General features: G+C 44.1%; 1 protein-coding gene across 1 annotated transcript; it reads left to right on the plus strand.

Moving 5' to 3' along the window:
- Positions 1–500: 500 nt before the first annotated feature.
- DACT2 (dishevelled binding antagonist of beta catenin 2) lies at positions 501–58,624 on the plus strand. The gene is made up of 4 exons (XM_069606963.1): positions 501–947; positions 36,141–36,273; positions 51,903–52,199; positions 56,481–58,624. Exons 1-4 carry the CDS (start codon positions 735–737, stop codon positions 58,277–58,279), a joined length of 2,442 nt encoding a protein of 813 aa, XP_069463064.1. The 5' UTR covers positions 501–734; the 3' UTR covers positions 58,280–58,624.
- The last annotated feature ends 13,465 nt before the right edge of the window (positions 58,625–72,089 follow it).

Here is a 72,089-nt window from a genome sequence, read left to right on the forward strand (position 1 = left end):
GTAGCTCATGGTGTGGCAGGTGATGGCTGTTGAATAAGGATAAAGGGATATGGGGGGCCCACTGGGCATGTGACTGAGAGGCTGTTTTGTAGAGTGTGTGAGTGGATGATACAGCGATGATATGTCTAGAGTTCCAGAAACAGACACCCACCCAGCTTCATTTCCATCTGGAGTGTTTCGTGGGACCTCCAGGCAGTGGGCGCGGAGCTTTTAACAGGGACTCTATCTCCACGATCGACCTCCTCGTGGCCCCAGGAGTGGATGGACCCCCGCGGCCTTGAGCTCCGGGGAGCCGCTAACCTCCCGGCCCGGGTGTGGATTAGGTTTACAGGAAGACAAGGAGTAGGGTACGTGCCGAAATGGGGGTGGGGGCGCGTTGTGCAAGAGGTTCGCGAGGGGCGTGGCTTTGTCTGTGCCCAGGTAGGGATGGCCCAGGTTTAACCTCTGCAGACCCGCTGCAGCTGGCATGGGCTGGCCACGCCCCGCGCCCCACCCACTGCCCGGCACCAGGCAGGGAAGCTGCTTCATACGCTGCTTGGAGCAGAGAGTGAGTGGTTGAGCCGGGAGCTGGTCGGGACGGTGGCCGCACTGCAGGACGTGAAGCACAAGCACTCGCCTCCCTACCCGCCCGCGGTGTCTATCCAGCCCGCGTCCCCTCTCCGAGGCAGGCTCTGCGCTCTTCCCCCTCGCGGCCTCCCCCCTGCCATGCCCAGGGCCCGCAGCTAAAGACTGACATGCAGTCGGGCTGGGACCGAGACCGCGTCGGGGAAAGGCTGCAGGCCGCCCTGGCCGGGCTGCGGGAGCTGCACTTGCTCCGGAGCCGGCAGCAGGCCCTGGTGGCTCGCGCGCTGGCCATGGACGCGGCCCAGGGGCCCGGAGCCCCCCGCCAGGGCAGCAGCGAGGAGCAGCGCCTGGAGAGCAGCCTGAGCGCCCTGAGGGAGCAGCTGGTGAGTACCCAGGAGGCAATGATACCCACCCATGGCATGCATGAGCGTCTCGGTGCTGAGCAGTGAAACGTCCTATGCTCCTGCAACGCACAACTCGGGGCTGCGCTGCATGTCCCAAGCTGGCTTCACAGGCAGTGAAATGTCCATTTTATTTCGCCGATTAGACCGTGACCGGGAGCCGTGCCAGCAGAGACCAATGTATGCTGGGACACGTAAACAATATGTGCAGGGGCGATTAAAAATTGAGCATGTAGGAACGAGTTTGCAAGGTCTAGCCGCCTCTGGGCCTCTGCCCATCTCTTCTACCAGGATAGATTTCACAGGTTCTCAAGTTATACCCAAGATACGAACCGCCCCTTGCCAGGTAGCAATGAATGCTTTCGAACGTTGCATAGCAGCACCTGGAAGGATATGTTATCTACCAGGCCGCCTCTGCGACGCGATGCCACGTGCTTCATATCAAGACTGCGACCTGTTAGAATGTTTATTTGGCCGCGTCTTCTTCACTCCCATGTGAGGCAGCGTCTGGCATCTGCCGGCCGCGCTCTGCACAGTTCAGAAGTGATTTCCCCGACTCCCGGAACTCGCTCTATTTGCAATGCGGATGATCAGCCTTTTACTTCTCCTCTGGGGGTGTCCGGGAAAGAGGTGCCGCCGGCTCCCGTGCGCAGCTGCGCCAGGGCAGGCGAGAAGGGATGGGCGGCCGTGGCTTCCCCTCGTGTCAGAGACCGGAGAGCGTCAGGGCACAGAGCAGGGGCTTGCGCGCCACCACTGGCCGCCGGGGGCCTGCCGCGGGCCATCGCGCCTTAGACGAGACGATTTCACCTATCTAACATGGTTAGAATCATTTAAAAAACCTGAATAATGTGGTTGATGTATGTTATTCATGAAAGGTTCTTTATTTGTGGCAACTTTATTGTGAATACACACCCACTAGGCATGGTTAAAATGCCCCCAGGAAGTGGAGGCATGCTAACACAAAGCATGCAGAAGCCCAGGGGTGTTGCTGGGTCTGGAAAGTATCCGGGGGCTAAGCTAAGGCCCGGATTGGCGGGACTAGGAGCTAGCTAGCCTTTTGGTTGTATCCGGGGCTACAACCAAAAGACCCGGGGCTGTAGCCCCCACCCCCTGCACCGTTTCTAGAGCATACATACATTGTTGACTGAGCACTGCCGGGGTGCCCGCGGAATGCATCGCGGGCTGCAAAAAGAAACACCGGGACTGACGTATTAAGTTGACAAAGGCCATTTTTATTATGCAGCCGGTTCAAACGCTCCGAACATTGATAGATACATGACCGTTTCACAGCACGCACTAAAAAGTCCTTAAACAGTCAACTAATACATGATAATGCCTGTCCAGCGCCCCACACCTGAACATCAACCATCTTGAATGACCGCACTGTCCCGTCCCGGTGACCTCCCGGTAAAAAGGCCATTCCTTGCCCTCCTGGCCCTTCCAGGCCCCTGCCTTCTCTGCCGCCTGCAACCGCCTGGCATTCTGTATTCTCCTGGACCTATAACACTACTAACACACCCTACACCACACAACGGGGCCCGGCCTCGAGCTACACGAGCCCCAGGCCGTGCATGCACAGACACGCCCGCACGAATCCCGTGCCGGCCGCTCGGCGCGGAGGTCAAAGCAACATCTTTCCAGGTGCCATGGCATGGCCACTTCCACCGTCCCAGGGCTGAGTGGGGAGGGGGTGAGGTGGGCGAGGGGATTTGCTCGCCACTCTAGGCAGTTGGCTCTTGGAAGGCACTGTGTAAGTGCATCGGGTGGCGGTTCTCTTGAGCAACTTCCCACCCAGCACATACAGTGGGCGTGGGGAAGTGAGTGGCTAAGTGAGCGGCAGTTTAGCAGCAGCTCTCTGTGTGATTCGGAGCATCAGGGCATTTTGGGAGCTAAGAAGTCTGCGCTCCATTATTTTGGTCTGTTGGCCTTGGAATCTACTATCCTGGTCTACTGGCTTTATAATCGGAGTTCAGCGTGTGTGCGTGGGGAAGTGAGTGGCTAAGTGAGCCACAGGTTGCAGCAGGTCTTTGTGATTCTGGGCATCAGAGCACATTGGGAGCTAGAAGTGTGCGCTTGATTATTTCGGTCTGCTGGCATTGGGATCTACTCACCTGGTCTGATGCCTTTAAAATCTCTGATCAACATGTGAGCGTGCACATGGGGAAGGGAGTGGCTAAGTGAGCCGCAGTTTGGCAGCAGGTCTCCACGTGATTCTGAGCGTCTAAGCACTTTGGGAGCTAAGAAGTCTGCGCGCCAATATTTCGGTCTGCTGGCATTGGAATCTACATGCCAGGTCGGCTGGCTTTAATATCCCTGATCAGCGCGTGAGAGCACGCGCAGGGAAGAGAGTGGCTACATGAGCCGTAGTTCCCGGTTTAGCGGCTTAGTAACAGCAGTGATTGTCAGAGTTCAATTCTGAAATGATTATGCCAGCTGCGTGGAAAAGATACGGATTGCGAATTGTTAATCGTGCTTCACCCGGCAGAGAACTGGCAACTAGTGGGAGCATAGCATAAGAAGGCGTGCTATAGGTTTGAAAACACTGCTCTCCGGGATCTCTAATATGACTCAAACTCCGAAAGGGAAAGCTGATCATGGTAATAATAAGGATGAACACGGGAAAATAACGGCTTATTTGATTATGCAGAAATTAACATCAAGGATACAGAATACTGATGAGTTAACCATGGAACATGATTTGGAAAAAATTGACCAGGTGAAGGCAATCATAGAAGATGACCAAGAGGAGGTAGTTGTAGAAAACGAACTTGGAATAAATAACCAGATCAATCCTCCTTTTTGTCTTCAATTGATAACAAATCACTTTTAAATTTGTGTCTTAAATTTACAAATAGTCCATTGCAAACTATTGATCCATCAATGAATATTATAGGCTTTGACCCTGTGAAATCACCTAACCTTTCTAAATCTCTCGATCTGGCTTGTATTGCTGAAAGTGCATACTTCTCTTCTCCGGTTAATGATAATACTCATAATGAACATTCTTTCATTTCAACTGAAACTTCTTAGACTGAGCCGGAGGTCTCAGAGTCATTGGTCACCCTCAATGCTCTTTTCCTGTTATGTGACATCATACACAAGAAACAGGCAGTTATTAATACCGCTAGAGTTAAATTGGTGGACGCTATTATTGCAATGTGTATGAGCTCAGAAAACTCTCAGAATGAGTTGTGCCCTGCAAGGCCACGAGACAGTGCTAGGCGCCTCAGTGAACTTGTTATCAGAAACAGGCCAGAAGAGGCCTCCGACTCCCACCCAGCCAACCACGAGTTATAGCCCCTACAACTGTCCACATTTCAAGACACCTGATTTCTAAGACGCCAGTGGACCCCAGACCACCGACCGTAAACCAATCAGTCACAACAGGTCTAACAGAATGGTCACCATACCTTTATTTCACAATGACATAATTTGTAACGCAAGGTACACGGATGGACACATTATAGTACACGGAGGGACACATTATAAAAGTGAGGGTGGAAGCCTTGTAAGCCAGAAGATGCGACTGGGGTGAGTGACATGTGTGTGAGTCAGAGTTACCTAGAGACCCCCCCTGTACCAGCCTATGCTCATGGCAGGTGCTCTGTATAATGATAGAGTAGCACTGTTAGCATAATGTGGCTAATTGTTTCTTTGACCTTGATTCCCTGGAGACAGCGAGCCCAGCAGACCCCACGTGATGAAAGACAGACGTACTGGGCTGGGACCAATGGCCTGGCATCCCCTATGCAGTAGGATGGCCATGTATAGGGTCGCAACAACTAGCCGTGCAGGTTTTTACTGTATATGAATGACGCTGCGTCCCCTTTTAAGTTGCTGCTTGCACACTTTTTGCTCAGAACGTTCCTTGGCAGCAGAGTTCTTTGCTGGCACATTTATTTTTGTAGAAATAAAACTTGTTATCCGTGCAAGAGTTACTTGGGCTTTTTTCCCTATCGAGTTGTATTTTTTCTGGTGTGAGCGTTTAGGGGTGCGCCTTCACCCCCTTCAGCTAATCCAGAATAGGGCTGCAAGACTTATCCTTGGCCTCTGAAGCCCAGGGACCACATCTCTCCAGTCCTAAAATCTCTCCACTGCTTCCGGTGGCCGCAAGGATAACATTCAAGACCCTCTGCATCATCCACAAAGCTTTCTGGGCCTGTGACCACGCTATCTTCAACTTTACCTCCCTAAATACTCTCCTGCTAGAGCCCACCGCTCGTCTAACTCCCACTCTCTCCTCATCAAACGCTTCTCCAAGAAAAGAGTGGGGGCCAGGTCTCATACCTGGTCTCACACTTCGACTTTGGAAAGCCTCCTTGCTTCTCTCAGACTTGAGCTGGACCTCCTTAAGGTCCAGAGTCTTCTCAACTCTCTGCTTTTCTCCACTGCTAAACACCCTACAGCCATTGAGACTGGCAGCCTGGCCCTTCATGAATCTCACAGGTTACCAGGCCCCTATACCCAGTCAACATCAGCACCCCCTGCACTTCCGTATTGCCCGTGTGGGACCACTGTCTGGCGGCGGTATATCTCACCCTTGGGATCCCTACACTTTAGCACTTAGCCAATGGCCTCCTCAATTGGCTCTCCTTAGCCCTGCCCTCCCGGCTCCCACTAGCACTTGTCCTTACCCTGCTCCCTTGCTCCCTATCCTCTGCACTTCTCTTCACTGCACTTGCACGTCCGAATGCCACAAGGCCTAGTAGGACCACGTTTGATTATTTATGGTTTTTGCCACTGTTATTTACTCCCGTTCCCTCCCCACGTTGCCTTGTGGTGCCTCGAAACATCATTTGATTGGATAGGAGCCTAACAAATGCACAATAAATTAATACATTAGTGGAGATTCCTGAAACAGAGCATGAAATAAGCTGGTCACTTGTTCCTTCCATATCCTATCCTGAGTTATAGTGGATTTAATTATGTATTTTTCTCAAGATTTTTTGCGAATGGAATATGAGCTGATAAGAAATATAATAAAACCTTGAAAGATTTCTAACGATAGACAAGTATCGAACCTGCGTACCAATGAGTAGCAATGTGTGTTTTGAAAGATATTGATTTCATTGCTAAAAAAGTTATTTCTGCATTACACCATCCTTCATAATTGAGTGGGAATCATAATTTTACTAGACAATAGCTAGAAGACTTTGATGTTGTGGCTTGACTTAACTAAAATTGAAGGAAACCTCTGAAAATATCTTGGAATACAAGGGGTTATAACTTGTTTATTACTAATGTTTCTGGGAAAGCTTATTTAATAAAATCTGCCATTTTTTTATTACAAGAAACTTGGCTTACTCGCCCATATCTCCTTGATTGCTATCATGTTATACAAAAAATGGCCCACCAAAAGCCGTCAGCCAGACCCTCCGGGGTTTGATCATGGGTGTAAAGAATAATAATGTCTCTCAATATAATATAATAAGAAATATTAATGGCATTATGGCATTGGACCCAGTTTCTAAGGAGAATTCTGATATGAAGTGTCTTAAAAATTGGAATAGTTTTATTGAAAGCTACAACTTATTCCAACTCTGTCTCAAATCCAATTCTAAAGGTGTTGCTAGTTATACTTGGATGAATGGTATGTCTCACTCTCGGATTGACCGTAACTCGTTCCTTTTTAAAATGTATTCAATATTTTAGTCTTATTCCAAACAAAGCCAGCAATCATGTGGTAATTAAATGCACTATTCAATACAGAAGGGATATTATCAGGAATGTGGCTGGTATGTAACTATTAAATATGAAAGGTAATAGACTATAGATAAATTCAATAAGGCGTTCTATCTGAGACATATTCGGGATGGTGCTCTATTATGCCCAGCGCCTGAGGTTTATTAGCATAATGTTAATGACGTATTTGATTATATGAATAGGGCTCAAGGGTAAAATAATGGTGACGACACACAGGCACCAGGAAAAAGATATGATATACTAATTGCTGAGAAAAAAAGGCCGTGCAATGCTCATATTAGACAAGTCAAGGAATGGAAAATTTGCCTGGCTGAAGTGCAACAACAGATAACTAGGATTAGAACAACATTTAAAATTGGGCTCAGAGCACATAAAAGCTCTTCAGCCACTGCACAATGACATATTATGCTTAGTGATTTGCAGTTGAATGATGCACATACATTCTGGGCCAGATATGTATGCTAAAGGGCACTGAGAAAGGAGAGCAATCCTATCCCTGAAACAATTTGGCAGAATAATGTGTGACATCTACTATAAGGCGTGTGTCTTCACAAAGGCCTTTGACTATTTCTAATAAAAATTGCTTGGATTTCACCATTAATGGTATTGAAAGAATTATTTGTATGTTGAAATCGTCACGGGCACCTGGCCCAGATGGGATTGACAAGGAAAAGATCAATTCTTATCCTTATTTATAAAAAAGGCCCCTGGGTCTGCCACCAAATTATCACCTTTTAGCAACGGTAGACACCCCCCCCCCCAGGTGTTTTGTTACCTTGTTTTAGATTAACTGAATGCTTGGATAGTCAAGCACAATGTGATTAAGAACTAACAAACTGGCTCTAGAAAGGATGTTAACACCATTTCTAATATTTATTAAATACTGTCTGTTTAGCCAACAAGTTGATGACAAAAACTTTAAGGAAATTGAATGCAATCAAATATTTCGTCTCTAATAGTGGTGGTTACTCTATGGAAGGCCTACTTAAAATATACACGGCTAGCTTTGTTCCGTGCACCTTGTACGGTTGGGAGGCCTTCCATGGTAGAGAGATTACTTGGATAAAAATCCTCAAAGGTAAATTGTGGCATCCAGCATTAGGTCTACCTAATTCAGTCCCAATAGAGACTATTTGCAATGAGATTGGTTTTACTACTCCGCTCACTCGATGCAAAATCACCAGGAGTGGGCTCTATGGTGCCATTTTTACTTCATTCGGTCTCCCCCACTTGATTAGAAGAAACGTTCATGTATATGTGTTATTGACTCCACAGGTTTTTTCAACACCGTCAATAGACAAACACTGGAACCAACTAGAAAAATGGGGGTTGGATCATTCTATCCTGCATTTGATTAAATCTTTATATTCGGACACTACTTCCTCGTTGAGAATGAATCAAGAAGGGGAACTTTCTTCAGATATTCCCACAAATGATGCCCTAAAATAAGGATGTGTCTCTGCGCCGGTCCCGTATAACAATTATGTATCTGACTTGGAAGAAACATTACGAAAATGCCACAACTTTCCTCCGCCTATAGGCAGGCCAACATATTGGGCCTGATTGACAGAGCATTTCCCTATGGGATTGCGCCATTATAAAACATTTGTGTGAATCAGGCCCCTTATCTCTTGGCTTACATACGCGGATGACAATGTGATTTTTGATTTTTCACCCATAGGTCTGATATGCAGTTTATAAGCCCTGTCTGATTACTCTTTTTCCAATGACTTATAGAGTAATATAAAAAAAACTAAAATTATGATAATTAGGGCAAATAAGAAGAGGAACCCTGTTTTTAAACAGAAGATTAATGATACAGTGCTGTAAATAGTCAATGATTATGTGTATTTAGGTGTGCCTATTTCTAATACTTTAAATACTATATGTTTAGCCAATAAGGTGATGACAAAAACTTCAGGGAAATGTAATGAACTCAAATCTTTTGTCTCTAATAGTGCTGGTTACTCAATTGAAGGCCTACCTAAAATATACATGGCTAGCATTGTTCTGTGGGCACTGTACGGTTGGGAGACCTTCAATGATAGGGAGATTACTTGGTTACAAATCCTCAAAGTTAAATTGTGGCGTCCAGCATTGGGTTTTCCTTATTCAGTCCCAATAGAGGCTATTTGCAACAAGATGGGTTTTACCACTCTGCTCACTCAATGCAAAATCGCCACTCGTGTGCTCTGCCTCAAGATATTGGATGCAATGGATAACCGATCGTCTCTCTAATCTACTTTTGGAGAATTTATGGAAGAAGAAACAAATCTAGGTGCCCTTAATGGTTGGACAAAGGATGTTAAAATCTTTTTCCAAATGATTGATTATACAATTATTAATCCTTTGAATTTTAGGGTGGCCTGTAAAGAGCTCAAAGTAAAAGCTGCAGACTGGGATAGGATTAATAATATTGATTGGATATCTACTAAATCTTTATGCCAAACTTATAGTTTACAAGGAGTTTTTATACATAAACCTTTTGAATCTGTTTTGAGGACCCGAGATTCGAGAATCAGAAGATTTGTCATGAAGTTACGCGGTGATCAATTGCCATGTAATGTCCGGTTAGTTGCGCAGGCAAATATCCTGCATCACCACGGGTGGATTTTTTATATTGCCATCTATGATGTTTTTATTGGTGTTAATTGATGTTTTTTTTCCTATTTGTCTAGTGTAAAAGGTTTTGTTACTTAACCAATGCACCAACAAAAAATAAAAACACAGTGGGTGGACAAAGTAGAGAACTTAAAATAGGTGCATAAAGCTGAGCCCCTCGAGTAGGCAAGAGAAGGTCCAATAGGTGCATAAAGCAGAAACCCCCAAAGGAGGCAAGGCTAGAGAGGTACTAATAGGTGCATAAAGCAACCCCCAGTAGGAGGCAGCTGGTCCAATTGATGCATAATGCAAAGCCCCTCCCCCCCAGTAGGCTGGGGCAGGTCCAATAGGCGCATAAAGCAGAGCCACCCTAAGAGGCTAATAGGTGCATAAATTAAAGCTCCCCAGTAGACTAGCAAAGCAGGGTTCGAAAATTGAGAACTGTGAGCTATTTAGTTAATGCTTATAGCCTAGAAGAGCCTGGTTAGCTTAAAACCAACAGTTACCAGGAGCTACGTTTGGCTCCCCAAGCCAACTGATGCCGAACAAACACAATTATGTGAATTTATCTCTGTGCATTTGGGACAATCTATGAATTAACATTAGGACACATCTATATGACATTTAAAACATGAGCCGGTCCCCAATAATGGATACAATTATATGTTTGCATTTTATGTGTATGTTAGATCTGCGTAATTCTATGTACTAGCTCCTCGTTTCCCAGGGGTAGCTCCTGGTGACTGGTTACTGCTGGATACCCAGGAGCTGCTTGTAGCTTCTGTTTATCCAATCCTAATTTTGAGCCCTGCAAAGGTCCAATGAGTGCATAAAGCAGAGTCCCTCAGAGGGCTAGTGCTTATCCAATATAAAACCAACAGATGTCCACACTCTTGTGTAACTCTCCCGTCCCCTGCACACCCAATCAATTGTGAAAACAATCAATAATTTAACAATTGGAACAATTTGTTTTTGAAAAATGTTTGTGAAAAACAATTTAAGACAATGATTATGTTAAAAAATAACCATCAATTTAATGTTGCTATCAAATACAAGCTACACATTTGCATATTGATTCATTAGATGTTTATCATCTATACTGATGCGATTTAAACTTTACTTATTAAGCGTGGACATACACATTTATCTGTCACACTCATTTTAGACGCAATATTCTTCGTGGGCACACAGTACGTTTAACACATTTTCTATTAATCATAGAGAGTGTTAACATATATTACTCGACGTGTTTTGGGGTTGGTTTTGTCCCCTTCTACAAGAGTTGTTTGCCCTCTTTCTATTCCTGCTTTTGTTCTTCACCTATAATATATCATTCAATATTCAGTACAACATTCAGTTTTCATCTTGATTGGTCTCTGTCATGTTCTTTCTGTTGAACATATCTATAATAATAATCACCTGGATGTTCAATGTCAAATCTCCTATCTTGATAATGATGGGGGTCTTTTCAAAGAATAACCAAAAAGTTGTATTTAGAGCACGATTGGTATGCAACCTGTAGAAATAATAGAAAAATGGTAGAGAAAAACTAAATTAAAATCGGAGAATGATTCCTGAATTCTAGTTAAGAGTTCTTATCATGCAACATGTGCATCAGAATTTACCTGCCGTATCTTCATCTGTGGTACCACACAGTAAGTTAGTTAGTGTCACTGTTGGAACGCCAAGGAATCCCCGTGGGGGAGAAGTAATTTGGTTGGATGATTTTCCAAGATGTACCTGTACATGTGTTATAATAGATGGTCAAAGAATAGCCATCTAGAGCCTAAATTAAACCATGGATAATAGAGAATGGTCTATGAAACTTATGGGCATTGATTGTAAACAACTGCTTCTATGGAAGCAGTGGGTCTAAGTTGTCTTGCACGGTCACATCCCATGTTAAACGGGTCAGACGATAGAATAACTAATATTCACATGGTGTCTATCTGCTAACATATTTAGACATAGTATGTATGCTCGAGGCATCTGTCTTACCTTACTCTAAGAGCTTATCCAATAGGTGCTTAAAGGAAAAGACCCACCCCAAAGTAAGCTATAGAAGGTCTAATAGGTGCATAAGTCAAAGCCCTCCAGTAGGCTTGGGAAGATCCAATATGTGCATAGGGCAGCACCCCCAAGTAGGCTAGATTAGGTCTTATAGGTGTACAAATCCCACCTCAGTTGGTTAGAGCATGTCAAATAGATGCATAAAGCAAGGCCTGCCCAGCAGGCTAGAGAAGGTCCAATAGGTGCATAAAGCAGAGCCCCACACCCCCGTAGGCTTCTGCAGGTCCAATAGGTGAATAATGCAAAGCAACTCTAGTGGGCTAGAGAAGGTCCAATATGTGCAAATGTAGAGCCCCTGCAGTAAGCTAGAGAAGGCCTCTCCACCACAAGGGGGCTAGTGAAGGTCTAATGGGTGTATAAAGCACCACCTGCAGGCTAGGGCATTGTCTAATAGATGCATAAAGCAGAGCCCCTCTAGTAGGCTAGAGAAGATCCAATAGGGGCACAAAGAAAAGCTACCCCCGTAGGAACATAGAGCAGACTATTTCCCCTCGAGCACATCATCCAATGGGTAGATCCAAATCCAATGTGTACACGCATCAATCCTTATGGAACACGTGCAGAGCAGATCAGGTGGCTTTAAAAGCAGCCACTTCCAATGGGTGCAAGAGGCGCGCCACCCTTGTAGTGCCAGACAAAGGTAGAGCACACCCAAATGGTGCATAACGCAGAGCATTATTATTATTATTATTCATTTGGTATTTATTGAGCGTGGACCCATCTGTGGTGGTATGCTGATGACCTAAAGCTGGTCTTACAGGATCTCCCAAACTCTGTGTCTGCCCTAATGCAACAAATCGAGAGGTTTGGTCGTTTATCTGGCTATAAAATAAACAGGCTGGAGTCTGACGCCATGTGTGTCTGAAATCTGATCTGACTACTCATGGATTTCGCCGGTGTCCTCTAAGGATGCTATACCTGGGTTTTTGGTTAACGACTGATATGAATATGTTGATGAAGAAGAACTTGAATAAGCCTATTGACAAATTGGAATTGGCGACATGGGACTCATTTAAACTATCCCTAAGGGGTAAAATAAATGCCTTGAAAATGATGCCCGCCCCATGCATTAACTACATTCTTAGCATGGTTCCCCTTCAAGTTTCAAAGAACTCTTTGAGGACACTGAGGATGAAACTATAGAAATTACTGCTTCCTTGTAACAAGCGTGGTTGAGCGCCCCTCATTTCTCCAAATATCATCTTGCTTTAATTACGACGTATGTTGCTCTTTCTGGAGAATTATTTGGATAAATGGGCGATTGCGAAGCAGCTTGAATTGTCCATTAGCACCCTGGGCGGGGGAGCCAGCCAATCTGGTGGCTAGGAATGCAGCTGACACTACAGTGAAAGCCTGCGTTCCATGCCGCCTGTATGGCCGGTTCCCTTGTCCGCCATCTTCCCCTCAACCGACCCTGCTCAAAAAAAAATTCCACTTACCTGTTGTTTGCAGCGGTGAGTTCTGCCGCTGAGCGCTGCTACTTATCCCGTCCCTGCTCTGACTGCCATGGAAATGGACGAGGGGATCCGTATGAAACCCTGAGTTCCTAATCATGGCAACCATGTTGGGTAGAGTATTTGCTCTACGTGAACAGGATGCCTGGAGGCGTCTTGTGCACGGAAATAAAATACTTTCCTTTAATTAAAAAAAACATTAGCATGCTGCACGGGTGTTCATGGTGACATGGCAGTCGGTGGCGGGCCACCTCCCTCGTTATGGGACCCTTGCTACGCTTGGGCCCTTAACTTGGGTGGCGGGTCATTACCCACAGGGTGGGCCTGTCACCTGTTGCATTGCTGTAGTGTAGGAATGGCTGGCGAATAGACCCCAGTTCACTAACAGAATTATTGAGGAATTCCTGGCTAGAAATGTTTAAACCAAGATACTTTTTCTGCAAACAAAGCATCCATATGGCTGAATCTGTCCATCAGGATCAACAGACAACTATTATTCTGTCCCAATTGGTATCTGGAAGGAGGGAGGTTGCTTAATGATATGTTTGTGAATGGGGATTGGATACCTTTTACGAATCTTAGTGCTGTCAGGTCTCAGTGAATGTACACGCAGAGGATGTGGTTCTCTGAGATCGGCCATGTCGTTATTGAGTTGGGTTGATGCTTCCTCAGATGCTCAGGGGGCCACACTACATGCATGTAGAGACAATCAGACGGCCTCGTTGCTCTCCAAACCTTTGAATGGAGCACTGATGGGGCACGCCAAGCTACTGGAGTCTTGGTCAAGTTGCCTCACATCCGAGCTGACAGAAGCACAGTGGGCGCCCATCTGTGGGAATATTTCCAAAATGTCCTTTAATGTAAGCGAAAGAGCGAGGCAGATCAAGCTGTTGGACATTATATATTGGACTCCTGACATGATGTACATATGGGGGATGAATAATTCTAGCGCTTGCTGGGGATGTAAACATAAAACTGCCACGTTGGAGCACGTGATTTGGGACTGTCAAAAGGTGCAGAATTTCTGGGGTGCCATTGCCGATGTGTTGAACAATGGTGTTGGGTGTGGATTTAGAATATCATTTTGACCCTGATTCTGGGAGAAGATGTTTAGCTGGAGGACTTATCCTACTCCCAAATGTTTGCTTTTCAGGGCATCCCTGGAAGCAAAAAGAATCATACGGAGAGAATGGAAATCATTACCTGACCAGGTCCTCACGGTTTCAAGAAATGCATGCTCTGTCCCTCACTGGGGGGGGGGGGGTTATCCTGAAATATCCCAAAAAGTGCAGGGTCTTTGAATACAGTTGGGGAACATTTTGGAACTGGATTTGGTGTAACTGCTTTTGTGTGTGTGGGGTTGGCTATACCTGGGGGATGCACTCTTGTTATTTGTACTTTACTTATTATGTTTTCTTTCCTATATATATAGTTTTCTTGTCTTGTACCTAATTATATAAAATGCTAATTTAAAAAAAATACACGTTCGTGTATAAATAAGAGCATGTTGAGTGGGTTTAAAAGTTAGTCGACTTCCATTGGGTGCGAGTGTATAAAGCGTGGATTTTCAGGTATTGGGATAATGTGGGGTGCATAAAGCAGAGCAAGTGCAATCTGTGCATAAATCAGACTTCATTAGCAGAGCAAATCCAATGGGTGGATAATGCAGACTACTTCCAGTGGGTGCATTCAGCAGATCTCTTCCGGTGCATTCATAAAGCAGAGCACTTTCAGTGGGTGCATTGCGCAGAGCACACCCATTGTGTCCCTAAAGCAGAGACATCATTTGGGGGTCGCCAGGGGTCTCACCTGCGACCCCTGAGGTCTCTCTTGCTACACCTAATAAAACAAATTAGATTGATGCTGCTGGGCTGTGTCGGTTATAGGTAAAAGGTTCGAATGAAAAGGATCGAATGACAAAAGGGTCGAATCAAAAGGACCGAAAACAAAAGGGTCGATTTATTTTTTTTATTTTTTTTGGAGGGGGGTGGTCCTCCCCCAAACCCCCTTCTTTGTGGTAAAAAACTCTTTTTTCTCCTATACGGAAACCCCCAAAAATATATATATTCAAAAAAAAATTCCACCCTTTTGTTTTAGGTCCTATTGACTCGACCCTATGGCATTCGATCCTTTTGGATTGAAACCTTTGACCGGACACCGGCTGTGGCAAGCGCCATGTGGCTCTTTGTTTCTGGGGTGGGTGTCTTTTTCAGGCCTCTTAAAAAAACAGGGGGTTCCACAAGTGTAACACTTTGAGCAGTGACCGTAAATAAGAAAGACTAGGAAGGATCTTGGGAGGATAGCTCAGCAGCAACGTCCTCGCCTTGGAAGCAAGACGACATGGAGCAACACGGGTTCGATCCCCGGGTCCGCACTTAGAAACCTCTGGGTATGAAGCCTGTTATAAATAACCAATCATATCATAATAACAAATCATTTGTCTTTCTGGAATTCTATGCAATAATTGCTAGACTCATTAAAGGTTTATTTCAGGCACACTTCAGGGGGTGAGTCACTGATTTAGTCTGTTCTTAAACATCTCAATTTTACAAAACGTCCGATAAGCATTTAGAGTAGAATAAGCATCCATTTTGGACTACATATTTTGCTTTTCACAAGTTGCATTTATAGCAGGTTTTTTTATCTGCCGTTGTCCTCTGTTACGATCATCATAAGACATTCCATCTCTGTGATCTCAGCCAATTGACAAAATCCTTGTGCCTAAAAGCTTGTGTACAGTGTAGAAAAGTTTGAGCATAGCACATAATGTGGCCCTTGATTTCATTGTGCCACAATGAATGCTTTTTTGCAACGTGTCTATCTTATCTCTATGGCATGCTGTTCAGGATGTTTGTTTGCATGTATGAGGTAACGAGTGCCCAGAGTACGGGATGCCATGTGAGTGCGCTGCTTTCCCTGCGCTACTCCAAATTCTTTGATGTACAGTTATGCACCTTTCGAATAGTATGTATTTTGCCAACCTCTGAAGCCTGAAAAGTAGATCTACGCAGGTTTGACATGTGGCCAACTTTGCACCAGACCAGCAGATGAACTGGCCTGCTGTTAAATCTCAGTTACCGGTTTAATGGTATCCACTACAGAGTGAAAATTTGCTTTCTGACTTTGAGAACATTCAGACATGCAATTGCTAATTTTACTATAGCCAATAAGATAGCTCAGTGGGTTGAGCGTTTGCGGCTGCGATGTGTGTGTTATCTGTAGGTGGCGGGCTCGAATCCTGCCAAGGACAACTCAGTCTTTCATCCTTCTGAGGTTGATAAATGAGTACCAATGCAGTTTGGCTGATATTGTATGCATATTTATTATATAAAAAGCACTTAAGAGTAAGTGCTTTATAATAACACATCATTATCATTTGGCCTTGGACGTCTGCTTGCATTGACAGTAATTTGGTAACATGGCCCTATACACACTGATATTAACGATACATATGGTGATCCATTGTTGTATGAAATGTCTATCATATTACAGTGATATAGTAACCATATTTTTCTTAGTGTACTTCGGAACAATGCTTTGTGATGCCACTGACTGTTCTGTCAAGGGGTGAAAGGTCATTGGCCATCGCTTCCCGTGATGTTACTTCGTGGTGAGGTTAAATGACATCATTTACTGTGATGTCATCAGAGGTCACGGGTCATGTGATGTCACTTCCGCTACCCCTGGCATTTTGGTGAAATTACGTCCCTGCCCTAAAGCATATGCTGTGCAGGGTCAACAACTTATAATGCATCCAGTGGTTGCACAGAAACAAACGCACATACAAGCCCATATCAAGTACACAGCTCACTAGGCGGTCAGCGGTCTGATAGCCTGCTCAATGCCATTCGACACAGGGAAGTGTTTTTCTTTCTATTTCTGTTACCTGGGAACTAAATCATCATCGTTGTAAATATTAACAGCAGTGCGAGAGACCTGGCAGCCGCAGAGCGACTGAAATACCAGGCGACGGCCCAGCAAGTAGCTCTCAGAGACGTGTCTACAATGGATGCGTCCTGCGTAAGTCAGCGCTTCAGGTATTCAAATGCCTAGCTTGGTACTTCGACCTATCTGGATAGAATAGGTTCACTGCCAGAAAAATATGCCCAGGTGGACGTGGGCTGGGTTTCCTCTCAGAGGGGGTAAAACACAGTCGATGATTAACTTTAAGTAACATGCGTTTAGTGAATTTGATTTTTAAATATAGATTGAAAGCATGAGGTGTGCGCGTTCCCTTTCTGGAAGGGAGGGGAGACGTGTGGGTACTTCTCACAGCCCCGTGAATGCCCTGTGCTGGCAACAAATTGTTGAATCAGAAGTGATGTGTAGTTGACTTTGTGCCATGACATCAGAGCAGCTGGCTTTATGTGAACATTATACACGTTTCCTTGTGAATGGGGATTGCTGCAAACTGCCGAGAGCACAATGCTGGGGCACCCGAGGGCAATTTCCTCTGCACTGGTAATTACACCCTCCAGTGACTGCGAGTCCATTCTATGCCCCCCGCCGAGGGTGTTGGACTCGGCCATAAGTTATCAGTCAGGTGTGAACGCGGGGGAGGATGCGAGTTAACTCTAGGAAGCAGATGAATGCGACCAAGCCTCCAGAGGGTAGGCTCTACGGGGTAAATTGAGCCGGGAGTTGGGGCCGTTCGGGCTCATTCAGCATTGCGTCTGTGTTGGCGAACTTGCTCCACATGTACCCACAACCAATAGCGCTGCCCCCAACGTCGTGCATCACGGTATCTATAGCAGACGTGCGCTTTTTCAGACATGAACCGAAAACAAAAGGTGGTTTTCTTTATCACATGAGTCCATAACACATTGTTGCCGAGGCCACGGAGGTTGGAGACACGCTAGACTCGTTCCGACCACCTTACGGCGCGTGCGCCATCATTTCGCCTTTGCTCAGAACCCATTAAATATGGTCTGGGTGAATGGTGTTGCACTGTATATTTGTCACGTGAATACGGCTGCTACGTGTGTTAATAGCTTCATGCGCACTACGAGACTGTAATACGAAATGCTTGTCCCGCAGATGGGCACTGATGACTGATATCAAACGAACCAAATTTAGGACATTCGTTATCACTGCCGACGTTTCTGCCAATCTTGCATATATTCATAGTGTGTTTCAGAAAAGGGCCGCGTTTGCCCCTACCATACGCATTTCCTTTTCTGCACCCCACTCCCCACGTTCCATTTCACTCGATGCGCATTTCCAAGGAACGGATATGCCTAACACGAATGCGACCTGCGCCCAGTTATTCCCAGGCCACTAAGAGTAGCTGCTCTCGTACAGGACTATGGCTGACGCCAATGTCCAGCTGGCTCTATGCAAACAACCTCAAGTCTGGCTAGAGGGCCGCCGATGCAAGCAGACACGGGCACTGTGCACATTCAGCAGGCAATTGTGAAAACTCTGCAAGCAGCCTCTGCACTGAAAACGTGCATGTTGTACGTCCTGTACACCAGCAGGTGTTGCTGCAATCTGAGGGACAGAGTGCCCAGGATGCAATGGGTGGTACACCCCATTTTGGAGCGGCGCGGGCCGATTTGGCGCAGCCAGTTCGGCGACAGGATGTTTTGGCGCGGCAGTATATGCATGCTGGGAGGGTTATTTTCCCCATAAAAATGCAGGGCTACAATTTCAGAGCCTCGGATGGATGCCTCATGTCCCCAATCGTACTGGGGATAAAAAATCGATAGTCCTTCCAACCTCCACAAGCAGTTTTGCAGCTACTTCTCATCTCCTTGCGCCCACACCTCCCTCCTGAAACCCTCCGCGCAGCATTCGTATGATTCCCAAGGACATTCCCACCCAGATGAAGGCATTGCGTTACAACACGCTGCCTCTTGCTGCCTTGAAGCTGCGCTGCTCCTTTTCAGGGTCCCTGGATCGGAGCAGGACATTTCGGTACGGCCAGTTCAGCGCGGGCCGCGGCACCGAACCGGCTGCACCAAATCGACCTGCGTCGAACCGGCCTGCGCCGAAATGTCCTGCTCCGTGCAATGGGTGAGGTCATAGGATACAGCGTCATACTTTTTGAGGTCTCATTTCTGGGGCCAGTTGAATTAGGTGAGACAAATGCCGCTTATCTTGTCAATAACGTGAGCCGACTCATGCTGTTTTTTGCGAAATTTTGTAGGGGATTTATTTATTTTATTTGTAAAGTGCACACACAACCCAGAGGCATTGAGGTGCATTTGGAGGTACAAGTCAAGGAGCCATGCTTAGTCATACAGTCATGTATTTGTCAAGTAGACACAAAGGAGCAAAGGTAGTGTTAAGGTTACATTAAAGCATAACATTACCATACATGTTGCTCATACTGCATGATGGTGTAGTATGGTTAATTAACTGACAAAATGGGCACAGTGGGAAGAGGGGATAGCAGGTTAGGAGAAGAGCTGGGATGTAACATGCCTGTCTTTTACTGAAAATATTGTGCATGTGATGTGAAAATAGCATATTCGCTTCATTCCTCAGGTTATCACCAGACCATTCTGAATTTGTCTATAAAATGGGATCGGCCCATAATATTGAGGTGTGCACATTTTAGACTAAAGACACAATGAGCCAGATTCATGGAAAAGTACGCATTTATCCTGCAATGTCTGCGTGCCGAGAACAACCGTGCGCAAGCCGGTGTGCAGAAATTACACAGTGCGATACGAGCATTCATGGAATCCTCGCGTAAATAAACCGAACACCCCGAACACGATGCAAAGCTAAAACAGCCAGAAACATCTACATTTGCGTGCTGTCCAGACGCAGATACATGCACCCTGTAACCAGTGCATGGGGCCCCCTGCAAGCAGGCCTGCACCTAGGGGACCCTGCTTGGGTTCCCCCGCAACTGTCACCAGCACCCCGACAATATGCATAAGATTGATCATAATTTGGTCATAACTCTGGAAAATCTGCGTGCAAACCCAGTAAACCGTTCCTGCACCATGCTATGCTGCGTACACGCACCCTTAACTATGATCGGAACCCCATCGCATACACGCACCCCTAAATCCAACATGCATACTTTCCTCCAAAATTGCAAATCCTCTGCACAAGTCTGTACGTCTGCGTTCGGGTGTGGAGAAATCGAGGGCTTTGCATGGGCATTTCGCAGGCGAGAGGTTGCGCGGGCACATCCATGAATGCGCTTTGTTGTGCGCGCTTGTGGCCGTGCTATGGACTGCCTGCATGCCGTTCCTCATAACAGCATGTTCCCCATTTTCCGTGTTCTGCCCACAAATCCACCCTCTGCGTAGGCCTCGGCCCCGCCTGGCGTGGTCTCTCGCGCAAGGCACTCAGCCGCTCGCAGAGATGCACAGAGCATGCTGGTAATCCACGTAAATCGGCAAAATATCCTGCACAGTCGATTCCATGATTCGACGGATTGGGATTCCGCAAACATTTAGTCACACAAATCCAGTATTTCCTGTGCAAACAATTCCATGAATCGGGCCCATTGTAACAAACAATAACTATTATTAATTCATGTTTTATAAAGCGCTTAATAACGGAGACAAGTGTCTAAGTTGTTCTAAATTGTCTTGCTTCCAAGACAAACTTGTTGCACCTAAGTTATGCACCCACCCCTTTCAAATGCCATATAAAGGGTTAACTATGAGTGGCCATTTATTTAATTGTTTAAAGGGCGGACCTAGCTGTAGCTCGAGTGCAGCAGAGCGCAGTACAGGGTGTTGATGGGCAGCATTTGGGCCATGCCAGTAATTGGGCACATGCCCTCCAGTTTACAGCTTTAGTAATTCTCCACACTGTACACATGTACGTACACTCTGCACCTGTCAATGTTTGACACCATATGTATAGCATGCATGGGCCTCATTGTGCAGACAGTAAAGTAAATGACATTCATTACATAGGATGCACATACCACCGGTTCTAAAATGCAGCCCACTCAATTATACCAGTCTTAACATTACCACTGGTAGTAAATGCTTTAAGCCTCCCGGTGGTAATTGTATTTTTGCCAGTAACCCCCATTATAGAAGAAAACGGAGCTTGAAATTGATAGAAATTGTCACCCAACTAAAATAATCTGTGCAAGAGTTCGTTTTATCAGCACAAAAGACACAGTCAACTTCCAGGGCCTGAAGCGTGGACCCTGAATGCTCAATGCAACTCAGATAATGGTGCAGTAAAGGGGTTGTGCTGCAGGAGCCCAGCCCCCCCATCCCTGCCATGCTCTTCCGGTACATTCTGGCTTGGTCGGACTAAGGGGTTGTCCACATTAGTTGTTAATCTGCTCAAATATAGTCAAATATCTGTTTTGCCAGCTGCATTTTTATTGAGCCCCTCTTTCACCACCAGCACTGACTGACCCAGGGTATCTATTACTGAAATACCACCGATATTACCACCTAGTGAACTGACCGTGAAGCTACACCGGCCATTTGCAGCAGGCGGCCTTTCTTCTGGAATTAAAGCACACTCTGTTGCTTCCCTGCGGCAGTGGGATAAGGATGCGTTGTCTTGTCAGAGCCAAGCAAGAATGTTGCGCTCATTAGTCTTGTGGGTCAAGCACGTGGCACAAATACGTTGATACAGGATGACCTTGCAGTACATGACTGTATGGATGTTAACACATTTTCAGCGTTGCCTTTTGTACCAAATGTATTGACTAGGATTGAAAGTTAACTAAGCCCTGACCAATGGAAGCCTGTGTAAAGAACTAAAATGCGGCCATGTAGGGCCTTGCAGGTGCTGACAGTAGGTGCCCATGGGACCACTTTATTTATAAACTGGAAGGAACAATGCTCTTTTGATCCCAAAATAATGCACTATACACGAGAAATCCGATTTGAGTGGGGCTAGTTCGAGTGACATTCTGACCAGGTTATGGAGGTGAGTAAATGGAACAGTCACTGGGGCAATCCTTGGGTGCACTTATATAGAATAAGGACAATCAACAATAGACATTTTTAAGAGCAGGTAGGCGGCATAGCTGTGTTGTGGATGTGACCATGATGGCTCCCGGCTGCTGCAAGGATCCAATTCAAATCCCTCTGCATCATCCACAAGGCTGTCTGGGGCTGGGGACCACGCTATTTACAACTTGTTCTCACTAAATACTCTCCCTCCAGATCTTCACGTTCTTCCGGCATCAACTCTCTGTGTGGTAAGAGCTTCACTAAACAGCGAGCTGTGGACCGATCTCTTTCCTGGCTCCCTCCTATGGAACAGCCTCCCCGTTCCTCTTTGTCTTGAGCCAGATCTCCTCAAATTCCGGAAGCTCCTCAAGACTTTCCTTTTCATCTCCTCCTTCCCTTCCTCCCTCCTCTTTTAAATCCCACAGTTGCTGAGATTGGCGACCAGGGCCCTTATGTGTCCGCCTGGGTCCTGGCCGCCCACACCCAATCGCATACAGCCTACACCTAGCACTTTGCTTTGGCACCCACTGGCCTAGGCCACCACAGGCCTGCACTTTGTTCGTTATTGGGGGCTGACCACTCCACCTAGCACTTACAGCTGCTCACTCCCTAGCACTCCCCGCTTGATACACCTAGCTCTTACCCCCCTCACTCCTCACCCCTTCTCTCTGCACTTGCACATTCTGAATGCCCACTAGGCCCAGTCGGTCCGCCTCTTTCTTCCTTGTTATATTTGATTTTCTTTCCCATGTTCCCTCCCTGTTTACTTGGTGTGTAAGCGCCTTACAAATGCACAATAAATAAGTGGATGCAGTGCTAGAGTGGAGGCAGAGAGGACAAACAAATGTTCACTTGGAGGCAGATGTGAGGTAGGTTAAGAGGGTGACTCAGAGACCCCTAATGATGCCCTGGATTCCTTTGGATATGAGGCAGTGGGGCCACTACAGAGCTGGCTGGCCTTCTCTCTCCTTCATCACTGTGGTACCACCTTAAATTAGGCCGGATTGTGGCACTTGCAATGAGCCCCACTCAGTGCCCCAGCATCCCTTTCTGGACCCAGCCTGGGGAGGGTGCTGTATCCTGCAACAGTAAGCACGTGGGAATCATGCAGTTTTGTGGCAGTCTCAGGCTTCAGGGGTTCCGAATGCACAGCTGCTCGAGGTACTTCCTAACGACAGCAAACCAGTTCCTCTAATTTGTTTTCACACTGCTGAAGAAAATGGGGAATTGAGAAGTGGCAGTCTGTCAACACTGGTTATCTAATGGAAGAAACCACTGTTCTGGCATACTTACTGTAATGGGGTAAGAGGATGTCTACAGAACAAACTAGGGGAATCGATGCATTTTATGGAGTTCAGATAAAATGAGAACAGGCCAACGATTTCCTCAAATAATGTGATAGTGGAACAATTAGTGTTAATCTACCTGAAATGTAAACTTTGTCTGGGAAAAAAAATATATTTTATACGCTGTAAAAATCCATCGTCCAGCTTTTGGCTGAGCCCAAGTGGGTGGAGTCTGGGCACTGGGAGCACTCAAGACTGCACAGCAGCACCCAGTAGAATAGGGCGTTTGGGGAGTGGGAAGAGTTTTGGCAGCGTGTGGAATGGGCATTAGACATCATGAGAAGTGTCTTGGGAAGGCGGGTCTGGAAATGGAAAGGAAAGAGCTTTGAAAACGTTCCTTAAATCGCAACATTGTCCCCAACCTCAGCTTCTTGGGAATTCCTCTGGACCATGCATATGGCGTTTCGGAGCACTGCTCCAGGGCTAGTGCAGAAGCCAGTACCAGTATGGATGGCGGCTGACATCATTGCTCGAGAAACAAGCCATTTGTCAGCAGAACCTCAGAACGTTATAACAGGGGGCACGACACGTCCTTCGTATTGGAAGGCCTGTGGCTTTGGAACGTTTTCAATCCATTCTTTTTTAGAATGGTGGTGTGTTTCAATATCCAATGTATTTATTTCAGTATAGATATTAGGGTTAATCACAGTGCAAGTCTAGTTGAAAATATACTCCAGCGTTTTATAGTTTTTTTTAAATTATTATTTATTGTAGAGAATTCATTTGACAGCCTAGAAAGAGAAGAAAAAAAACAAAGAATGAAAAACAAACTTCATACACACGCCTATATAGAATAAAAGGGGGGTGGAGGGAATTCAATAACTAAATGCAGAGCACAAACTAACATTAGCATAAAAAGTTGGTATTCCCTAAAGGACATTAACAGGCATTACATACTATGTTAAGCACCTGAAATCATTTGTGCAATCACGTTGGGCATGTAAGATCTTATGTAGAGGATGACCAAACAAGATTCAACAGAAGAATTCTGCCTTGTACAGTTAATAATCCAGTCTTTAGAGGACAGCCAAATCACTGCTCTCCCAAAAGATATTGGAGGCCACCCTCTTCCCATCAAACACATGGCTCCTACTAACGTGTGCCATGGGACTTATTGCAAGAGGAAAAAAAAGATGGCAGACCACCCTCATATCTCAGGTGTATTCCCAACTGCGTCTGACCGGCTGCATACAGCTTGTCCCTTCCACCACGGGGTAACAGCAGGATGCGGGGCGTACCCCCTGATCTTCATTGATATGGTTCTGCTTGAATCCGCCAGGGAGTAGTTCTTCTCTGCACGTGTGCAAATGTTTAAAAGGCAACGTGTCCCTAGATATTGCCTACTCACACTCCCAATGGTGATTGCTCTATTGCTCAAAGGACAGCCCTAGCGCAGATATGTTACACTGTGAGTGTGTGGTATACTTTACATTGTATGTTCACAGGTGGACAATAGATTTAACAATAGCCATATGATATTCACAGATAGTCAGTTAATCTGAAAAATGCTAAGGCATGTTTCACAAGCTCGACAATCAGTAATGGAATAAGTAGTCGTCATTTATATAGTGCCATTTCCCATTTGTATGGTCTCAAAGCACTTGTAAGAGGATTCAATTCAACACTACAGCTAAGTCAATGCCTAGTCTGGGATACTGAATGGAAACCCTTATTGATATATCTTTATGTCCAGTTCATGAGTTCTGGATGACTACCCCTATATAACACCCCTCTCTTAGAATCCCCCTGACCCCACTGAGCCAAGAAGGAGTTCTGTTTTGCAAGTTTAAAAGGTTCATTTGAGAAATAAAACAAAATATAGATACCACGCGTTTATAATAAATTAATAATCGATATCGCCCTTATAAATATAATGTTAATCAACAACGGGTAATCTGACACTAGCACACTTCTTTACAATCAATGAGGAGTTAGTATAGGATGGATAAAGTAGCAAAAATACTTTTATGATTTCAAGGGAAAAGCAATGAGGAATAAAATGCAGTACAGAAATACTTGATATGATTTTAGCAAAAGACAAGATAATCACTTTTCTCTGGCAATTCACCCCCCTCCCCTATGCAATGTAAGAAATGGAAGGAGATGGAAAGAGGAGCACACAGTTCTCAGGAATGCAACCAAATACAATACGAAATTGAGTTCCCCCCCAGCAAGCTTAGAGGAAACAGGTAGAAGTTTGAAACACAGGCCCAAAATGCTTTGAATGGGATGACCATGAAGTGAGAAATGTGCTAAAAATGCTTTTAATTCCCTTTAGGAGGTTCAGGGTGAGTGAGAGATACTTGGGATGAGATCAGGCTCACTTTAGCAATGATTCAGGGATGGTTTTTAAGACACAAACACATTTTTAGCAGAGGAAAGCAAAAAGCTGCTATCTTTTTACAGGTAAAGAAATCAGGCCAAATGGCAAATCGCAGCAAAATTCGCAAGTGCGTGAATCGTGATTACGGCAAAAGTATAAGGAGTAGTCTAGGTTTGTTGGAAAGCTGAGATTCTAAGCTTTCAGAGGAAAGTTAAATTTCGTTCCTAGCCCAAACGGTTCCAGAGATACGGACGATTAAATAAAGGTAGATTTTCGGATTTAAAGTAGATCAAATTGACAAGTGACAGCTATGCAGCTGCAGAATTGACAAGTGACAGTGGTGCAGCTTTACAAAATGACAAGTGACAACTTCTAGGAGGCAGTTCTGGTTAGATTAAAATAGTTCGGATTAGATTATTTTAAACTAAGAGTTTATTTCTGTCACAATCTGACCTAAGTACTCACAATATATTTTTTTAAGGACTGGACCTCGTCACGGATCTGATCAATCAGGCTAGCGGCACTTCACAGCGATCTGGTCTCTGGGTCTGCGGTTCTGCACGGTCTGGTCTGGTCTGGCACTGGTCTGGTCTGTCCGGATACAGCGGTCTCTGCACGGCTCCTGGATCTCTGCACTGGTCCTGGCAAAAGTTCTTGGCAAGGGATTCAAGCAGCTCGCCCGGCTGTGATTAGCTTGAAATGATTTGCGGCCTGCTGCAGAGAATTCAGCTTGTGGTTTTAGGCCTCTGATTTAGGTTCTAAAGTATAACTTCTAGGTTCTGGAGTATGTAGCTGGAGTCAGTCTGGAACTGGTATCTTCTGGATGTTGTGTGGTCCGGCAAAACGCTCCGCAGCAACTGGATTTGAATGTCTCTACCTGTCCCTGCAGTCTCTTTTTATGTGTTTTGAAAATGGGTGTGTGCCTGGGCCTAGCTAAGCCTGCCCCTCTCTACTTGTCATTGGCCCAATTCTCCCCCTCCCATGATTAGGGGAAGGAAATGTGAGTCAGAGTGATGCTGTAGGTTTTATGGTCAGAGGAACCTCCCCTTGTCAGTTTGCCCACAAATCTATATTTGATTCAAATACATCCTTCCCAGACATACAATTTGTTGAAATTACATGTGCACATTATATATTCCTTATCGCCCATGCTTGTCCGCCTCTGATCTTCCTGGGGGCTTGCATTCAAAAATGACAACATTTTGCGCTTTTTAACTGGTTTTGCAATATCGGACATTTACCCAAATTTACACACATGTGTGCAAGGAGTATGGACATTAATTGATGAAGTGTCAGATTTTTAACATGCAGACATTTGGAGTGAGACCCTATTTTCCGCCAGCAACCCCCCAGAATACACCACAGGGTCCTAACGCATCTCAAAATGTTCACAGAAAAATCACAAAAATAATGATATTACTTATATAATTCGGACAAGTCCGCACTTTGAGTTATCTATCTTTTTAAAATGATGCCCTGGTCAAACAGGGGTGTGGCTTCCTACATCACAGGGTGAAATAACTGGTTTATCCACTTCCCCCAAGCTCAGCTGCTAGCAGAGGCACTGCCCCTCCCAGTTTCCCCTAAGAGGAAGCCACTTTATGGCCCCCCAATATAACATTTGCCTGAGTCCAGGACAGACCTTTGTTCAACTCCCTGTAGTCCCCAGCTGCTCCACCCCTAATCTAATCAACAGGGCCATGTGACCTCAGGATGCAGCTGTTGATCCAGTATCAACTCCTGTCGGGGGTAGTTGTCAGGCAGAATTCAGTTTCATTAAGCCAGGTTTCAGCTAAATGTCACATTTTGTTCCCAGTTTAAATCACTTACAATTTTTACATATACATTAAATAATTACTTCCTTCAAGTCATTTCAGAATATAGTTTTACATTGTATCCACCTCCTAGCAAGTCTTTCCTTGGTCTGGTTTTGCTTCATTTGTTCAGTTTTGCACAAAAGTCTGGTGGTTTTAAAACGCCGGCTTTCTGATAGTGGTGAGTACTGGTAATGCAACCAATTTTGGGATTAAGAAAATGAATTCCCCACAAGAAGGTTGTATCTTTGGAGTGGTCTCGTGCCAACTGCGCAGTTCTCCTATTCTGGCGTGAATGTGGGCGGCGATAGCTCATCCCCACATCCACCCAGTCTATTGATTTAGTTTGTTCTGGGATAGAATAATGGGCGGCGACAGCTCATCCCCACACCTACCCAGTCTATTGATTCAACATGGGTCAAAACCCATGACACGCTTGTGGTGGGAACGCCCTTGGGGACCGAAGTCCAGGTATGGAATAATTCTCAGAAAGGGCTTGGAATGCAAGGGTGCATTTTGCCAATATTAGGTGGGCTGGTTAGGCTCCAGCAAGCAACCCAAAGAGGCCAGACATGTGCATGGGTGCTGAGGGAGGTCGCGAGAGTGCGCTAGTCTAAGAGACTCGCTATGCGTCCCGCTAGACCACATTTGTCGTAGTCATTGTTGCATTCTAATGTGTGTGGATGGATAGCCGTGCTTGCGGCACATGTCCACCACAGTGGTGCGTCATATGTACCTTAAGCTCAAATGGAACTTCTCTTTGATCCCGCTGTGTGATCAGATTGTCTGTGTGAAAAGACAAGCTACCATCATAGGCTCATCTAGGCACTATGGACAGGCTACCCTCAGAGTCTTCTAAGCACACTAGACCAGCCATCTTAGTGCATTTTTAGGCATGACAGACATGCTACCATAAGATCTTGGGATCATATGATTCTCTAAACACAATAGACGGGCTTCCCTTTTAGCCTTACTATAGATCTTCTAAGTGTTATAATGGGCTACCTTCAGGCATCTTCCAAGTGCAATATCAAGGATACCTGTATATATTGTATATGTTACAATGGCTAACTTGTAGATCTTCTAAGTGCAATGGAAAGGTTTCCATCATATATCCTTGAGCACAATGGACAGGCTAGCATTAGGTGATTGTACATTCAATGTATAGCGGTCTAGCTGACTGGTGTCACAAATGTCTCTATATTAATCAGAGAAGGTTTCCCATTAGCGGTTTATATGCTGCAGCCCTGCACAGATTTTCATGTGACCTCCATCCACAATATGTGTGTAACTTCCATTGCCAAGCTTAACTGGTACCCACTTCCTACTTGACGACACATTAGGCCTAGAGCTCTAAGCACCCTTCATGCTCAAGCCCTTGTGCAACCTTTTGTATACGTACTTAAAGAATGGTGTGTGTGTGCGCTATGCATAGGCCATGGACATCACCTACCTACCTGCAACTCTCAAAGTTGTCAGAATGCCCTTATTACTTTGCATTAAACTTAATTACTTCTAGTCCTACTCTACCTTGTCCAGTGCTTACTCTATGAAAGCATCCTGCTTTCTTAGCAATCTTATACAATTAGCACGCATAACTCCAAAACTACAGCACTTCCTATGGAAAATACAAAAAACTGTGGGTGCAACTCGACCCTTTAGGGTGTAAATACTGGAACGGGGAAGACTTGGCAAAGCCTGATTTGCATATGGTATTTCCCCTTACTCTAATGGCTTGGCAAGCTGAGTAATAATGGTCTGGAAAGGATGCACATTTTTATTTATAATAATTCAAAACCTTTCAGCCATCACTCTTTTTTTGCCAAAGTTGGACTAAGGGAAAGGAGAATTACTGGTAAGTAATCCGGGCATTACCTTAGAAACCCTCTTCCTCATCCCAATACTTACTGTATGAAGCATACCAAATAATTCCACGTCGAGATGCATCGGAACAAACCAAACCATACACAGAATTGTAGTGCACTCGAATAACTAAATATCCATGCCACCATTCATCTAGACACAGCTCATTAAAGATCGGGCGAAAGACAAATCCTCTTGTACAGGCAGGTAATGCTTTATGAAGAAGAGAGGGGGTGCCTATGTGCCTGCCCTATAGAGACGACATGAGCCAGCCATGCCCCTGATGCCACCTCACGCCTGGTGAACCTTGCACTCCACTCAATTAATACACAAGTGTGATAATGTCCTTTATCTACCGGCAAATCACGAGGTAAGAGACCTTTGCACTTTTCTCTGAAGCACCAAACGTGCAACAAGGCTGGCTGTCCTGCGGAACGCTTCCGCTCTAGCCAGGTACTGGAGGAGACCTTACACGACATATAGACTTACCATGGATGCAGCCTTCTCTGCAAAATCTGCTGAGGGAGATGGGGTGACCATGCCATCTGATAACTGGAAGGAGTAATGAACCTTGGGCCGAAAAGAAGGTTCTCCCCTCAAAGTGATAGCCACAGGAGAGACTACCAAATATGGGGAAGACAAAGCAGCCCTATCCCCAACCGTCGAACAGATAAAATAGCCACCAAGAAGGACTTTTTGAGAGTCAAAAACTTCACATCCACTGAGTCCATTGGCTCAAAAGGGGGAAGCGCCCACAAGACTAAATGGATACGACAATCGGGAGCCAAGACCCTCGCTCTGGAGCAGAACACCACAAAACTCTCCAGGAGACAAGCCACCAAGGGTGCAGCTGACTCTCTCCCCTTGCCTGCCTAATAGAATGTTCATAGAAAGCTTGGGTAGGCGCCCATGGTTCCCTCGGGAGAAATGAGGTCAACGGAAGTCAAACCTCTCATAAGAATTGGGAAAAAGATCCCACCCCACAGTCAAGAGGGAGGACTCCATGCTTAGAATATCAAGAGACACATGATGACCAATGCGAGGCATAATATAGAAGGACGGTGCAAACCCTGCATAGAATATAAGGCCCTGCCCTAATACCCAGTTGTCTCAAACTCTCCCTTTCAACAGCAAGGCCCCACCAAAGCAGGTTGTTGGTCAGCTGAGAGCTTTCATGGCACCATACAAAAGGAGGAACCTAGGCAGAATCTGGGGAGAAGAAATCCACCACGGGAACAGATGAGCAAACCCACTCCTTGTCGACCACTAGGTAGCTAGGTGAATAAACCCTAGCCCCACTCTACCTGACTTTCTGCAGTCCTGGCTATCAGAGAGATCGTTGGAAAGCATAATTACAGTCACTGGCCACTGTAAAATCATAGTGTCCATTGATCTAGTTCCAGATCTCTCCAGAAAAATGCAGGCAACGAGTATTCTTGGTGGAAGCAAATGTAGCCAACTTGGAAACGGGGTTAGAGGCTCCTCAGCAGATACCATTCTGTGAAAATCAGATAGGACTGTCTCAGGGTATCCATGAGAGAGTTCTCTGCCCGACTGACATTAATTGTTATGAGTGAGAGGAGATTGAACTCTGCCAGTTCCACCAAAGAGCTTGCAATCTTGTCTACGATCCTGTACCTGGTTCCCTCTGATGATTTATATAGTCCGTGGTTCCCTCTGATGATGTATATAGTTCAGGGTCGAGGTGGTGTCTGTCCAGGCAAGAACATGGCGACCCAGGTCCACCAACACCTTGCAGTTAGAGGAAAGTAACTGCTCCTTTAACAACCAGCATTTTTGTGCATTCTTCGTCTATGGCTGCCACTTAACCTAATGCACTTCCATCCGTGGTGAAAATCCTCTCAGGTGGAGGACTCAAACATAACTCCTTCAGCAGACTACCTGGAAGGAGCCCCCATTGCATCTGCTCATCCAATACAGGGTGCATAGGGCCTAATGCCTCAAAGTCCTGGCACTTAGTAGGCCAGTTGCTGTGCAGATGAGAGAGAACGGTCCTCAGATATAAGTGGTACCAAGGGGTGACAAACACGGTGGCTGCCATCAATGCCTACGTTTACAACTAAAATAGTGCAGGACCCTCTAAATCCTAATGAAAAAATCCCTTCTGGCAGAGAGAGGGAGCTATGTTCCTATAGTCTCTGAGTGGGACACACATGTGATTTCTTCAGGTTGATGATGAAGACAAGAGCCCTCAGGATATTGTGGGTTCAACTAACACTTTTCCCTGTATTTTTGCATGAAGACCCCTGTATCAAAAAGTCATCCATTTAAGGATAACAATTAACCCCCCCACCCGCCTCCATGTGCATTACTCCCACCAAATGAGCCAAGATCTTGTTGAACACAAGAGGTGCGGAGTCACGGCTGAAAGGCAGGGCCCAGAATTAAAAGTGTGCATTAAATAGGTTCCATTAAGCCAATCAATCCCCCAGACCTCAGAAATGAGAGGAATGATATGTGTAAGGTCTCCATCTTGAATTACATATTCTGCACCACCTGTTTGATAGTGTTGGGACTGATAACCAACCATAATCCAACAGATGTTTTGGAAACCAAAAACACAGTGGCCTAGGAGCCCAAACTTCTCTGTTCCTCTGTTCCAATTGAACTTTCATGAGGCCCATTTCTCCAGAAGGGATGAACCTCTTGTCAGCAAAGCCCTCCTCTTCACTGGGTCCCTCAGAGCTGGTGTGACCAAATGTACCAGAGTCTCTTCAGACGAGCAGAATTCGATTGTTTAGCCCTGGTGTATTACCTGCAAACCCCAAGTGTCTGAGGCACCCATCTCTATCTCCCACTGTGGACCGAAAAGTAGAAGTCTGGCTCCAGCGTGAGGGACTTGGCATATTCCAGAGCATTCAGAACTCTCGGGGAGGGGGATTCCTGCTTTTCTAGAGGGACCCACGATTCTCTATATTTCCCTTTAAAAACGGGAGGCCTCGCACCAGCTGCAGGTTGCTAATGAGGACAAGTCTGCTGGCTTGACTTTCATACTTGGGATCTAGACTGGTGCCAAAGAGAGCTTGCATACTTTTCTTGACTACAGACATGGGCTACTTTAGTTTGCAAGTCATCCCGAAAACTTTATGCCCATAATGGGGAAATGCACTGCCGCCAACTTCTGGCACTATTCCCGAGTATGGGCAATGCCGCCTGGGAGCGATACTTGTTCCCATAGTCAAACCATCTACCCGGGCCTCATCAAAAGTAAAATAAAACAAGAGCTCAGCTGGGCTTCAGTAAGATTCGAAGAATCTGCCACCTCATCCATCCTATCATATAGGTATTGAAAGTGCTCAAAAAAGGATTTGGTAGCATAAGAGGCATAGCTAACAGTGTGCAAAGAAAGATGAGCCCCTGCACACGCAAACCCGAGGGAGTCCTCAATCGTGCAATCAGTCATGTCACAAATAATTGTGTTCTCTACCAGAGTGTAAACCTTTGGCGTGAAGCCATGTTCTCCCCATCTTTGGGGGTCTGTCCAATCCCACAGAAGCATCTCTTTAATAACTGCTAACAGGGGAAATGCTTAGGTCCATCCTCAAACTGTTTGACTGTAGGATCTTCAGCCCACCAGTCAGCTGATCAGATATCTCATTTTGCCAGAAATGGCACCCAATGACTGCCACCTCCTGGGGCCTGTTTGCCATAAGGAGCCGTCCTCCCAGTCATCCTCTTACTAGCAGGGTTTGGGGTGGGCTGGATGATCCTTCCAAAAGGATCTGCATGCACTAGCTCTGTGCCCCCATCACCTGCTGCGGAACCCCCTGCCCCAACCCCCACTGTTGCCTTCCCTGGCATCCTTGCTGGAACCCTGCAGCTACACCCGTAGGGAAGTGGGCAGAGTCCCCATAGCCCTTTATGACACGGCCAGCTCGGGCACATGACTGTGAATCCTACTCCCCTGGGTTCTGCCCACTAGGCCCCTCTGGTCCTGATGCCCAGCACTAGGAGCAAGTGCCATGCTCTTCATTCCACAAAAAAACAGCTTTCCATGGCACCCAAAATGAGGGACAAGCCCAGGAGGCCCATCGCAAACTGTCTGAAAAACAAGACAACAAAATGGATCTGGGCCTGGTCCCTAATAGTCCAGGGAGGTGGAAGGGTGTGGAGTTTGAGGGTAATGAGTATTACTTGAATAGGACTGTTGGGGAATGTGGGACACCTTCATAGAGTAAGTACTGGGACGAGGAAGATAAAATGATTAAACCTCTGGTGAATGCATCCCATTATCGAAGAGTCACCTCGTTTTCTGGACCTGACACATCTGCGCCACATCTCTTACTTGTTGATGTTTGTAGTCTAATTCCTTTTCCATCTCCTGTGCTATTTCCTTGTGTCCAATAAATAAGCGGGTGTTGCAGCAATGTACCAGAGACTTACAATGCATGGTGTGTATTTGGAATAGAAGCCCTTCACATTATCATTTTTATTTTGCTACACCAGTCAGTCAAATGTGCGTTCCATGTTAAGTCACCCCCGCTGCCGCATTTCCAACCGTTCAGTCATTTCGTTTGTTTTCGTAAATAAGCAGATTTACGTACTGCGCCCTGTCATATGTCATAGAGAGAAACCCGCCCCCTCAGACCCCTACATATCCACAATCGGCAATCCCTGATTTCGAGAAAACATATTGAACCTGTATGTTCGTTCACCTCCTTGCAAACTAATGTGCCCCATTGCAACGTCTCTCCCTCCATTCGCCGCTTTACGGTTTTTAAAATGGAAGCCACCTTGACCCACCCTACACAGAAGCTATATCTTATTAACGGCCATCGATACATCGATTGCATTTGAAAGGCAGTCAACGTTGATTTCGAGCGAGGAACGACTTAAAAGATTTGTCTCATGAGCAAGGATCGTTCTTTTTAGATTCCAACAAAGGTCCAAAGGTAGAAACAAGAACGTTTTATGGTGCGGCGCCCAGTGAAAGAGGCAGGGCAACAAACAATGGGGTCCCGGCTGTGCAACCCGGAGGATGCACAGGAATAAGGCTCCCGCAATGCCGTGAGAGAGGAGGGAGCCTGGGGAACATAATACGTAATCCCGAAGTGCAGATGAACAATTTATGGCCTTCCCAGCAGTAATCAGATACCAGAAACCTGGGGGGGGGGAGGGGGTAGGTATGGGCAGGTCCCCGACGCGACATTAATCATTAAGCAATGTATTCTAAGTGACCAGGCCGTCCTGGATTCAGGATCGGTGTGTCTGGTGGGGGGAGGTGTAGGGGAGGGGCAGCAGAGCATGGCTCCGCCGTGTAACTGCACTTATTCCAAAATCCCAATGGACGTAAAGGAAATGGCTGTTGCTCTCAAGAGGAAGGTGAAGGGGCGCAGACACGACACGATCCCTAGGAATTTGCCTGCAGGTTTTCATTTAAGAAGGGTCGTTAAAACGGGCCTCTTGTTCGGTCAGGAAGTTCCTTGTGAGGAGTTTTATGTGCAACTGGTTTTCACAAGCTCCTTACACTTGCACCATAAAGGACACCGCGTCTGCTGTTTGTCCCTTCTGCCCCCCCCGCCCCCACCTGTGTACACTCTTCGGCGGTGAATGCAGACTGCACACATCTCCAAGGCTCATCTGTACCCACCCAGCTTTGCACTCACATGGCCTGGTTTGCAAAAGCGTTTTAGAATGGCGCATTCTCATGAAAAATGCGTCGTGACTCAGGCCCACTGGCTTTTTCTCAACATGTGCCTTTGAAGTTGCTTGGATTGATACATTCAATTATATATTTTACATAGATTATATCCTACTACATGCCTGTGTTCACTTACAACAGTCAGAAACACAGAAAGACTCAATTAACACAATTATGCCAGATAGGTAACTGTTGTTAACAAATGGTAGACATTATTTGCCCCCTTTAAATTAAACACATTGTAGTCAATAACTTCTGGTATCGACCACCTTTCGAATATGCTGAGCTGTCATGCTCCCCAAAAGCAGTGGTTGGCAACTTGCGGCCCTCCAGATGTTTTGTCCTGCAATGTCCTAAGCCAACAAAAGGAGTGGCAGGTTAAAACATCTTGAGGGTCGCAAATTACCCACCAGTGCCCGAAAGTTACTTCTTGCCCCCTTGCTTCCTCTCTTCCCACATCCGTGCCTGTTCATCTCCATCTTTGGCCACTCCGCGCGGATGTGACATCGCCTCCACCAGCACACCATTCTCTCGTCAGCCGCTCGGCACTTCCTCACATGCGCATTTTCACCTCCTCGGTTAAGAAACAGGACTGGCCACCATCACTGTAATTATGTTTTGTCTCTATGCTGGACAGAATTTATTTGTTTTTTAATGTGTTTCTTTAAGTTTAGATTTCCTGTTCCATGCCAAAAGTTTTGCATTTGGTGTGTGAACTAGAAAACCGAACTTCAAGGGCGGGGCCTTTATCACTTGAAATAATGGCCCTCCTCAACACATTTCCATCAACTTCACCACCAGTAATAACTTGGGCGTGCATGATCATGTAATGAAACCCCCCTCAATTGGATTATAAGGCATAAGCAATCACCTTAATGAGAATTACCACACTTCCCCGCTTAGTTTGCTCTTTACAAATCCTATGCATACATAACACACAATTGAAGTATGGCTATTGGCGCCTGCGGATTCAAGAATTCGGGTATGAGACCCCAACACCCAGGGATATGTAGTAAGGTCATAAAACACAGCTCCTTATACCTACTATTTCACCAGGCCAATCCTTGACTTGCAGCTCTTAAGCTGCCAAGCAATCCATCATGACCTGTCTTAAAATCCCTGACAAACCATCGGGTCCAGTAGGCCATAGGCCCTTCATAAATGCCTTGTAAAATAACATATAATTTATTTGTAGTACCTACGGTTTATTGCGTAGAGCTATGTCTAAAATGTTCGACATGTGAGCGCTGTAGTTTCCTAATTATTTGCATTGGCCTATCGTAATCAGCGTTTTAAGTGCATTTAGCAGCATTTACACAGACTTTTGTTGGTGATGTGATCAATGTTTCTTGGCAACAGACATTCTATTCATGCTTAGTTCTGTAATTTCTGTAAGCGATTGTGTGGCTAACGGTTGTACTTCTTTTCTCTGCTCTGAAAATTAGTCGCGGTTAAGGAGACAGGATGTCGGTCTGAAAAGCCACCTCGATCAGCTGGATCAGCAAATCAGTGAGCTGAAGCTGGATGTCAACAAGGCGTCCAGTGAGCATATGGACAGTGATAGCAGACCCAGCTCAGGTAAGGCCCTCCATCACTGATTCATTCTGTGGCACGTCCTTCTGATAGGAGTGGCAGGTTCCAGAATCATGCCAATGACGCCATCCTCTCAGGTCACAGCTCAGGAGCCTGCAGGGAACCCCAGAGATTTCCTGGTGGGTCTCTACACCCTGGCCTCTTTTCCATGGGTACCCTGGATTTCTGCTCCTCTTACCCTCTCTTACAGTCACCATAGCCCCTTCTTTCCATATGTCCTTCCCGCCCACATCCACATGAAGTAAATAATGTGTTATAAAGCTTTACAGTATGTTAGTCCGCATATATGTCAGGCTTTTGATATGTTTAACTGCTTTTTAATCTTTACATGGGGACAAATGTGCTTTAAAACTGTAATTAGATGGGTTGGTCCTGCCCCGTGCATCCGCTCACACAGTATCATAAGGGGCCTCTTTGGAAACCATTTCCAGCGCCATTTTGGGTCCCAGTCCACCCCTGTCAAAGCTGTGTGCTCAGATGTGTAGTTAGCAAACATGTCTTTGGAGGATAGCTCAAGGGCAACTTGCTCGTTTTGGAAGCAAGATGACGCAAAGCAACAGGGTCTGGTCCGCGCGTTATAAATAAGCAATTATAATGAAGGGTTTGAAAGAGCTACTAGTCTCCGACCATGAGAATGCTAGTTCTTCTGGGAGCCCCTTCGACCCAAGAAACCTGTAAAGCGCACTGAGTGACGTTCATCACTTACAGTTCTGCTAATGATTGAATATATATTTTTCAAAGCACAGAGAAAAAGTAGACACAGACTTTTGTGTAGTTACAGATGCAGGAACATTTCTACAGCGTTATCTCCCGTGTAGAGTTTTATCTATCATGTTGCTCAATTGGCTGTTTAATCATGAAAATGAAATGTGGACCATATCCATATTTACCAAACATACATTCTAACATTGATGCTGCAGTCAAATAGTCTCATTGTAATGGCCTGCAGAAATGCAAGACCTGCAACAAGTACAAGCACGAATATATACAAATTGCTGCATATCTAGGCTAACACAATTGTGCTGCCCGATTGTTTCGTTATGTAGCTAAATTAGTTCACTTTGCTGGTACATAATTCCATGTCACAGCTAAACTAACCCAGATTTAGCTGATGGTTTTATTGTGTAGCGAGATTTAATGCATGGTTTTATTGTGTAGCGAGATTTAATGCATCATCCCAGTGCATTGTTTCATTGCATAAGTAGGATAACACATTTCAATTGCCAGAATTGTCTATGTGGCTAGATCATTTATTTGGGAGCTACATTAAGTTTGCTGCAAGAAATGTTCTTTTATGTAGCTACACATATTTTCCTTTGCTGCCGGATCATTCCTGCTATGGGCCTCGATTGGCATTTGTAGCCAGATAATTTTATTGCAAAGCTGAAATAACCGATTTTGCTGCCAGACATCTTCATTGTGTACCTAGATTAATTTATTTCTGCCAGATAATCCCTTTGTGTAGCTAGATTACTTTCCTTTGCTGCGAGATATGCTTTGCTTCAACACGTTTAAGCCTCTTGCTTCCAGATAATTTCACTACATATCTAGATCAAGAACATTTTCGTGCTAAAAATATTTCTGTGTGAAACCAGGATTTACTAATAGATAACCTCGAGGTGTCGATAGACTGATTTTTTTAGTTCTGAGATAATTCAATAGAATACCTCCATAAAACCATTCTTCAGCTAGTACATTTAATTGCGTGGCCGTGAGCCAGCACAAGCCCAGGATGCAACACAACCTCTGCAAGAAAAACTGCAAACTCTACCAACACACATGACTTAGCCAACCTCAGCACGGGCTGCCAAGGAAAGAGATCCAAAAAAGACGAGAACTAGAAAATGGTCATGACTTCAATATAACATATAATATTTAATGAACCATGACCCCATCAACTACAAGTTCACACAAGACACCTATGAAAGAGAGAGACCGCAGCCAAGACCAAATACTCTCTATGTTTGGTTCTCCCTATCAGCCAACCAACACACCTAACCTACAGCACAAAGGAGAGCTCCCAAAATCGAGAAGGAAAAAGATAACAAAGACAGAAAAAAATGCAATTCCCACACAATCCGTATTAAAACCAATCCACTCAAATAAGAACACACCCTTTTTCCTGAGGACCATCAGCATTGTCTGCACTACAAGTCACATGGACAGAGGTTTGGTAGCAGAGATCCTCAACCAAAGCAACCCCCTCATCACGAAAGGCTGGAGGGCTTGGCCAAAAGACCAAGATACAAATAAATACGGTGACCTAATGCAGGAGGAACGCCCACCCAGTGAAGAAGCCACCCACCATCACAGACGATCCACATCCCATAAACGCAGAGGACAAGACTAACCACGAAAAACGGATGACTGCAGAACTGCAAGCCACACAAACATGGGACGCAAATGCAAATAACAAGATGCATAGCATCCCAACCAAGACTCATTCCATGTCTGAGCATAGAATTAGAATGTAGATACAGGAAAACCAGAGCGAATGTAGCATCACCATTATATGTATTACAGAAACCGGGCTATCCTACCACTACAAAGTGATAGCACATGAACCAATCTGAAACAACTTCAAACTCCTACAAGACAACCAAATAGGTAAAAGAGGAAGTAGGAAAGTTGTGGCACATAGCGACCAACTTAGCATCGCCTCACATTGACATTCTGGACTGCAAAGCCCTGTTTTCCATCTTATATTAAACCACTATACTAGCCTCTCCTTCCTGCTCATACAGACCTCCCCCCAGCAATCCCACCATTACATTTCGCGCCTTGAAACACTTGTGTATAGGCGCGTTATAAATGCCATATCATATCATACGGAACATTTCTCGCATACAGTAACTAACCTCGTGGTGAAAGCAGCACCCAATCCTTCTTGGGGATTCCAATATCTGTCTTGAGGACGAAAATGAAACCTGTAACAAATCTCTAAGTTCCTACGTGGCCAAATTTTGCCTTCAAACAAATAGCCAAGTGAGCAACACATTCTGCCGGCCATACACCCAATGCAATTTTCTACGAAGAAGGCCTTTGAAAGAACAGCCTCCCAATTCCTAATGTGTGGAAAAACCATCTAATGACACATTTTGATACCAATGCGTACTCGCCGGTTAACGTCTCAAAAAGAGCGAATCACCACATCAGAATAAACTGGAAAACACTTGACTGTGATAAACTTGAAACTTCATTCAAGTGAGTAACAGAACTCTCACTGATCGAGAAAGCCATAAAGAAGTTCCAGAAATGTATCTCAGAAGCGCTAGCCAGCCCTTCACCACTGAAACACATCACAGAAAAAACAGAAGCTTGCTTGTTTACCCCCCACGAAAACACTAAGCAAGACCGACTGGAAACTAGAAAGGTTGGGTGAAACATTGCAACCAGCAAGACAGGGTAGCATGCCACTTCAAGGCTGCAATACTAAAGGCCACAAACATCACTAAACAAAACGCATCCGAAAATTAACTTACTCAACAAAAGAAATATCCAGAATCATTAAGCAAATGAGTAACCCTACATCTTACAAAAAATCACTTACACTCATACATAAACCCTGCAAGGACATCTGCAACTACTTCCAAAATAAGGTGAAAAATAACCAGCAAGCCATACACTTAACACATGAACAACAACCCACTCGCAGGTCAACACCAAACCACTCAACCCAAGCACAAAAGTGGATGTCAGTAAACTGGGTAAGGAAAGCAACGAAGCAGACTCCCTGGCAGACCCCTGTGCTACAGACTTCCATAAAGAGATCCTTACCGTAGTCCAGCACTATCATTTTGCAAACGGATGATCTTTTCACTGGAAACAGGAATTGTACCAAGGTATTTCAAGAAAATGTACATGAAAACACTCATCAAAAACACAGCTGGAGACCCGGACAACACTTTCAACTGCCAACCTATCCCAAACATGCCATGCCCAGCTAAATCTTAGAAAGCTATGGATGCAGCCAAATCCTGGAACACCTTGAGTCCAGTAACATCCTGGGTTGAGACCAGAGAGAGAAACAGAATCGGCTCTGTTGTCCATCTGGAATGACTTCAAAATCAGTGCAGACACTGAGCACGATTCATGGAATATTTGCCCAGTTCAAAGTGAAATTGCACTTCTGAAAAGTGACTTTGCACTGCCGACACAAACCCTGATTCATGAAACCGTGTAAAGTCCAGGCAAAGTCAGTGCAAAGTAATTTTTGCAGTACAAAATCACTTTGCACGGCAAAAATACACTTTGCACAGTTCCATGAATCAAGGGTTGTGTTGGCAGTACAAAGTCATTTTTCAGCAGTGTAAATTCACTTTGAACCGGGCAAATATTCCATGAATCGGGCCCACTAACACCACATTGGCCCTCATACTCCTGCATATTTCAGTGCCTTTTAGCTCTGTTGACCACAGGTTCTTAACCAGGTTATTGGAAGAGTGTGGACTGTATAACATAACACTAAAGTGGTTGAAATATTTCTTCATGGATAATTCTGTCAGTTGGCTCGCTCTTTCAGCTCCAACTCACAAACATAACCTGTGGATTCCTATAAGGGTGGAGCCTATCACTACTCCTCTTTAATATCTAGGTGGCTCCACATTTGACGCTCAAGAAAATCCACAGGCTCACATTCTAAAACGATGCAGATGACAACACAAGTCATTTTGAAAATGATCTGCAATAATGAAGCCACCACTATCCATCACCAAGTGCATCACACAGGTGAGCAGGTGGCTGACCAGGTGTACTAACCACGATCTACGTGTACGCAAGTTATCTTTAATTTTTCCTTTTTCCCCCACTAACCAACCACTCCTTTCTCTCTTTGAGATCTGAACGAGAACCCGAAGACCATGAAAATATCAGTGGTGGGCAGTAGGAATCTCAATACCATAACATTTGAAGGGACATATAGGGGGTCATTACGACCCTGGCGCTAAGGGATTACCGGTACCGGTAAGGGTACCGGTACCGGTAATCCCTTAGCGCCCAATTCCCATAACGGCGGCTGGAACCAGCCGTTATTGCAGGGACCCGCAAAGGAACCCTGGCGATAATTAAGGTACCGCAATTTGCGGTACCGTAATTACCGCCTTTCCCCATTCCCCTTATGCCCTATGGGGCAAAAATGGGAATGGGGAAGGGCCATGGTGAAATGGGGAAGTACCGCCCTGCCAACCTTGGAATGGGGTGGTACTTCCCCATTTCACCACGGCGGACTCGTTACAATACCGGCAGCAACCATGGTGCTAATAGCGCCATGGTTTAGCGCCGGTGTTGTAATGAGGGCCATAGTGTTGTTGCATGCACTATTTGCACCAGTTGAATTAATTTAAAGTAGCTGGAGTTTTTTTCTTTAAGCCACAGTTGTGCAGCACACCGTTATGTTAATCGGTTCAATAGTTAAATGCACCCGAAATGAATGCTTGAATATTTAGGAGTGCACGTTACTAGTAGTTCGGTCTTGCAACTGTGTTATTCGTTCTCTGCCTAACTTGCATCCCAGGTTGCAGAAGGCCATCTGAGAATTGCAGTGTCCCTGGTCCCTGGTAATAAACTCCCCGGAAGCTATTTAAGCTTTGCTTTGTTTTTCTTACAAGGTGTGCACTCAGAAATGGCTTTTTTCCTGGCACATGCCGTACGCAGAGATCCCACAAATGAACAATTAAAGACTTAGGCTGTTGTTCAACACAATGATGGTTATACATATTTTATTGGGAAGGGCTCATCCATGATGTGTCAGGTTTGATGAAAGCGAAAATAAATTAGAAAACAACATAATTACAAAAACAAGCTGGCATGCAACCCTCCCTCCCCCACATACAACCTAATCTATCTGCTCTGCACCTGCAATTTAATTAAGCAATCAATCTGAGAAGCATCTCTTCTTGTACAGTTGAATTTATGAAGTCACTCGCACATGAAGCGTGTAACTCATTACATTTCCTAGCTTTACTCAGCCACTACACACACACATTCGAATTTTAACCCTGAGATTTATTCTGCCAAGAAAACTATATTGCTGAAATAGAGGTGACCATCTTTGCCAACAACGGGCATGATTTTCAAAGCGTTTAACAATGTGATTTTCTTATTGAAAAACACTTTTGTAAATCAGGCCTAGAGTCTTTTGTGAAAATCCAGTGTGCGCCTGGATTAATGCACCTTTCTTGAAACACTTGCCCACTATCCAAATAACACCGACCACAAATTAAATACCTCAGAATCTCCACAAGCATAGAAGTGCATTCAATCAGGGCAACTCAAGGTGGCATGGCGTGCAGTTCTACTTAAACTCTTATCTGTGCAATGTAGATGCCATGTTTCTGAATGAAATAAATCAGACACCTCCTCTGCCAACAGAATGAAAGATTCAGTCAATTTGTGGTTTTCCGGGTCCCTTTCTATGCTCACACAACATCTTGACTATGATCATTGCTCAAAATGTTTAAAGTAAATCACTTTGGCGTCCAACCTCTGGCGGGGAAGTGGCCAGATTGATAAGGGCATGGCTAGGGATGGAGTCTTGATAAACAAGGGATAGGATTGTAAAAAAAAGTTTAAAAAAATACAGGGCTAGGAAATAATATCTTTTATATGAATAGAACTTGTAACCTACACACACAACCTAACAATACATCGTCGTTATCATTGTTATAATCATGTGTTGAGTTCACAATGATAGATCCCTGCTTGATTGTACCCACCCTGAATGGTAGCATTCAATTAACACGGTGCAAAGTAAAGTGAACCAAAATCAGTCTCCTCTGAGATTCAGAATTGTTTCATCAAGACTGAAAGAAGCACAGTGAAGAGCATGCATCAAACACTCACCTTCTTTGGGCCATTGTTGCACACAGCATGCAGATTTAAACACCCCTTTCCCTCATTGATCACCCATCATTCGCACCTCTTAACTGTGCCATGCCACAGTTCGTAGCTTCTACACAATTCCCGCTCACTGCTGTGTCTCCAGCCATCTAACATTAATCACACTTTAATGCGTTTAAAAGCAAAACAAACAAGGAAAAAAGAAGACAAACTGGGGCAGATCACTTCTGAGCTCAGGTTTGTCTCCCAAGGTTTGGATTGGGACTAGTTCATTACTGCGGGTGTCAAATCAAATTCTCGCACAGGACACACCATCGGAATACTACTTAAACCTCTTCAACCAATCCGTCTCAACAGGAAAAGAACAAAGACAGCTTACTTCTAACCTCTACTTAAGAACACGATGGGCAATGTGGAAGACCTCTCTATCTATAAACCAATCTCAAGCATCCCCTACCCGGCAGAAATGCTAGAGACCTACGTCTACCAACAATTACTGGAGCACGCTGAAAAAAACCTACTACCAGAACAGGTGCAAGTTGGATTCAGACCCTTCAGAGGGCCCAAGATAGACCTAGTATCAATCTGGGATGACATAAAGATGTATGCCGACTCCAACACCAAATTAGCACTGAAACGGCTAGATCTTTCAGCTGCCTTCGACACCGTCAACCACAACATCTTGATAAAAAGACTGGAAGAAATAGGGCTCACTGACACAGCATTACTCTGGATCAAGTCCTTCCTTGCAAAAGGGACAGAAACAATTTGGCTAAAACCATTCAAATCCACGTTACGGGATTCCTCCTTTCGAGTAGCCCATGACTCTTCACTATCCCTGCTTCTCTTCAACATATACATGACACCGCTAATCAACCTCATCAAAAGACACAGACTAACATGCTACAACTATGCACATGATACACAAATCATCTACAAATTCAGTGACATCCAAGAAGAGAAGACACCCCCCTGGAGAATGTCTCAAGGATCTCTAACGGTGGATGAACATTAACAAACTCAAAATCAACCTGGACAAAACTGAAATCATGATTATGCCGGAAGGCAGAGGAAACAACCAACACATGCCATGGTCGACGGAACTGTGAAACCCACCGACACCATCCAAAGCTGTAAAAAACCTTGGAATCATCCCGTACAATTAGTTTACACTCAAACCCCAAATCAATGCAATAATCCGAGAATGCTTCTTCCTCCTACACACAATAAAAAAGATCTTACTGTTTCTCTCCTTTGCGCACAAAACACTAGCCATCATATCCCTCATTATTTTTAGGATTGATTATGCAAACAGCACATACCTCGGAATGCCGAAAGACCTTGTGAGGAAACTACAGCAAATACAAAATACAGCAGCTAGACTTCTCCTCAAACTGAGCAGAAGAGACCACAACACACCCGCTCTCAGTATGCTACACTGGCTGCTGGTCAAAAAAAGAATCTTTTAAAACCCTGTGCATGATGCACAAAGCAGTATGCAACCGAATGAATGACACCTGCACACTGCGCAACCTAGCAAGCAAGGGAAAAAGGAAAAGCAACCAGGAAAAAACAGTTAGGGCCAAGACCAAAGACAAGCACCCACCCCCGATCCAACCGGAGAACATCCAGACAAAGAGAAGGTGATAAGGCAGAATCAGCAGGGCCAGGGAAGAAGGCCCAGGGAAACCATGGGAGGGAGATGGGGGAAGGGAGGCACACCACCAGGCATGCCACAAGTAGAGGCAAACTAGGGGAAACTAGACCAATCATCAATGCCACTCCTACCAGAAATGTAAGCTCTGCAAGGAATCCAGTGGACCACCACCCACCCGTTAGTAAGGGCAACAGGAGGGTACTAGACTCAGCACCAACCCCACCCTACTAGAAACTTAGGCCCTGTTTCACAGTGCGTTTTCCAATTGGGGTTTGCCATTTTAAAATGCTTCTGTAAATTAGGCCCTTAAACTCCTCAAGGGAACCCTGTCAAAGAACCCCCCCACCCACCTCCGACCACCCTCAGGGCAAAGAACCGGAATCCAGCCAAAAACAGAACAATTGGTTAAGAAACTGAAATTATGCAAAAAATGCCCAGTGGCAAAGTATGTTATCTGTTTTGAAAATTCGAAATACTCAAATCTGGCTAGCAATTACAGGGTAAGGCCAAGGGACTAAAAACTAGTCTCATAGTTACAGGATGACTGGAAGAGATACATAACTATGAATGTGAACACACTTGCACCTGCTACACCAATTGATTATAAGAATTCTGCTTGTTGGCCTTTAAGGGTTGACCGAGACATTATTAGAGATGTCATAATTAAGTTAAAAAAATTCAAAGGCGCTGAGACCCAAAAGGCTGGCAAATGCGGTTCTTAAGAAAGACCCAAAGGAGAGGGGTGGGCCACAGTTCTTGGAGTTTTTTATGACAAAATCTGTTCTAAGCATGTTATCCCTGACTAATGGCAGCAATCTATTCTACTCCCAATTCATAAAAAGGGTGTGCAGTCATCGCCTGTTAATTACAGGTTTATGTCCATGCTAGATGTGACAGTGGAGTGTGATGAATCCTATGGAGTTATAACTGAACCCCAGCCTAAAGTCTCCAACCATGTGGCTTGGGGAAGGCAGCCGCTACCTGATCCTAACCTTGTGGGAGGTATCAGGGGGAAGAATAGTATGAAACGAGGTGGCTATCATGCGGAAGTACTGATTCCACTAGGAGAGACGCAGTGTTCATCTTCTTCTGTGGATGAAGATGAAATCAATCCAAGATATTTGTTGCCATGCTATCAAATTACCAATCCCTATAATACCAATGTGAAAAGAACCTGTTATAAAAAGCCAGTTAAACAGAATATTATTGGTTAATCAGAGACTCAAGAATTAAAGATGAATCATCATAATTCTGCCTTATTGAGAAAACATCACTCTAATGAGGACTTGCAAACTTCCTCCACAACCTCTCCTTCCTCTAATATCTGTCAGTTCATAGAACAAACTGATTTAAGAGAAAACAATATGAGACAACTTAAAGTTTCCAATTTGTCTATGACTTCGGTTCCCATTACGCCAAAAGTACTGTGACGAGGAAGAGGAGCGCAGAGGTAACGGGGAACTCAGAACAGCGAATATGCAAAGGTGCGGCCTAGTCATTACCAATCAGAAAACCTGAGCGGGATATTTAAAACTCAGGATGTGTTGTGAGGGTGAAGCAGAGAAAGAAGCAGTTCATGTGCGGGAGGCGTACCGGAGGAAGCTCAAGCAATCTAAGGGTCGAGAGCAGCCATAGAGAGAAGCCTGCCAGTAGAAGTCAATCCAAAGGGATAAAACCAGAAGAACTGCAGAGTATGCGCAGCTGAAGACGGTGTACTAAAAGGCTGAGCAGGAGGCGTGTACCTGAAGCAGCATTTTATTACATTTTATTTTATTGTGCATTTAGTTAATTACAAAACTTTAAGCAATTTATTTTTTAAAAAGAATAAAAAAGGTACATGAACGATCAGATTTCATCAATATCATCACGGTACATGAGAAAAAGTTAGAATACTGCATTAATTACATCAGTTAATAAAATACAGATTCATCCAATATTAAAAGAAAGATAAAATAGGCCATTAAATCAGTTATGCAAATTAATCAAATCTCCTCAGGGCTTCTTTCCAGATTGCAAAGGCTGCAGCAGTTAGAACTATAGAGTCAGCGCCAAATATCATTGACCAGAATTGGTCGTATAAAATATTTGGAATTTTTTACACATATCCTGAGTAACTTTCACATAGCAAGTAACCAGTTTGTGACAGGCTGTTAATACGTGTCTGCGAGTCTCCAGTTCTTGGTGGCAAAGACGACAAGTGCTGTCAGCTAGAAAGGTAGTTTGCCATGTACCGAGGAACTCTTTAGAAGGAAATAAGTTCAATGGTAGGTACAATATAAATCGCTTTAACTCGATTGAAAATAATTTGATCAAGTAACTAGAAGGAATGAAGTAAGGAAAACTTTGATATGAATATTCTCTATATCCTTTACAGGTATGCAGCTAATTTATATTTTTGACTCTGTCCCACAATCTCGTTTTTTTCTTTATTACATTTTCAAAGTTCGGCTCAGATACAAAGATATCAGGATCTATGTCCAGTACTTCTAGATGTGTCATCGCCATTGATTTCAAATCTAATACAAAACCGTTTTTACCGTCATTATCTAGTTGTTTACTGAAGTGTTGTAACAGATCTTTTGTGTTTTGGTATGTTTGCATTAATTTAGCATATAGCAGGGTTCTCCGTAAACACCACATGGACATTAATGATGGCAAACCAAACTCCAGCCTTAGGGCCTCAGCCGGTTCCGAATTGGGTAATTTATGATCATATGAAGCAGTTCACCCTCAAATCTATTTAACCAAAGCACGTGTGTTCTGGGTAGTGCTTCAAGTGCATATAAAATTGATGGTATAATGCTGGTGTGATATACCTCTAAAAGCCCCTCGATATTGTGTTCTCCACAATGCACTATATAATTCTTCAGAACTAGCCATTTCTTTCAAATTGCTGTGGTCGTTTCAGTGTAATACATTGATGGAGGTTTTATTATTACTGAGAAACCAACGTAAGTGAATACACTTGTTCTTTCGAGGGTGGATTTATGCAGTTTCCAAACGAAAGGTCTTTTTTTCTGGAGTACTTTTGCTCAGGCACATAGTCTTGGTTTTAGATATATTAATGACCATGTGATATTTTATGGCCTATTCCGCTAGAGCATCTATTGTTCGTTTAAGACCAATCTGGGTCTAGTCGAACAGAATAATATTGTCAGCGTACGATAGACACAATACTTATCTCCACTTATCGTGGGTGGAAAGTTATGGGCTTTTAACTCTTTGTTCATGTTCTATGTAGGCATTATAAAGGTTGTATAATATGGGCCCTAGAACACAGCCTTGCTTCAGGCCACAGTTAGTCTGATAATAGTGTGGTCGTCTGTCAAGTTTAGTCGAATTGTAACTGAGGTGTTTGTACATAACAAAGAAGGTAGCAGGCGCTCCTCTCCAGAAAGAACATGGCATGATAACCTGTTCTGAGATGAGAGTTTGCAGCACACGCTTTTTGCTCACTGTACCTTTCACAGATGGGAAATATCCATTTGCATATCAGTCTTTGTCCCATCCATATGGGCAGTCCAGCACCGAAATGCTATGGTAATTCCTCTCTGAACAAGAGTACCAAAAGCAACCCCATACACGTGTTTCAGCCTTGTTGGGCCTCATCAGTGAGGTGAAGCTTTGTCTCTCTGAGCACAGTGAGCAGGGAGTCCATGTCTGGTTGCCCCCAGGTACCTCAGGGTGACCAACCCCAAGTTCCTTGCAAACATTACAAAGAACCTAGCATGCACTCCTCTCCAGAAAGAACATGGCATGACAACCTGTTCTGAGATGAGAGTTTGCAGCACACGCTTTTTGCTCACTGTACCTTTCACAGATGGGAAATATCCATTTGCATATCATCTTTGTCCCACCCATCTGGGCAGTCCAGCACCGAAATGCTATGGCTATGGGTGTTTGTACATAGTTGTTGCATCTAGTGCAACAAAGTTGTATCAGCGCCTCAGATCGTACGTTTTTCAGATCAGAGTAACGATTGTGAGACCAAAACCGAGGCTTTACTGATGTCAACGTAAAAATACAAATATTTCGCGTTCTTGTAACTCTATTCCACTATAAGATATTGGAGTGTACAGATGTTAGTAATAGTTCTGTAACCTTTTCTAAATCCTGTTTGATATCTGCTAAGTATATTAGCCTTTTCAACCCAGATACCTAATTCTCTTAGCCAAATGCTGGAGAATATCTTCTGGCTCGTGTCCATCATAATAATAGCCAAAAGGCGATAGTTGGAAGATTCCAATCTATCACCTTTTTTGAAAATGGGAACAAGCACAGATTTGCACCAACTATAGGGAATAGTGCTTGTCAGTTTAATATGGGAGCATAGTAAATTCAATCTTTTCACCCACAGCTCTCGGTGGCATTTAAAGACTACATTAGGGATACCAAAAGGTCCAGGAGCCCGAGAGCCCTTACGTTTTACAATGATTCTAACCAGCGTATCTTCTTGTATGTCGAGCTTATTAAGATGTTGTTTTTTATTTTCAACTACCATTTTTGAATTAATGGTTCTGTGTTCATTATATAAGTCCTTGATGCGTTTGGATCCTATTTCCTGTGATATGAGATTAAGATCAAATGGTGACAAGGATTTCCTGAATTCGTTATAGCTGGACCAAATGTGTGCTTTTTAGCCATCCAAATAACTTTATCCAATCCGAGTTGTTGGAGTGTTTATGTTATTTCAACCAGTTTTTATACTGTGGGGCCAGATTTGTGATACGATTTTCGAGTTTACTGATTTCTGTCAACAGGGGAGTCATGCAGCATTGTGTGCTAACTCCCCTGTCGTTTAATTTATATCGTACTGATCTGCCAATTAGGCTAAATGATATGGCCAGCCATCCACCGAAGATTGGTGTTGAAAGCATTGTCAGGCTGCTACATGCTGACGATTTGGTCTTGTTCGACCACACTTTCACTGGAATGAAAAAAATGCAAAATGGTATGTTGTCTTATGCTGCCACAAACAAATAGGCGATAAATCTAGATGAAAAAAGGTTATGCTGGTGGCAGGTGAAAAAATCAATAAATTAGGTTTGACCATTCCTGTAAGTACAATTGAATATATTGATAGCTATCCATATCTAAGTTTACTGATAATCCCTAAAGCTGATTATGCTGAGATAACTGATGCAAAGTAGAAAGGCAGGTCAACTAGGTCTTTTGATCTATAATTTAGCAAGGTAGACTGATGGATACCTTCAAGTGGGCATTCTGAGCCATGATTTTGTCCTGCAGTGCTATATGACCTTTAGGCATTGACAATGAAAGATACTCAGTGGCTGAATAGCCTCGAAGGGAAGTTCTGGCAGCACGTTTTAAATTTACCACCAGCAACTCCCATGGAATTTCTAAGATTAGGCTGGGATTCATTTCCCTTCGAGGCCAGGCATTGAGAAGACGTGGGGATATGTATATCAAATCTAGGTCTTCACCGACATGTCCATTGCTCTCTAGAATAGGATTGCATTATGCTACTGAGTCTACTAATAAGAAATATAACTTTGAGGAATTAAAGAATTCTTCGAATTGTATAAAATGGGTGCCTCACCTTGACAGTGAGAGAATTTAATATCTGCTTAAGGAATTTTACAAGAAGGTGGAACTGTGGGATTGGAACTATAATTATGTACACCTATCCAAACTACAGAATTATAAGCATGTCTCCACTGTAGTGCATACGTTTTAAGAAAATTCAATCCTATCTCACTCAATGCCCCAGTCCGGCAGTGTGCAGGCTAATTTTATTGCTGCATATTAATCAGCTCCCTCTTACTTTGTGTGGTCCTCAGCTAAATATACCTCCAGAGCTGAGATTGTGCCGGATTTGCAAGCTAATGGATGAAATGGAAACTGCTAAACATGCATTTACTAAATGTGCTATGCTTGGTTCTTCCAGGTATATGCATAATTTAGATCTGTTGTTACTGACTATGATAAGATTAAGACTACTGATGTTTGGATTTATTGGGCCTCATTACGAGTTAGGCAGTATTCTGATGCTAAATCAGCCGGAATACCGGCCAACGGAATTAATATTACTGCCACTTGGTCTGGCAGATTTGCCGCCGGGTTACAAATGGTGGTGGTAGTGTTAGTCCCCATCAATTTGTAGTCCATAGGCCTCCATTGGGGATTTTGGCGGGATTACTGCCACAGTAATTCCGACGATTTTGCAGATTATTAGGCAGGAAGTAGACGGATTTGCATGCAGCATGATGCTGGAGGTAAATCCCCCACTCCAGGGCCAAACTCGTAGTATGGCAGAGTGGGAAAAGTGGCAGCAATTCCGTTACTGCCACCTTTTCCCCACACTGTCATACTCATAATGAGCCCCAATAACTCTGGAACCACTTCTCTAAATATTGTGTTATGTCGAATTTGGCGGCATTGTTTATTGTTTATTGATCACTTGTTAGGTGCTTATAAAGGAAGCAAATATTGTTTCAAAGCGCCCACAGTGCAAAAGGGAGGGGACATAGGATGATGGACAATGTAATTACAACAATGTTAAATAATTAAACACAACAAACTAAGAAGAGACAATGGGCAGGGGAAGACAAACCTACTATGCCTTGTGAGTGTTCAGAACGTGCAAGTGCAGAGGGAAGAGGGGTATGGCATAAGTGCTGAGGTGCTCATGGGGACAGCAGATAAAGTGCTATGAATAAAGGCATGTGAAAAAATTGTTAAACACATGAAATGTTGTCAAATAGACAATGATATTAATTGATTTAATGGATGAAGATTTTATTACTATTACCGCTGACTTATACTGGATGAATATTTAATAGTGCTCCCTGAATACATGTTTCATGATATTTAAATAATTCATGTATGTGGTTTTGTGTATGCGTTTTTGTTAAAAGTTCAAAATGTACTGAACACCATCAATACAAAATAAAACAAATAATCAACCCGATATTCTTTCAAGACTAAAAGAATAAATGCCAACAGACTGCACCAGTAACATCTTTTATTACAGCGCTTTGAAGTGGGCGTTATACACAAGGAATCCCTATAGTGATATGCGAGAATATTACCGTGCAATGTCATGCTTCAGAATCTTCTTCATTGGCCTAAAGTATCTCTTCCCTTCTGTTTTCTCTAGGATTCTACGAGCTCAGCGATGGTGGCACATGTTCACTGTCGAACTCGTGCACATCTGTGTATAGCGAGTGCATGACTTCCTCCCATGGCAGCCTGCTTGCGACTGCCCAGCAGCAACAACTCGGGAAAAGGCTTAGCGTGTTTGATTACAGGCCTAGGTCTGCAGATGAATCCACCGTTCAGGGCCCTGTCATTCTCCAGAGGCAGGGCCCCAACATCCGGGACAGCTTCCGAATCAGAACCAGCGCTGAACTTCCTGGCAGTGCAGCCAGGCTCAGGCCACGGCCAGTTTCCACAGGTAACTGAACTCTATTTTGCAGATCAAACTGAATTTGGCAATTATAATGATGCAGTCAATGACAATACATCAAGTGTGTGTGTGTTGTAACACAACCTGAGCGAACTTCTACAACACCGAACTCGTGTGCCAAAACAAATCTGATATTTGTGATATGCTGGACTTACACATTTTTGCAAGGGTCGTCTGTGCTCCTGACTCACGCCTGAACTCTCTCCTGCTTTGTCAAAACACGATGTAATTTCATACGTACAACTAACTGAGATATTCTTGTGTAGTCAGAGACTACAAATGTAACATGCACGTATTTCACGTAAGCATATGGCTGGGATTGTTTCCTCCTTAGTAGCCACAAAAACATAGGGCCTGATTTACAAACATGTTTTCAGTGGGACTTTCCCATGTTAAAAATGTTTTAGGAATCAGGCCCATAGTCTTTGTGTTGCATACTCAGTTACATTCACCCAATGTAATCTTCTGCCTCCAACCAACTCAATGACTTCATCCACCTTAGTAGTCACTGTCACTTGTGTGTGTGTATCATGCTGGCTGACAACTGGAATTCTCTCTATCTTCCTAGTTACAAAAAGATAGCATGTATGTTGTGCACTTCATTACAGCCACTTAATATAATCTCCTGCCTCCAGCAACCATTGGCATTTTCTGCTCCCTAGTTTTCACATACAGCCAATGTCACATGTTTATAAATCATGCAAGGTGGTCACTGGAATTCTCTCCTCTTTATCAGTCACAATAAAATGGTATTCATATTACAAGCATGCCTCCAACATTAATATAAAAAAACAATCTTATTCAAATTTTATATCTCACCCACAAGTAAATCCTAATTCAATTTTCTGTCGATTCCTTAACTAAATCCAATTCGCACCTGGGGAAGTGTGAGTAGCCAATCAGGCAGCTGGAACAGTGGCCGAGAATACACCTTCTCATCCCACTGTACCAGCCACCAGAGGCCCTTCCCATGGTGGTACCATTTATTTTCTTTTTTAATGTGAGGTGGCAACATGCTTCTCCATGTTGCCTCCCCAGCTTCCCACCCCCCCAAAAACAATCCAAACCTCCCCAACTGGAGCTTTGTGCGCTGGTCTCTGCGCTTCTCCCGCTCCTGGCCAAAGCCATAGAAATGGAAAAGAGACTCTGTACCTTTCCCTGTGGTGGAGGCCATCTTTGTTGCTTTTTTTTTCCTCCAGAAATTGACGTCATTTGTGCACCAATCTCGGGAGGAAAAAAGAATAAACCATTCACACACCGGTTAAACCCCAGGGTGCAAATGGCTTCCCCCCCCACTGTGGGGGGCGGACATGGCGTTTGACGGCCCCCCAGCCCTCGCTTAGGCTCAGGCCTACTTGGGCTCAGCTGGGAGCCGTAAAGACTATGTCCATCCCCCACAGTGGCTGTGAAAGTCATAAAAGTCATATTATAATTCTCTCTACACCCTTGCAACCTTCTGTCTCAGTCTACATGGCTGACCACAAACTCCAACCGTGCGTGCTTTCTGTAAACTGTGAGGTCGGAGTTGGTCGAACCACATCACCCAAACCGCAAAAGAATTTTGAATAAGTGCATTTCAGCAGAATCAGTGGAAATGTGGTTGATTTGGAGTTTATCTGAATACGTTTTCTCTATATTTACCTGTGCAATATTATGACCACACTGAGCAACACCATAAAAAGCAGCCCCATCAGAGATATTGATCATTTCAAAAGAATAGTTCACTTATGCCACAGATAATAGAGTTAAAGTTTGTAATTTTTTACATTTTAAATGAATCTGGTTTGCAAGGGTGGTGCTTCTCATGTCTATGAATGTACACGTCCTCTATGGCACTACTAGAACTACATGTTTTTTTTTTTTTTAAAGCAAAGAAGCTGGGTTTTTAAAGCCCACAGACGTCTTCTTATCAAAAGACTTAAGTTTGACCATTTTATTTAGTACAACCAAAATTATGAAGTGGTTTTGCTATGCATTTGGCTTGGAGAGCAAAGTTTGCCCTGATACATGTGATATTGAAACAGTGCCTGATTTACAAAAGTGTTTTTGCGATCGCTCAATCCCATGGAAAAACGCTTCGCACATCAGGTCCACGTGTGCCCTGGCAAATAGGCCACACTCAAAAGACCTCAATGGTCCTGATTTGCAAAGCATTCTTCAATGGGACTGCACCATTGTAAAACGCTTTTGTAAAGCAGGTCCATGGTCTGTCTGTCTAAATGCAGATATACGCCTCCCGCTTTTAGCACACCATGCTGGGTCTTCTTTGTGGCACTCCATAGGTTGTGCCTGCCGATTGGTTTCATGAGAAAGCATGCAGAACATATATTTCAGAGCCCTCGCTTTCCAGTAGGTATTTTCTTCTTAGCTGTGACTCGGGTCTGGACATTTGGAGAGCTTCTATTTACTTAGAAGTCCTGCTACTGAAAGGAGGATGGTAGACCTATGCTTTAGATTGGAATTGAACACATCTAAACTATTCTGACTGATTGTATTTCGTGGTTTTGTTGGTTGATCACATCTGCCTCCCTGCTATGCCCTATGGCATGAGGACACGGGCTGTATGAGAGGCAGTTGCAATGCGTGTAACCCGTAGAACAGATGAAATGTAACCATGTATTAAGTAGTGAGAACCCACCCATCTCTTCGACACTGCCCTCTATTAGAATCATACTCCTTCCTAGGAGGTAAAGGCACATTTGTGTTTTTTAAAAGTTGCGTCGAGTACACCACAGCTTTTCACATAGCTAATTCATATCAGAACATGGCCCATTTCAAAGCAATACAAAAACCTGGCGGATGACAGAAGGCAGAGCCATTTGTGCATACATGCACAGATGCACACCTTTGAACCGCCTCCCCCTAAAACCTTACACTAAGGACGCTGATTACGATATAGCATCAACGTACACAAGGGATCTACTAGATAAGAATAAGGAACAACGAGCTCGATTTAGACAAGAGCTAGGTTCCTCAAATGGATAGCAATCCAAGGTTGGCATCGTGCACGATGATGTGCATGGCATCCGTGCCCTTCCTGTATTTAGGGGCTAAAGTCATCACAGACAGACCTTCTGCACATTCATGTCTGAAATGAGAATGGCCCGTCAAGTAAACGTTGCCTATATTTGGAGGTTTCCAGTTGGTCTTCATCAAGTTGGCTTTCCCATCACATGACCGGCAAACTAAGAAAGACAACATGGCGCTATTGAACCAAGGAAGTTGTTAGTTTTCCTGCTGAGAACCTCAGGAATGTTTCATCAGTAGCTTTGGGAAGCCAGTGCCTCAAGGGAGATTAACTGTTGGGGGGGGGTGGAGGGGATTAGCCTCATCTCTTGACTTTGGTAGCTTTCATTTGTTTTATCACCACAGAAACCTATTTCTAATTAAATGTGTAGCAAGGTTCAAATGGAAGCTTGGGCGTATTACTTATTTGAACGTTTTTCTGCACCCCAGTAAACATCGATGCTACTCTCTTAACTAGGCACAATTTAAACCCCAAAGAGCAGAAACGGTCGGAAAGCTCCCTTTTAGGAAAGTGTTTTAGCTCCCCCAAGCCGAGATTATCTCTGCATTGAAATCCACTTGTATTGTAGACGAAAGACTATTTTGCAGTGTGTGATGGCAAGGCATCAAGATTTGTTCAATAATCTGTTGCATGGAAGTTGACGAGAACTAAGGCTCAGCCCGCCTTAACATATGTGGGGGTCTAGTGGCTGGTCAGGAAGGAGGAGTGGATTAAGGGAAGAGTAGTCATCCCATAGTTCACCATTCCATTAATGTTACTTCTGAAACTCCCTCCCCCACTCCCTCACACACACACACACACAGTATTATGTTTCGACTGCAACATTTTAATAATGGTGTGTTAATTCCTGTTAGCAATTTCAATGTATACATATTTACGTGATTATATTATACATTTCCTCACAGGACTTGTGTGTTAAATCATTCTCTTTTTCTGAAACTTTTAAAATAAATGTAAAAAAAATGTTTATATAGTGAAACATTTAACCTTAATGTGATTATTCTTGTGTTAGTGCAGAACTAATTTGGTTAATTATATTTTTTTAAATAAAGATTATTATTCCTACAAATATATTGGTTTTAAAGCATTGCCCAATAGTTATGTTTTATGTGAAATCATTGAAACTTAATTCAAAGAAGTGCATAATATCAGCATTTGAAATGTCCTTTCAAAAGAATTTGTTTTGAAAATGTGCTCTTTTGTGACACAGTGTGATCTTGTCTCCTGTCCCTTCTTTGCAGGTGACTTGGAGAGACTGATACCAATGCACACAGGGTTTCGGAAGTGCCCGGATCAAAGGTCTGTGTCTTCCTTGTGCCATGGCGGTGGCATTGAGCGCCATGTTGTGGACCCCAAATACCAGAATGATTTGGTCGCCAGAAGGGGAAGTGACGTGTACGCTTACCCAAGTCCCCTTCATGCTGTGGCACTCCAAAGCCCGCTGTTTTCTTTGATTGGGGAATCTCACGAAAGTGTCATCTATGATGGAGACAAACAGCCCGCTCAGCCTTGTGCAGTCAAGGATAATGTAATGTTCAGGACTAGACCACTCATTGAAACCGGGCCTGGGGGTTACATCAACAAACTACTACAGTTGAGTAGATGCAAAGCTAACAATCAATCCACAGCATGCAGCAGGGTCATGGAAAAGAATCACCTACCTGTGCAACACCAAATACATGCTGTCACCCCCACCTGCAGTGTACTGAAAGTGAACTCCAGCAGTCAATTGGAAAAAAGGGGGCTATTTCCTGAAGGAAACAAAGAAGTCAATATTAATTTGAGGAAAGAGAGTTTCCTAGAGGAACCTCAAAGACAGCCAGACGTCGTAGAGAGTACGGACACAGACAAGCCGCAGAGTCTCCCTACTTCACAGCCAACAAATATAAATAACTATTTTCATGGAAGGTCAAAAATTAGTGGTTTCCCACTAAGGGAAGCTAGGGGGCATTGTCTTGAGCCAGGTTCTTCATCCAGTTTACAGACGTGTTCAGAGGAGTCCAATCAAGACCCATTACCTTTACCAGCCAAAACGATCTTGCCGAAGAAGATTAGCAAAAAAAACAGCGTTCTGAAACCTGTGAATGCCCTTGAGAGACATACTGCTCAAACTGAATTTGTTCATGCACAGTTTGTCCCTGCTGAAGCCCATCAAGTTAAGATGAGAATTTCAAGCTCTAAAACGAAATCGGCAAAGGTGAAACGAAGAAACAGCGAGAAGGTGCTGAGACCTGGGAAACATTGTCTTGAAAGGCCAAAGGGTCTGAATTCTGGAATCAGGCTTACTAGTACAGAGTGGACACAAGCCAGTAAACAACATGGTGGAAAAAGCCTTGCCAGAAGACCTACCTATGTTAGTGATGTCGCTGGAAGGTCTTCCTCAGAATCCAGTCTGTATCCTGTACAGTTACGAATGCCCCACGTCATTCCAAAGTCAGAACTATATAGAGCATCAGTCAGTGCACTGCGTTCTCTGGAAACCGTACATATTGACACTGGCACAAAGAGAAAACAACGCAAGTGGCAGTCCTCTGTTGAAATTTCAGCAAGAGCCCATTTTGCAAACTTACCAAAAAGTTTTGTGTCGGGTGTAGGCCCACCAACACAACCAGTAAGGCGGGCGGGTGTCCTTCGCACAGTGAGCTTGAGGGCAAGAACAAGGCTTCCTCACCCTGGCGCCTACGCAAAAAGTGAGTCTGAATATTCGGCAGAGTGTGCCTCTCTCTTTCATTCTACAATCATGGAAACGAGTGAAGATGAGGTCAGCAACTACACCACCAATCGCTTTGGAGACAGTGAATCCAGTGAAAGTGATTCAGAAGCTGACAGCAGCGGCAGCAGTCTGACTCTTGACTATGATGAGACTGACCAGAGCGATTTGGTTTGGGCAGAAGCATGTACCAGATTGCCTGTAACAACCCAGACTTACAGCAGACCTCTTCCAGAGCCAAAGATCTGTCGAATCAAAGCTTCAAAAGCTCTGAAGAAAAAGATTAGGAGATTCCAGCCAGCATCGTTAAAGGTTATGACCATGGTTTGATGGGAGAGTGGAGAGAGAGAGTGAGAGAGAGAGAACGAACAGCTGCTTGAAGCAGTAAGGCATCATGCTGGTTCCCACTCAGCATAACAAAGGAACTGCCTTTTCAAAGAATCCACTTCCTTGAATGAACTGTTAATGACCTAAGACATCCCAGACATTCACAATGGGTCTTTTCCTTTGCCGGTGACTGTAAAAAGGCCCACTGTCTGATTTCCATTTACTGACTTTCATACTAATGGGGGGTTGTGTTTTGTAACTTCTTTTTCTACTGTGTGTTCATGTCTGTGCTTAATGTGCGAATTTGGTAAGAGTAGAACCTGATAATAAACATATTATTTAATACTATTTGGAAATAATCTGTTGGCATTTGACTGTATACATGTACACGTGTTTTTCATGCAAATTGTGCGTCAATCTCCAATCTTAATGAGCTGCAGGCGTCGAATTGTGTTAGTAGCAGGACCACTAACTAACACCATGTTTGTTTGAAAATGGAAGCTGAAATGAGTCGTTTCAAAAGACTCAATTCGCGTTTCTGCTGCACTGCTGGGATCAGACGACCGTTATCAGCATCAAAAAGCAACCCCAGTTCATTTTATTCGCATAAAAAAATGCTGCATATCAGTTGAGCGACATGCTGAAACAATGTTAGCACAGCGCCATAGGCATCAGAATAGTTACATCAGAGTGTACAGATACATGCCTGTTATATTACATCATGCAAAGTGAAGTGCGCACATCTTCAGAAATGATTATTATTTGAGAATACACTTTAAATTAGGAAAACGTGAATTTATATAAAACATGTTTTGAAACTCGAATCTTTCCTTAGGATGCACGCTTACTCGAGAATAATGAAAACATAGTCAAAAGTTTTGAAGTTAATTTATTCTGACAAATCAGGTGGTGCACAGATGCACGAATCCAGTTGTGGTCATCTCAATCTTTGCCGACAAAATATGTATCTTTCTGTAGAAGGATACCAGTTTGGTTTTAATCATTATCTCTGACATGACTATGGAAGACAGGTCTTTGAAAAAGGTTTCCCCCCTTCTGCCTAGAAAATATATGCCCATCAGTGAAGGAGACTCTATTAATGTTAAACGGTCTGTCTGTGACTATATGCATGGCTAGTGTAGGCGCAATGTCACAGGAAATCATGCTAGATACCACTTTCAAACATCTTACTAGTTTATACTCTTGGGATGCTGTAATCCAGTGGTCTTCAACTTTTCTGGCCTGGGCCCTCCCCTAAGCAACATGTGGGCAGGCCAGGCCCCTGCAAAAATGCCAAATGGACAGTAAGTCCAAATGGCTATGAACTATTGCGCGTCTTCACTGCACCCTACTCTCAGTATAGTCCATGAGCTCCCCCATCAGCTCTCATTGCAATCTCTGGGCTCTCCCATCCCACTCCTACCCAGTCCCTGCGATCTTCTCACCCCACCACAGACCATGGGGTTTGCCCACCCTGTTCCCACCACTATCCCATTGCTCCCCCCATCCTGCTCCTACCACAGTGCCTGGGCTCTCCACCCCGTTCCCAACAAAGTCCCACAGGCAGTGACAGCTGGTGAATTTTTTAGTGGTGGGGCATAAATATTTCCCCCAGATATGCCATAGCGACCGAGCGTAGGGAGGGAGCCGCAACCAATCTAGAGTGGTCCGAGGAGGTCCTTTCACCGGAAATCTCTTTAAATAATGGGTTAAATTGTTGCATTTTAGAGCATACTTAAACAAAAAAGAAATTGGGTAGAAATCCAAACAGTTTGAAATTGGAGGTGGGGGGCACAAGGGGCAGGCATGGTAATTTTTACAGGGCATCTATGATAGATGTCCAGTAAAAAGATACCATCCCTGTCCCCTGCGCTCCACAGTGCCTCAGAAGGAGAGCTGATTTTGGCAGGTGGTTAGGGGGATTGTGAAACAAAGGCATTTTTAAAATGCCTTTGTTGTACAACCCTCCTTCCTACCTCCCCCTCCAATCGACAAAATTAGCTCAACGGACCAACACACACACATTCAAACAGCAAGCACTCTATCATTCACACAAGCACTCCTCACCATACACTCACTCATAATACACACATCCATACACATATTTAAATAAAAAATAAATGAACATAAACGTACCTTCTGCCCCAGTCCTTGGCCCTCATTACAAGTCAGCGTTAAGGAGTTAACGGCGCCGTAAAGAGCGTCGGCGCTGTTAAACCCTTAACGCCTGATTCACACTTTAACGCCTGCTTTTTGCAGGCATTAAAGTCCAAGGCGCTAAGCGACCTTGGTGCTAATTACGGCACCATAATTTATGGTGCCGTAATTAGCGCCTTCCCCATCCCCATTATGCCCTATGGGGCAAAAATGGGAATGGGGAAGGGCAAATGGTGAATGGGGAATTACCGCCCCACTCACCTTGGAATGGGGCGGTAATTCCGCCATCCACCATGGCGAAATCCGGCATGGACCATGGTCCACCGCCTGCCTTGTAATGAGGGCCCTTAAGTTTCCTCCTGAGCGCTCCAGCTCCTGCATCATGAACAGAAATCGTGAAGCAAGAGCTTCCTGGTTCCTGCACATGCATGCAGGGGACTGCGCGTGGGTGCTGGAACGCACCACTCCAGCCTGCTCTGTCTGTAGTAGCCCCCCTCGCACATTCAGACATGCAGTTCCCCAGCCAGCATTTCCAATGAGCTATGCAAGGCTGGCGAAGCACAACGCCCCCAGCCTTGCACGGCTCATTGAGCATGTGCAGCTGGGGAACTGAACTGTCAAAGCGAAACAGTGTTTCCCTTTGGCAGTTCAGCCAGCCCTGGAAAAAGCAGCTGAGGGAGCGCTCAGTGTTTCACTGGGCTGGCTCCTCAACTCCATAATCATTCAGAGGGCCACTTGGTTGACACCCCTCACCCATTATGGATCAGCCACTCCGGCCCAGGGTTCCCCAGTGCTCCGCTTAACCTTTCTTCCGTAAAATATTTCAGACTGGGGTCCTGTGCCCCCTGTGAATGAGGCCGTGCCCCCCCCCCCTCGAGGGGTTGGGGGGCATGCCCCAAAATTTGAAGACCTCTGCTGTAATCTCTTATTTAAGGTTTGCAAACTGCCTTCCAAGAACTATATTTTGTAATAACTTTATAAATTGTTACACCAAAATCTGGACCGAAGGATGGAGACTCAGTTGTGGATTGCCAGTTTCCACATAGCTTCATAATCGGGACAAAGCTGATGGTTAACCTCTTAATCATGTCCTTGCCTATTTTTCTTTTTCTAGATGCAACTTCGATTGATGTATTTTCTCAATAGATTTGTCACACTTATTCAATCTGAAAAGACTGACTCAGTTAGGATTTAGTGACATGGGAAAAGTGACACTGGTAAAGTCTTATACATTTTCAGACAATACTATACAAAATAGCATTATTTTTTAATGGTACATGCCTGGCTTTTATTTTGCATTTGGCCTCCTGATCTTGCTGTCTTTGGCAGTCGACCGGTGGCTTTGCAGTACATTAGCCCTACTCACCTCACCATGGGTGTCTGCCGAAGCTGCTTTGGTTATTAAAATGTAGAAAGGTGCCCCGTTTAAGTGGGCCCTCATTTGTGGCTCTTCAAGCCCATTGGTGCAGGACTGGAGGCTTTGTGGATGGAATGCTATTCTTTATCTAACTGTATGTTGCCGGGAAGTGTGCAGCCCATGATCCCATGCACATTTAAGGCATTGTGGCATTGCTACATCGGGCTGCTTTCTACTGCAGGCAGTCATGCTTATTGGTTTCTTGACATTTGATTTTTCTCTTAAACTTTTTATTCAGATTTTGGGATGTGCAACAACTCATAAATAGCCAAATTAAATGCAAAGAAAAAGACATTAATCAAACACAGCTCAAGACAGAAGTCTCCACGTGAGTCAAAAAAGCCAGTTCTATACAAATGTTGCCCACGTGCCAACCCAACCCTCACCCGATATCCAAACCCTGCATAACCAACATTACAGTAAATGGTCCATGTTACAAGTTCTCAAATACTCTCTCCTCCTTGCCATAAATACATCCACTTTATCTAAGGATAACATTCACCCACTGTGTGTGTTTATATCAGTTTGCTTTCTACGTATAAAGATGAATACCTTTGCTTATTAGTGGAATGCCACAGAGAGCATGCAGTATAGCAGAGTGAGACTCAGCTCCACTACCCTTCCCAGCAGCCTTGAACAGATAAAATATAAAAGTCAATGGGCCTCATTACGAGTTTGGAGGTAGCCATGTCGTCATCACCGGCATGGCTACCTCCAAACTCAGGTACCGCAAAAGGGGACTTACCGGGCCATTCCGACCATGGAGGAGGGCCCGGTAATTCCCTTTCACAGGACCCGGTACATCCCCATCCAAGCCCCATAGGGCTCAATGGGAATGGGGAGGATGCTGACAACGGGCCCGTTAATGACGGGCCTGTTGTTAGCATCCTGGTCTGCTAGCGGGTCCCGCTCCGCACGTCTGGTCTGGCCAGGCGTCCAGAGCGGGACCCGCTGCAGTACTCGTAATGTGGCTGCCTGGAATGAACGGTGCTAGTCCCTAACCGGCACTCTTCATTCCGTGGCCGCCAGCCTCGTAATGAGGCCCAACGAATCCATTCCAGATCTGCCTGAAGTCGTATTCACATTTTCATATGCAGTCATTAAACCTTATCCATCTGCGCCAAGTCAGACATGCATTCAGTTCAACAGTCAAGGATGAGGGAAAATGTACCCTTCAAGTTATGAAGTGTAAGTGCTTTGACCACCATGACACATCTTATGATCGTCCGATGGCTAGTGTTGTCTCCAATCCCCATTATGATCGCTTAACAGAAGAAGACTGTTGTTTGCTGTAGGATGTTTTAATCAGGCAACATCTAATTCGCTGAATTTTCCACCCACCCCAAATCAGGCATGCATAATTATTATTTATATAATTAAGTTCTTTTTATGAACCTAGGACTCCAATTTAACAATATTGATTTCTGACATCCCCCTTTCCCTTTTGGGATAAGAAACATGCAAGATTGAACAGAAAGTCTATTGATTAACAAAATTGAAATAATAGAATCGATTTAAATATAAACAAATATGCATCTATGATATTCCAATTTAACTAGTGACTAAAATGAAAAAAGATTAATACACTGGTTGCATCACTTTCCAGTATTACATTTTACTTGGCTATAGGATTTTGAAAAAAAACATGCACATTAACATGTATACATTTATTTTTACTCTGGGCGTACATGCACAATGTATTGAAAATGCATGAGGGTCCAGGATGAAGCTTTCATTAATTTACAACCAAATTAACTCAGACTGTTCCTGCCTAAATCTCTCTACTTCTCCTTTAATATATACCTCCTATTCAATGGACATGTCAGAATTTCAAAGAGCGCTCTAGACAACTCAATTGAAACAAGCTACTTAACATTCCTGCATGTGAATGACTTGCAAAATGAAAATGTATGTTTTCTAAAATTCACTTCAGTGCAGTCTCTATTGCACTCATGTGTAATAGTGTACATTTGTCATTTTCAATGGACAACTTAAACTTAAAAGGCGGGAAAATGGATAGCGATTAATCACCCTTTCCCCTTTTCTTGAATTATTTAGCGCCAGTAACATGAGTCTGCTTGGTGATATAACTAGGAAATTACTTCAATGGCCTTACTTTTCTAGATATGCACACAGTGAGCTATCATTTTGACTCCAGAATACTTCTTTTGTGCTTTAATATTACACAAAGGATGTGGGGGATCGCCCAGTATACGCAGCATATGAACTATTCTCTCAAATGTATCATTCCAGCAGCACATACTCTTCTGAAATATTTATTAATTTCTCAAGATGTACAGTCAACGTATGTATCTTCCGCCACCTCAGTACTTTCCCAATAAAAAGGGTATGGGATTCACGCTATTGACCTTTTGACTATGTTTCTCCTTGGCATTATAATCACATAGGAATTTCTTTTGGCTGTCTCACAGACAAGTGGACACCTTCTTAAGGACTGATTCAGTTCTTCCTCTCTAGGAACCAGTGCGCATCAGTCAGCAAGTTTGGATCAGCTTGCCATGACAGTATGGTTAACATTTTGTATTTGGGCATATCTGCTGTTTTTCCCACTGAAGAAAGCCTTGGCCGTAACTCCAGATAGGCATTTCTTGCAGTGTACTGCTAGTATTGCCAAATGGGATCAAAGGAATGCAATCTATTCCATTCTCCTTACCGTTATTATTAATTCTCCTTTCTCCCCTTCTGTCAGTCAGCCAATTAATGAGCGAGGAAGTCCTGGAATCTATGTGTTTGGTACCTCACTTTAAAGGTAAGTGTAATTTCTCCAATTGGTCAGTGTGTGTGACTGGTCAGTGTGACATAATACTAAACCATCCCCTCCATACCCATTGGGCATATTAATGAAGAGGTCAGTCTAATGAAAATTACTGCTACACCCAGTTTCCCTGCCACTTAATGAGATGTTATCTTGGAGAGTTCTCCATTTAACAATTATAACGTTCTAAAACATTATATTCCTCACATGTGTTCATGTTATTAATCAGTTCATCAGATTGCTCTCACTCAGGCAAATCAGATGATGCTAGTCTGATCTTGGCCTGATGCGTGATGTATGTGTTACAAATTTTAGCTTTTTACACACTGATACTTTTATACCAAACTTTTTTAAATCTCAGAATAACATGATTGCCGGCACGGACACTAGGATAGATGAATCACTGGCACATGCCATTTCTGTGCCGCAATATCCACAATCACCTACTTTGCATAATTTACATAATGCCCCCATATTTTTTTTTTAACATTCAGCTGTCGAAGCTTTTCACCCTGAAAATGTCCTCAACAAGTAAGTCTCTACAACCTTCTGTAAAAAGTCATAAGAGAAAATGTGATTGCATATGTCAAATTCAAAAGTCATTTCTTTGTACTTTTTTCTACTTTACAAAATATTAAATGGCATCTCCAGGCTTTCCGACCTGTAACAGAACATATGGTATCAACTCCTTTGAGGTCAGAGCTGGGACATTTATGACTCATACCCACCTCCATGAGTGCTTCCAGCATTTCCCTGTCCCTTGTGTCAGAAATGTGTCTCCAAAGGTTTAAATGTCCTTATCCTGACTGATGGGGAAATTTGATTATTTGAGAGGGACCCCTTTCCAGAGTGAATTAATTGTATTTTTCTGTCTGGGGTTTTAGCTTAAGGGTCAAAGACAGATGGAAATTGTATAAGGGGAGCATTTGTTTTGCTTGCAAAGCTTGACTTCCTGAGAACCAACTGCAGACAGTCACCAGCTTTTATGGTCAGCGTCAAAAGTAGGTGCTCACACTTTTCTTATGGGAAAGCAAGACAACTCCCTTACCCCCAATAGCTGTGTTGCTGCGTTTGGGGTGAAGGAGGGCCATTTGGCTGTCCGGGCCTAGATTGGTTTCATTCACAAAAATAGCCTTTTTGCAAGTCATTTTATTCCCATTTCAATTGTCAATTTATACAATTGTTGAAATCAAACTCCTATCTACATTTATATCTTTAATTTCTCTGATTTCAGTACTCCAAAAGAAAATATACAATGAGGGGGGAAATTCCCTCTTCTCATGAGGCACAGGAATAAAAAGTGCTGTGACAAGAGACTCATACAAGTCTCATATTCCAGATCCACCTGAACACCCTCAAATCTTACTTCTATTTCTCTTGAGAAAACTGATGAATTAATTGAACATTCTCTTCTGAAGAGGTCACAGCGGGGCTTGCCAAATTTGGCAGAACCCCCAGCAAAAAGGGAAAAAGTATCCCATGTCATGGTCCCTCCCATTGACTCAGAGCCAAAGGAGATGGCGGAGAAAGTATCTCAGTATCTCTGTGACATGACTTATGGTACTCTAAAGTTCTCTGCCTTTACTGTAACTACCACCGAGGGCATGAGACATCACTATTTTATGCAGCTGGTGAGGATTAACACCACCCTGTTGAAATTGCCATTCATGGGTTAGAAGCAAGTAGTTAAACAAGAATCTGAGGACAATAAGTTGGCAATCCCTTAAAGTGATGACTCCATTGGCATGGTTGATGCAAAGAATATTCAAGGACTGCTCTATACAGGCTTGCACTAACCCGAGCAGTGATACTTATTGTCATTTTGAAAAGCTTTGGCAGGGTTGCTCTCTTATCTCATTCGCAAGTCAACACTTTTAAATGTTCTCCTTCATAGTGGTTCCATGCAGGTATCCTTCATATCGTGCTTATTAGACTACTTTGGTTAGTGTTTGTAGAATGTGGACAATATGAAGTAAGACTATAAAAAATATTGTGCTCAGAGAAATCCATTAGCCTAGTTTCTATGGGAGCCTTTCTGTCCCACCTAAAAGATGTTCTACGACAACCAATCTATTGCACTTGGTAGACTTGAAGGTAGACGGTCCGTGGTGCTTAGAAAAGTCTACGCAGGGAGCTAGCTTTTTCTTCCCCACAGAATATCGGATGACACAGTGACATCAAAGGTAATCTCCATCTGAGTGTACACGCAAGCCTTCAGTGGACATCTGTCATAGTCACGGCTATCCATCCGCTCTAGAATGCAGCTACGACTATGACAAATTCAGTCTAGCTGGTCACATAACCACTTCACACTGAAACACCAGACTTGCCTCAACACCTCTGCCATTAGAATACAGCAACAACCTATGATACATTTAGGTGTAGCTGGGTGCAAATTGAGTCTCCTGCACTAGCGCTTAGTGGTGACCTCCCTCAGCACCCGCCCACGTGCCTGACCTCTTGGGTTGCTTACTGGAGTCCAGCCAGCCCTCCTAAATCCTAAACTTTGCCAAATGCATGCCAAATGCATGCACGCATCTTAAGTCTCCTCTTAGAACATTCCCACAACTGGACTTCGGTCCCTGAGAGCATTCCTATCACAAAGCTTTTCGAGGCCATACAAATGAGAAAAGGTGCTATATAAATGACTACTATAATACAATATCTGGAAATGTCCTGAGAGCTTAAGCTCTCCTCACCTCGTCCTGAGTCAGTTTATGACCTGAGGTTTGGTGCATATCTAGATGTTTTACTTTGTGTGATGGGTTAATATCATCATGGTTCCACAGATAGCTCCTCCATCACTTGTTTGAAGATTCCTTTGTTAGGATCAAGAAAAAGTCTTATGATATTTTTCTGGGAATATAGAACCTACTCGACAAAGGTGCTATTTGTCCATTCCCTCACTCAGTGAGATTATTGCGTTTCTCTACAAGCCTCTTTGTAGTTATTGGGAGTGGTGCCCAATTCTGAACTGTTGAATAATGATTCTTTGTTTTTGATGGTTTCGATCCCTTCATAATCATTGAGTTCTTCTCTCAAAGGCAATACATGGCTTCCAGCAACCAGTAGAATGGATTTTCTTCCCCCAATTTGTTTGGACCCTGGGAGGGTTTAGTTATTTGTCACCACTAACAGTTTCTGGTTGTCCCCTTTGAGTTAAAGTCAGCTCTCTCTCATCAGAAGCTTGGTGCAGGGTTGGATGCTTTATTGGGAGAAGATCTATATTCTGGATGACTGTTTAATTCACACGTCTACGCTTTGAGTTAGCTGATTGTGCATGCTCAGGGAGTATGATACTTCATCAATCTAGACATTCCAAAAGCTCTGTAGATTTTCAGGCCCATGTTCAATTCAGTCAAAGGGAAAGTTTTAATTCCTCTCTTATAAATCCCAATTTCACTTGCAGTCTCTCTTGGTGTTGTCACCCCTTATTTTTCAAGGGATGTGACAGTCTGTATGCTCATAGTTCCTTGGGCAAGGCTATATCCAAAGCCTCCAGGAAACATCGTACATGGGGACAGATCTAGAGCTATGATTCATATGACTCAACACATATGTAAGCATGAAGAATTGGGGGCTAACCTGATTGCTATTGCAGGTCGTCAGAGTACGTACAAATGGATAAAGCAATGGAGATAATCAAATTGCCTTTCAACAATCGTCCCAGGAGGATAGCTCAGGGGCAACGTGCTCGACTTGGAAACAAAATGACACGGAGCAACACAGGTTCGATCCCTGGGTCCGCGCTTAGAAACCTCTGGGTATTAAGCGCGTTATAAATAACCTATCATATCATATATCTTGAAGCATGATCCCTCATGATCCCTCTTTTTGGAGGTTCATCTAATCTTGGTGCTGATTTGAAATCAGGATGCCACGGCCTATGTGAATCATTAGGTTAGCGCCTATTCCCGTTCTCTGGCTGATCAGGCCCACCTCCTGTTTCTTGGGTGGAGTCTCACTTGATCTCTCTCTGCGCTTCCTACGTTCAAACTCTAGAGAATGCCTCGGCAGACACTTTGAGGATGTTTTACCGCCTTTCCCAGACATTGGGCCTCATTATGAGTCACCCGTTATGGAAATAACGGTGGCGGTAAACCCGCTGCCACCGTTGTTTCCATACCGGGTGATCTCGAGTCCTACAGGCGGAGGTGTCATTCCCACCAGGTCTGACCTGGAGGGTTTAACAGCGCCCGCCTGCAGGCGGACGTGGAAACACCGCCACCATCACAAGATGGTGCCGGTGTTTCCATGGTCCCCATTCCCATTGAGTCCTATGGGACTCAATGGGAATGGGGATTTACCGAATTCCGCCTCCGGAATTCCCAGGTCACCGGGGTTGTAATGCCCCGGTAATTCAGGGAATCACGGAGGCGGAATGGTAATACGAGTCCAGCGGTGACCGTACCGGAAAAACCAGGAGGTTACCGCCGGACTCGTAATGAGGCCCATTGTCTTTCACAAAGAGAATGTTACAACAGATATTCCGTGACTGGATTTGTTCTCTTCGAGTGAACCCTTATTGCACCAAGAGCATCCACCTCCACATGTGGCTAATAGATGCTATGGAAGGACTGTGCAGAATTTCATCTGCAAAAATCTGGACCTTGATGGCTGTTTCTTCTGTTTCATCTCCACAAATATCAATGGTTACGTGTCCAGGTGCTTTAAGGCCTTATAACTACGTTAAATAAGAGTGATGAGAGTTGAAATCCTTTTCTGTTTCCTTCAAATAGTGGGTATTCTGAAGATTTCAGACCATTGGTGTTAACTTTCCTTCTCCTGCCTTCCTAGAAGGATTGGATGTTCTTTCAGAATGTTTCCCTCAGGTTCATTGTGGATTTCACTCTGAACAGAAAACTACATTTTATTTATTTTTAAAACGTTTTTACTGTATTGATGTGTACTGGTTTAATAAAGAAACAAAAACATTCACAATTTAAATTAATATCAACAATTAGCACCCTCGGAAGGTGTGCCAACCAATCAGGTTGCTCAAAACCCAGAATGAATCTAACGATCGAGCCTAGGTTCTGAGCAACCCGAGCAGTGGAGGCACACACCAGCAATCTTCACACCCGCTACCCGCTCTTCTTGTTTCCGTCAGCATTCCCCCACCCCAATCCCGCCATCCCTCACTCACCTGTAGCAGTGCCTCTGCACCTCACCCGACTCCACTGATGACCACCATGAAAAGGGAAGTGGGGCTACTCACCGGAGCCCTGACTTCCAGTTTCATGAAGGCCATGTTTGGTGAGGAATGAATGCCTTTGTATGCATCAAAGGGTCATGCTCTCGCGGCGACCCATCGATTCATAGAAATGTATTTCTGTTGTCTCCCCAAAGGTTAGCGTTCCGGGATCTTTACCGGGTGGTAATGACACTGGGACCCAGCGCTAAATCCCTCACAAAACTTGGGATCCCGGGCCATTACTACCCAGTGAAACACCCAGGACAGGTGTTTATTGCTATATTTATATTTAATACAGCAGTGCATTAAGAGAAAAAAGAAGGCAGTATTCGTCACATATCAGTATTAAACATCCCTACTCAGAATTAATGTAATCAAGTTAGAGGCCACTAAGGTCAGTGAGGTGTTGTTTCCTGAAGCCATTTTATGTCAAAACTAGTCAGAGGTCAAAGAATCTGCAGAATTGATAAAAAGGTTAAATAAAACCAAGCAACAATGGAAAGTGGCAATGCAATGTCCTAGGAGATTTTACCATGATTTTAAGAGGCTTGCTTTCCCACAAAATGTACATAATTCATCAGCGTTACTTAAATCAGCTCTGATTGAGATTATTTTTCCACACAATAAAATATTCACACAGAATCGTAAGAAGATTTCACAATGGTAAAAACCAGGACATTTGCGTAAGATTTTTCACTTCTTCGTATAAAGGTTTATAAAGCTTATATTTAGCAATTGTGTTGTGTGTATTTATCCAGTCGTGCTCCCATAATTTCGTTTGACTTTGTTAGGGCGTTCAATAAGTGTTGTGGTTTTGACATTTAAGTCAGCTAAGAGAGCCTCGGGGCATTCAGGAAATTCAGCCAAATACCTTTTACCGACCTCCAACAAAAGTCTTAATCAACAGTGTAATCTCAGATGGAATCAAGAGTTTGGAATATAATATCAGCATTGGGTCCCATTGGGTGCGGGATCCTAAGGAGTTTAGACCAAATGAGAAAAAATATTGCAGGAACAAAGGGCTGACCTCCATATACAGCCTTCTAGTTTAGTCAGAAATGACCATCCACGTACATGCTATAATTCTAAGCCATATATTAAACTTGGAGTGACTTTACCAGTATAGAATATGATTAATGACGTAAATGAGAATCAACAGTAATTGTGACAAATTTGTTTCAATTGAGCTACAACAGATGGTGACATGGTTTGTCATACATTTGAAAGGATGAATGCCTAACTCGCCCTATGCTAAGGATCATCTATTTCAGTAAGTTCAAAATAAAACATCAGTCTGTGTCCAAAACCTATACTTGCCCTCACAACAAACTGCATATACATTGTAGGGATGTCAGCATCAAAAAGGAATAGTGTTCAAAGTAAAGTTCAGAACCTCTTCTAGCTCTTAAGCTAGTGATCAACTCCCCCTCACCAAGTTCAAAGTAGTTCATCAAATACGGCGGATCCCTTCTCCTAGAATTCAAATCTTCCAGTTTTCAAAACAGCATGTGACTTCAATATCACAACAAGGTCTTTGAACAACACCAGCTTCTTGATGGGTGTTTTTAGTTGTTTTTCCATTCAAGGGTACCCATTCTAGGCGCAGTTGATGGACCACACAGTCCACCTATTACAGGTCATGCAACCGGTACCCTTCCTTGACTGCTCTTCTTGAACTCCAGTCTACTGCTTCTCCTCAGCAATGAGATTTGCCTCTGTCAAACATGACACACTCTTCTGACAATGTATTATGGCTGGTTTAAACACCTTGTGCTTGTTACATCTCCTTATGTTTCCTTGGCTCTCACCAATGCTTGTTTCCTTACAATATACAGTTCCTTGCACTTGCTTGGCTGTTAGATCTCTCATATCTTGCATTCAACTCTTTGTGCTCTCTTGGCTTTGCTAACACTTGTTTCACTTAGTGCAGTTCATTATTTCCATGCAGTTCACAGCTTTCCTTTCAGTAAGGTTCACACTCCTGCTCTCACTCCTTTCAGGATGCCAGAGTGTTTTCAACTTGAGTAAGGTTCACACTCTTGCTCTCACTCCTTTCAGGATGCCAGAGTGGTTTCAACTTGTTCTCAGTTCGTTCAATATTCACAATACCTTTACTTCGCTTTAACTGGCTTTCAATGTTGTTCAGTATTCAAAATACATTTCATCTGATTTCATTGCTTTCATTGCATTTGGTATCCAAAATACATACATTGCATTTACTTTATTTCTGTGACCGCCTGCCAGCCCAGTGTTCCCCCTTTTCTGGTTT

This window comes from Ambystoma mexicanum, chromosome 4p (assembly GCF_040938575.1).
Source record: "Ambystoma mexicanum isolate Mex_15411 chromosome 4p, UKY_AmexF1_1, whole genome shotgun sequence".
Classification (NCBI taxonomy): Eukaryota; Metazoa; Chordata; class Amphibia; order Caudata; family Ambystomatidae; genus Ambystoma; species Ambystoma mexicanum.

Coding starts and splice junctions, on each gene's coding strand:
- DACT2 (XM_069606963.1), top strand. CDS start 735: ATGCAGTCGGGCTGGGACCGAGACCGCGTCGGGGAAAGGCTGCAGGCC. Junction 36,274..51,902: donor TGATAGCAGACCCAGCTCAG/GTAAGGCCCTCC, acceptor TGTTTTCTCTAG/GATTCTACGAGCTCAGCGAT. Junction 52,200..56,480: donor GCCACGGCCAGTTTCCACAG/GTAACTGAACTC, acceptor CCTTCTTTGCAG/GTGACTTGGAGAGACTGATA.